The sequence below is a fragment of the Metopolophium dirhodum genome, chromosome 5 (genome assembly GCF_019925205.1).
Source record: "Metopolophium dirhodum isolate CAU chromosome 5, ASM1992520v1, whole genome shotgun sequence".
NCBI classification, from domain to species: Eukaryota; Metazoa; Arthropoda; class Insecta; order Hemiptera; family Aphididae; genus Metopolophium; species Metopolophium dirhodum.
The window spans coordinates 34,405,436-34,477,524 of NC_083564.1; the positions used below are offsets into that span (position 1 = coordinate 34,405,436).

At 30.3% G+C, this 72,089-nt stretch overlaps 2 protein-coding genes across 4 annotated transcripts; one reads left to right on the forward strand and one right to left on the reverse strand.

The window, feature by feature from the left end:
- Positions 1-16,375: 16,375 nt before the first annotated feature.
- On the forward strand, positions 16,376-33,696 carry LOC132945969 (hexokinase type 2). Of its 3 annotated transcripts, none has more exons than XM_061015823.1 (9): positions 16,376-16,720; positions 27,765-27,927; positions 27,986-28,128; positions 28,196-28,414; positions 28,563-28,671; positions 31,063-31,252; positions 31,344-31,499; positions 32,559-32,832; positions 33,137-33,696. In XM_061015823.1, exons 1-9 carry the CDS (start codon positions 16,619-16,621, stop codon positions 33,245-33,247), a joined length of 1,467 nt encoding a protein of 488 aa, XP_060871806.1. In that variant the 5' UTR covers positions 16,376-16,618; the 3' UTR covers positions 33,248-33,696. The 3 variants fall into 3 exon arrangements, with proteins under 3 accessions (XP_060871806.1, XP_060871807.1, XP_060871808.1); XM_061015824.1 differs by lacking the exon at positions 28,563-28,671 and adding an exon at positions 29,714-29,813; XM_061015825.1 differs by lacking the exon at positions 16,376-16,720 and adding an exon at positions 25,706-26,080.
- A 24,675-nt stretch (positions 33,697-58,371) lies between these two features.
- Positions 58,372-66,655, reverse strand: LOC132945187 (M-phase inducer phosphatase 3-like). The gene is made up of 11 exons (XM_061014867.1): positions 66,223-66,655; positions 63,818-64,025; positions 63,325-63,355; positions 63,071-63,233; positions 62,784-62,899; positions 62,580-62,715; positions 62,380-62,511; positions 62,016-62,313; positions 60,198-60,366; positions 59,944-60,129; positions 58,372-59,403 (listed from the first exon to the last, which is right to left on the reverse strand). Exons 2-11 carry the CDS (start codon positions 63,972-63,974, stop codon positions 59,127-59,129), a joined length of 1,665 nt encoding a protein of 554 aa, XP_060870850.1. The 5' UTR covers positions 63,975-64,025; positions 66,223-66,655; the 3' UTR covers positions 58,372-59,126.
- Positions 66,656-72,089: the final 5,434 nt, after the last annotated feature.

Genomic DNA, 72,089 nt, shown 5'->3' on the forward strand with positions numbered 1-72,089 from the left:
ATCCATAGAACTTATATATTATAGTATTATCTAGTACTACCAGTATTATCAGTACCTATACGGTATATTGATAAATCGTATGTTCTTTTACAGAAATCTTTGTCATCTGCAATGCACCTATTCTGGTTTTCTATTTCAATTATAGTTCGCATGCCAAATTTAACTATACAAACTGGTCCGTAAGTTTATAGACATTCTAATACATTCTCCCGGCGGTGTCAATAGACACAGTGTTTGAGAAGTTATATTTTTTGGTACCTAATTAATTTACTATATGAATTATTATAAGTTACCTATGTAGGTACTTGTCCAAAACTCTACTACCGGGAAGCCATTAGTATTTATGGTACAGCCTTACGAAGTTCACGATTTTTGGAGTTTTACGCACCCGTACAACGCTTAAAGTTTACCGAGCTTAAGTATAACAAATTAATTTTTTTTTTAATCTAGGTAAATCAACGTTTTAAAATTGATGATGCAAAAATAATTCTGACACCCACCCATGGTGGATTTACATAACAAGTCGAGGGATGTTTTTGATTTTAATTGTTCGAACAAGCGCAGTGTGCAAGTGACTACACCGGATATATTATATGAAAATACCAAAAAGTTCAATTAGCTATAATATAACTTAAAAATAAGACTGACCGCCAAATGCAGACTTCTCTGTCGTTTTCAGTTAAAAACTAATGATTTTCGGCAATTAATTTTTGAAATATCGTTCATAATTCGTTGTAACCTGTAATTTATATACCTATTTTGAAAATATTATTCGTGGGTAATTGAAACGTCTAAAATGTATTATTATATACAAATATGATAATAAACAAATAATAATAACTCAACTTAACCGGCTACGGTATTAATAATATTTAATAATATCAATATAAGTATAGTATACAATATCCTAGGCTGTCAAATCGTCTCCACTTGGAATCGTTTTTCGTATACAATGATATTATATCATTGAATTCAAATGTAACACTATCCATAACAGTCAACCACTTGTACCCTACTGTTCAGCAGAGTCACTTCCAAATTTTATTTTTTTTTAATTGACCTTCCTTCTTATTTAAATTCTGACACGAGTTTTGGTTAAGTATATACGCCATCAGCATTCGATAGTAATATTGTTCGAATAGGTAGCGTTACATCACTCTTAATGAAATCAAAAGAAATCTGAGACTTCGGCACCCCCAATCACCGATTGCTATTATACATTTGCACCTGTGCCCGGTGAGTATTGGATAACCTATGTGCCCTACGTGGCAATCTAATTTTCCACTTCTCTTTTTTACGGCGTTATCCATGGATTATATAAAGTAGGTACGTTTATAGAGATTATTAATAATATAATTTGCGTACAAATCGATTAAAAATGAATACAAATATAAATTACATTTTAATAATGTGTTAAATGTCATATTTTGCTAATTATTTCTGTATATAGAGATATCTACTAAATATCGACACTATATTATACACTATAATGTTCATACTAGTATATACTAATATACTATATGTTATCGACAGTTCAAACAAGTGTACCTATGAGGAAAAGTACACTCGACGAGCATGCTCCAAGTTCCTGGTTTCTATACATGGTTTATTACGAGTCTAAAATTAAATGCACCTAACTAATATACATATACGTATATATTACAGTGTAATATTATCATAACTGATGTTATTCATAATATATTATATATTGTATTGCCTCATTGAAGATTGAAATATGCAATATGTTCGAACTGAAATCATCAAAATACGCAGCAAACAATACGCCAAACATAAGATTATACCTACATATTTATTTATTATATGTAACGTGAAATCTAGAATCCTATTATATTATACTATAGTCCATTGTCCATATTGTTATCTAGTGTTAACATATATATTTACTGATCGTATTGACTACTATAAAATGTAAAATATTACAAGTAACGGTATAGTGTTTGTTCAGTGTATATGTGCAAAATTTTACGTTATACACGAAATCATGAAATTAATTTCAGTTTCTTTAACTGTATTTATAATTTTAATAGTGTTTATTGATTTTATTGTGTCCGTAGCTGCGGTGCAGTAAGAGGTACACAATATTTTAACCCTAATTCAAGTGAATCTATAGAAGCAGAACTCATGAAGTTAGACAATAACGCTTTTTGTACGTTCGCGGTACGACTATTTAACCCGAGTACTACCATGTTTTGGAAGACAGCGGAGATGTCAATTCTGATAACACATGTGCCTTGGGCAAATGTAATATTTTAAAATGCAATTGCGACAATGAGTGCCGAAATTATTGCCAACAAATCTAAATTTTTAGGTTATTCTTTATTTCAATCATTTGTGTAAATATAAAAAACTATAAACTATAGACAATTGTAATAAACTAGACGATTGCTCGTGCTATTGCTGATTTTATTTTAGTTGGCATTGTTTGTAGACAAGGTTTAGATGAGAACGATGGAAAAAACCTGCAAAAATGTCTTTCATATACATTTGAACATGACCAGCATTATATTTATAAACAAGACATGCAACTGTTATAGAATATATATAATTTAACGCAAGAATAACAATTAATTATTTGCATACACTATTAATAGTCAAAATGATACTCTAATTACAAAAAGAAAATAGCTTATAACTAGGTAAACACATAGAATTTTAGTACTCGGTAGCGTCAGGTCGCTTGCCCGGCTCTCGCACACTCACTGCCGTCTCCATCAGTCATAGTATGGGAAGCGGCATGCTCCCTCCCCAGCATTGCCAACACGATTTCCTCATAATTCACAGATGACACAACAATATATAAAAAAAATTTTTAAATAATATCGAGGAAACCCTGATTCATTCATTACAGTAAACCAGGGGCTAAAATACTGTGTCCCCTGAATGACAAATGTGTGTCCCCGGTTTTATGGCATGTTTTTAGTTTTGTAGAAATAACAAACATTAATCATTTAATATTTTAATTTACTATAGCTACCTATTCAGTTAACTTAAGTTAATTTCTTATTTTATTTCTATACTATGGACAAGTTTGTTATAAAAAAAAAGAAATGATAATGGGTTAATACAAAGTAAGTAGGTACCTGCCTAAACATTAAACAACTGAACATGCAAGTACATAAAGTATTTAAATTATTCTATGTTGTGTCGATTGAAATACAATATTGTTTACTGTAACCTACTGAATAGTCAACTAGTAAGTAGTAAGAGCAAGGCTGTATCTGAGTGGGGTACAAGGGTTCTGGACCCCCCTCCTCAAAAAAAATTCTGGATACCGCCTGAAGTAAGAGCATTGTAAATTATAGCATATTATAAATATGTATTTTTATTTATTTTAAGTATAAAATAAGTTAAAATATTTTTTTAAAAAACTGATTATTATAATCATATAAATTGGATTTTAAAGAATTAGATAGTTATTTTGTCTTGTTTAATAAATATAACTAAAAGGTTCTACTTACATAATAATAATAATAATATGCATATAATATTATATTATAACAGTTTATTTAACTAACGAGTCCAATATTATTTTCTAAACAAAATATATTTACCATATAAAATACTATAAAATTGTCAACCGACTTTTAGCTTCAACTGATAACGCGAGTACCTTATCTAGAATTATAAAAGTCTGTGAGTACCGGTCGTAAATGCACAAAATAGGTGAAATTTCATCTATTCTGTTTTTATTACTGTAACTTATTGTATAGAACGTATTTGGTTGATTTAATATTTATGATATAATCAGCTTTATTGGAATAAATTTCAGTCTACGCACCTTATTGAATATGTAAGTATAATTCATTTTTAATAAGAAAAATATACCTATATATTTAAATTCTGAGCAGCGTAAGGACAATGATGTGTTTTTTTTTTATTTTCTGTCTGTCATCAACATTTAGGGTAGTAAAATTCTCCCCTGAAAATAAAATTACCAGAATATGTTTCTTTATTAAGTTTACTATACTCATAATATATTAATATATTATAATGATCATATTTTTCGGTCTATATACCTACAACCATGTTACGACGAACAATTGATTAAAATGTATGTGATTTACTGCATCGCAGTCTTCTATAATTTAATCAGCACATTTATTCTTTCTGATTATTAGTCTTTGGATAACGTAATTTGCTTACTGTCTTATACGTAATAAATCAGTAGCATGTGATAACGGATAAAATTACATATTATAATCTATGATAAACTAAACATTGATACTTACCAACATGTACACAGACAAAATAAATGTACAATAATAATGATTAAGAAAATGTTATACCTACATTAAATACGACTGTGAATGTGAATGACCTACCTACATTAAATTATATTATAATATTTTAAACAACCATTTCGGATATTATTTTATACCACAGCTCGAAGCTACAGTGTTCGTTATAAATAACGGTTAAAACATCGAAACGGCGTTAAGAATATGATATAAATATAGTTATAAATCAATCAGAGAAGAAAACAAATTGTTTTGTGGAATCCGTAGAAATATAGTTCTATTTGCATTTTGACTTAAATACGTAGCCCGTTAAATGTAATCTAACCATGTCGCATGGCGAACAGAAAATATAATTTAATTTCAACAACGATCTACGCAGAAGTTGGCTTTCTAATTTTTATTATTTATAAATCCTTGTCGAGAGACTTATAGCTTTATAGTATACATCGTCATGATACCGTCGCATTTAATTATTGCGAAATATTGGCACAAATGCTTAATAATATTTGATAAGATCGACAAGAAATATATTATTATATTATGGCGTACCAACTTAATACCTATACAATATGAACAGTGTTATCCAATTAACACGATGTCTGTGGAGAATATAATATTATATTGAACAATATTTTGAGATGAAAAAAAATTACTCGACCTAACGCAAGTCGATGGATTTGTGTGTTTTGGGTTTGTCGCAGTTTTAAAATACGTTCACGCGAAGAGAACACCCGTGTGGTACAAAACCCGTCGTTTATGAATGACATACGAAAATAAGGGAGTAAGTCATAATAATTAAAGAGGTGTATGGCGGTCGGGTGACAAGCATCAAACCGAAATTTCAAAACAACGAACACGGAACAACAAGTATATATGTATAATTATAGGTAAAGGTTAACCAATACGCATCCATAATGTACGTGATGTGATGTCAAGAAATACTAATTTTCTATGAGTTTAATAATTATTTGGTGAAGAGGTAGAAAGAGCAGCTGCATGGGCGTTAGACAGAAACTGAGGAAAGTGGTAACACGATAAAAAAAAATACAAAATAATACAATGTGAAGATTTTTGAAATTAATTAGTCATTAGAATTTAAAATTTAGATGAAACGAGTAAAGTGAACTATCATTTTGCGAGCTGCCCCTGTGCCACTCCACTCAGCTCGTCTATACAGTAATTTATACTTAATTTATCTAAAATATATTTTTCTAACATTATAATATGTTGTATACAGAGCGTTAAACAAGCAAATTCTTTAGATCCACATAGTGTCCATAGTATCAACATCAGTAACTTTCATACATTTGAACACGACCATTATTACATGTATAAACAATATATACAACAATATGTAAAAAAAATATTTTAAATAGGTAATTGAGAACACCCTGATTCATTCATTACAGTAAACTGATGATAAAATGCACATACCGTTTTGATTAATCAGTACTAGGTAGATATTGTATTTTATTTTGAGAAGCAGAATTTGTTATAAGCTATTTATGACGACGCCGTGATTAATGGAATAACAAGATAATGACGTAATATAATATACATTTTCGATTTAAGCATACCATGTAGGTATATAATTGAAACAATAAATTCATATTTTGCACCATACAAAACAAAGACTAAATCTGTAAAAAAAAACTGAATTCTTATACATAACGATTCTCAGAAAAAATTCCTGTTCGGAATATAAAATAAAAATTGTAATATGTTATCGTTCGGAAAACTAAAAACTAAAAAACAAGAAAATACAATTTTTTTTCAAAAATTCTGTTTTGTAATAAATTCAATATTCATATTACCTAATTCAGGTACTGGAACCCTGAGGATTTTGACGTTTCCGGTTCCGGTTTAGTTCATGGAAAAACGAAAATTATGGTTTTTAAAAAGCAAAAATTTAGGTTTTGGTTTCTTTTTGCTTCTTAAAAAATGAAAATTTCATTTCTTGTTTTGGTTTTATTTATATGTAAAAAAATCTGGTTCCGTTCTGATTTTTTAAAAATTATAATAAAATATTGGTATTGTCAATTGACATCAATTATAGCGGGTCAATACCAATTTTTTACTGGATATCTTAACATTTGCTTAGGACTAAATAAGGAAAAAATGTGCTCATCACTGTCAATTAATATACGACCCCGTTACAAATAAGAAACCAAAATTAATCTTAACACATATATCTATAAATATAAAAGTATCGGTTCCGGTAAAGTTCCGGTATTTAAATTAATTTAAATAAGGGTTCCGGTAAGTTTCCGGTATTAAAATTAACTTAAATAATGGTTTAGGTGAGGTTCTGGTTCCCAATATTCAAAGGGTTCTGGTTTAAAAACCGGTTCTTTTCAGTAAGGTTCCAGACTCTGCGGTAAGTAAAAATGAATAAAATATTTTTATAAATGTTAACACTATTTGGGATACTGAGTGTTTACTGTTAAAATAATTATCATGTAGGTACACCCAATATATTTACTTAAAAACTACTTAGAAACATTATTACAAAATCGATTTAAATAAAACATTTAACATAAAACAGTCATACTATTACGATAATATTTTGAAGTAATCAATTATCATGGACCGAGATTTGTTAGGACGGAAAACTTGTTAGTATTAACGTATTGTTGGTACATGAACTTTTTGCGGTAATGGTCAACAACCGCTTACGAGTCTCTTATCAAACACATCACACATTTTTCTGATCGATATATTAGTTTTCGACAGCAAGTACCTATATCTTCGCACCAGTCATAAAATTACGAGGAATGCAAGTGCAATCACGTTTCATTTGAAGAATTCAAAAATAAAATTTGACGGCGATTCATTCCGCCAGACGATAAACTAACTCTGTAATAACAATAACAATAGTAAAAGTTTATACGCCACAAAACAACTACAATGCTTCATCCGACAGATTACATGTTCGTGTTGAATACGAGATACATACATCGCAGCCCCCCTCAAAGCATACAGCTTTAATCTCAGCAAAACCTTGAAAGAATTATACCCACATAACATATAACATATAACATATTATATTATTATATCGAAACGTCGAGTAGTTCTCCTTGGGTCTATCGCAGTTGCGCATATCCCCAAAAATAACGACTTTTTTTTCTCAGCTTCTTTCCGCTCGGTTTTATTTTAAATGTTTTACCCGACAATGCAGCGTCGTATATTATAGGGCAATAGCGCATTGTGTTTTGTGTTTGGATCGTAGAGCATTAAAAACTTCCTTGAACCACATCATTACAATCAATTTGATATACAAACCATGACTTTATGATTACACGATCAATCCCAACATAAATGTGGCAAAACATCAAATTATAAACGTATTACCACCACTATATAGGTACTTGCCTAATGTTACACGTATAGTAAATACAAGGTGATTCCTTTATTTTCTCGAAAAGTGTTTACAAATATCTTTTTGTTAAATGATTTAAATTACAAAACAACATATTTATAGAAAAAAATACCATTTTACTATTTTTAACGTTATATTAATTGTTTTACTTTTACATTTTTGTATGACGGCATACATTTTCAATACCATACTCTGAAGCAGAATAATGTTGTTACCATATAGTTAGCTCTAACTTACAAGTTATAAGTATTTAAAGTTTTCGCTAGTGGATAGTGGAGTGTCATAGTATTACACTGTCTAGTAAAATGTTGATCTACTACCCTACTAATCTAAACTTTAAATAAATATAAAATTCGTAGGTTTCAATAAGTACCCACTAATCGTTTGAAATTCAAATGTTATACATTGAAATACTCAGAAAAATATTGTGTTTCAGAATATGAAATTGTATGTTGTTCTTCAAAAAAAAATAAAAAACAAAAACGATAAAAATATAAATTTTTTTCAAAGATATTTTTTCTACCTAAAGACTTCAAATATAACAATAAAAAAAATACTTAATTAAAACGTTAAAACTTTTCTAAATAATGAGTGATTACCTTTAAAATAATTACCTTATAATTTATATTATATATGATATATATAGGTACACGAAGTTTGAGTAACCACAACAAAATGCCACGTTACTCTTTAATAATTACCACTTTATAATATTACAATTTCAATTTTGCACTAATCGCATAAGTTTTCTATACAAATTGATGTAACTCGTGCTTAAAACTACAACGATGTGTTTGTTTACACGCAATTACGACCTTAAATCACATAAATCTCTAAAACCGTATAATATATTTTATATTTGCATATCAATTTTTATAATCGACAGTCGTTCATTTTCCCTGATTTTAATGACATATAATACGACTCAATCGGAACGAATTTCTGAAACGAAATATTATTTTTCTACGCGTCCGTCGTGTATTCCGAGTTTGGTCATAATAATAATTTGTTTCGAATAGAATATAAATATTACCTAAGATCAGTAATAAATAACTGCAGTCTATTACGTTCTACTAAATAAAATTAATTTTTTCAAGAGTATATATTATAATAATATATTGTTGTATATTTTTTACGGGTGGCGTTTAAATGGAATACTTGAATGGGAAATTATACTTCTAAAACGGTTCAGTGGTTCTCGTTTAAATAATATTATAAATTATTATAAAATGTTGTCGTGATGACTGATGTCATTCCTCGTTCCAATGCTGGCTGTAATGGATCGACAGTAGACAAAAAATTAGTAATTAATATGCCAATGGTGTCTTTAACGTACACGTACATAATATAATAGTTTTATCTACTGTATATATAAAAACATAATCAATAAAGACAAAAAAAAATCACTATGCAAAGTCGCTCTTTTGGAATATTACACTGTCACGTGTGTGTTGTCTAGCATTCCTCACATCATATTTTCGGTATCGCAGTGCTAACTGCAAAATGTTATCAGCTGTTTGTATTGACATGTCCAATATTTTATAAGTCCCGCCAGTCACCGAACCCGGGAGGGTGGACCCTGGGTCTGTACCCCCCCCCCCCTCTTGGCTTATGTCATAGTTTTATTTTTATTTTTAAAAGTTTCCCTGAAATTTTCATCGAAACTTATTGATTAGATTGATTATTACTTATGAGATTAATATGAGACAATACTACCAATATTTAACAATACCATAATTTAATTGGCATAATAATAATTATAATGAATTGAAATACATTGTAAATATAAATTTAAAAAGGTGAGCAGGTGGGTGTCGTTCTGCTGTACAGTAGGTTACAAGTGGGTCACTGTAATGGATGGTGTTAAATTTGAATTCAATGATATATAACGATTCTGAGCGAAAACGATCAGTCAGCCTATGATATTACTAAGTATATTATATTTTGATGATATTATTGTGAATAAAGTAATTTATATATAGCATATTTACGTGGAACCTAGTTTTAAATTTTCAATCCTTAGCTATAAAAGTTGAACATTTTTTAAATTTTTAACCAGGGCTTGAAACCAATTGAATAAATTTCGTTTTTGTATACTAGTTTCCAATTTTTTTCGGTTTCGGTTTCGGTTTTGGGTTTAATACCGGTTTCCAATTTTTTCCAATTTCGTTTTTGATTTTGTTTTCGGTTCCAGTTTTTAAACGGTTTATACCAATTTCTAAAATCGGTTTCAAGGCCTGGACTATTTACGTTCATTCTTATAGTATATTAACTTTTATGAATCACCGGATCAAGCGGTAGAATCGCCTTTGCGTAAAGTAAACTTTTCAAAATGTGAAGATCCAAAGATTTTCAGGTATCTACAGTTATTCGTTTTTGAATAACAACAAAATATCAAAATCGCTAGGTACATGAGAAATCGAGTGAATATCCAATTTTTGTAAAAATATGAACTTCAAACGCTCATAAAAATTTAATTTGATTTGTTTGTGGACATTCTTTTTTTGATCAAGGTAGACAAACCTATGAATAATCTTGTATTACATTTTCAAATCTTAGATTTAAAAAGAAAAATTTTTATGAATTCTCAACTCAAAATAATTTGCTAATTTTTTGTGATTTTTCCGTATTTTGTCAAGATTTGAGCTTTAAATGCGTATAAAAAAAAACTGTGACTAAGGATTTTTAATATTTTTCAACTGTCATTGTAACAATATAGTAGGAGCCTTGTATTAAATTTTTAAGCTTTTTACCGAACAAATAAAGTTTTATTGAGATTCATAGAAAAAAGACTAATAAAATTGGAAACTGAAAATGTTCAAGCAACTGAAACCCAGCAAATTGTGTTTATTAAGAAATACAATGCATGTATATACACTCAGGAAAAGAACAGAAAAACAGCAATTAAATACATATTTTTATATCCCCCCCCCCCCCTTGAATAAATCCTGGTTGCACCACTGAGTCCCGCGTTTTACTGTACCTATGTCTAAACGCATATACATACACTTTGCAACGATTGATATCAACGGAAAACCTTGTCCGGTGTCGACCAATAATTGAGTATACTTGTGTATAACTCTGTAAGAATACTATCTCAGCAATGTATTACATATTATTATCAAAATCAAAATGTGTAATAAGAATAGGAATATTAAGATTTATTTTTAAAAAGTTATATTTAGTTATTACCTATTTGAAAATGAATTGTAAATTGCACGAAAATCACTATAATATGTTTGGCCCAAATGTAAATTAAAAAAGATTAATTCTCCATATTTTTCTCTATATTAACTTTGAACTTTTTGAATTGAATACATATTGTTTGTTAATTACTAACTTATAACTTAACGTTCTTAACATTGACTTAACTGAACTAAGATAATATTTTTTCATTAACTTGTCCACCTTTGAATATTGTTATTAAGTGAACCAGTTCGATAGCAGTGTAAACTGTGAAAATCAGTTTAATAAAAGCGAATTCTTTTTTCAATAACATTTATTTTTGACGAATGCAATATTATTAAATATGAGCCATAGTAAATAATAGACAATTTATAGTGCGTGCATTATGCTTGCATATTATGAACAAATTATTATACATTGACTATGATCTACGAAGAATAAAAAATAATTGTTTGATTAATAAATTAAACGGACGATAAAATGCATTGCACGATATTAATGATAATTTAATAATAATTACATTGTCTGAACTGCATATTGGACCAAACACGATGACTAAACTATGAAAGTATAAGGAATAAAGATTAATGTTTATTCATCAAAAATTCACAGAATTCAAAAAAAAAATGGGATAGTAGTTAGTGAGTATATTTTACGACGAATTCATATACATATTTTTTAGGAGTCTTATCCGATAAATAGATCATTCGATATGATTAATAAAAAAAACACCAACTTTAAGCTAAAGAAAAAAGTTTTAGCTTACGACAGTGTGAGTAAATATTATGATAAGCGTTAGGGTAGGTGTTGCACGAATGTTAGTGTTAATTTACTATGCACACAATTAAACTACTCATACGCACGCACTTCTCATATTGCCTATATTGAACTCCTTAAAAACGAATAATCACTCGACAATAGAATAATTATAGAAACTCTAAATCAGAAATATTTTATTAAACATGATAATAAACCTCCGGTTAATCGGCAATCAAAAATATAATAATTACTCGCGTATATTACCTATAAATTTACAGTAAATATTAAATTATATTTCTGAAGGATATCTACCTATAGAATAAGCACTAATAAATACGTTAAATGTTTTTCCACGACTCGTACATTATCATACATCACCAACCGGCAACCGTATAGCAAATAGGCAACAGAAATAATCATAAACCCGTCCTAGGTTTCGTTCAATTTTTTTTTTTTTATTGCAATTTGATATTAGACTTAATCCGTGTAGCACGCAGAACTGTATAAATTCTCGGCTAAATGAAACCACTCAGTGAATCATAAAAATTTGATTTCGTATATTATATTATTGTAGTGTTCATTTTTTAATTATATTGGTAGAACGAATTTTTATCAATTTTGTTTTAATTTTAAAACTGCACATCTATACTGTATAGTTATTATTACCTATACCTTATTTATTTAAGCAAAACAATTTATAGACTATAGATATATTTATTATCCCATTTTGTATAGAAAGTTATTTTTATTGATATTAATATACAATTCTATATATTTGGGAATAATGACATGTGAAATTATAACAATAACCGTATAGCCTTGCGTGAAATGTCTCAATAGTATAAAACATACTCAAGTAAGTGGGGAAGGTACAATGTATTATTTATTCAAACTAATGTACACTAATACCGTAATTACTAATTGTATTATGTTATATTATAGTGTATTTATGTCTATTGATAAAATAAAATATAAAAACACTTTATCACGAATCAATACAACTCCATTGCAGAACAAATATACAATGTCCTGTACTTCAATTGGTATCTATAAAAGTAGAGACGGTGGTTTTGCTACCACATAAAATACATAAAACTTAATTTCATAACTTTTTCGATTTTAAAAACAGAGTGTCCAATTTAACAGATAACTATTTCAGATAGCCGATTGCGGATTGGTTATGAACGCTTAAAAGACTTAAAATAATGTTTAATTTTCCTTTTTTTTTTGTACATTTTATTCATTACTAATGGCAATTAAAAATGTCGGGTTGTATAAATCAACTACCTAGGTAAATATATTATGTAAGTAACTAGGTAAATTATGATGTTTGCGAAAGTGAAAAATATGACATCATCGTTGGTATTTCACTCTTGGTAGTCAAACTTTAAAATAGGAAATAAGTACCTACTTTTCACAGCATTATTATGTGTATATCTCAATGTCAAGGTATACTCGTGTCGCGGTGAACTCGTGATTGTGAATTAAGTCGTTACATCTATTGATTTATGTATAGCTTTAAAATATAATAATATGTATAGTGAATATATTATAATATATTATTTTTCAACACTACTTAAGTATTCAATATAACATTTTTTTTTAATTGATTCGAGTTCATCAACAAATGTTTTATTATTTAAAGTTTAACAAGCAAAATTATAATATGAACCACACACATATAAAGTAAACACGTTATTATTGTTCTACGACAAAAATAAACACTTGTCTACGATTTAAAATTGAATCAATAAAATTAAAATTTCATAAATATACATAATTGATATTGTACAGGTAACAATATATTTGCAATTATTATATTTTTTTATAAGAATGGTGTTCTGACTAGTACTTATATAATATAATCATATAAAATGAGCCAGAATTATAAAACTTCTATGAAAAAAATTATATTTTTTCTCTTTTCAAATACCTACTAAAGATTTTCTTGCGAATAAGTGTTTTTAAAAATACCAGCAACGCTACTGTTCTTTCAGCTCAATTTCTTTAACGTTTTGAATTCTAATTGCATTCTAATTTTATCGCTTTTTCGAGTTAATTACGAATATATGGCTGAAGACCTGAAATTATTTCAGTGAAATATATTCACTATTTCAAACTATTTTTTTTTTTTCTAAAATTACAGCTGTGATTAAAACTAAAATATCTATATTACTTGTTTCAATTAATATAAGAATATGATTAATATGTCAATTTGGCCGTCGGCGAGTTAAAAACTAAAAATAATGTAGGAGAGAATTAATAGCTTTTGCCTTATTCCAAAACTAAGAGTTAAAACTAAACATATTTTACTTTTTATATCACAGTATAACTTATAACTTAGTAATTTATTTTTTAACATGACAAATAGTTCATTGGAAAAATGAACAGTGTGATATAAACTATAATTAATCTTTATTCATTGAATAAGTTAGTAATAATGGTTTAGGCGGATTTCCAAATTTAAAATTGTTTATGAAATCTATAAAATGTGTACCTTTATAATATAAATCTATTTTTCCGGAAAAATGAAAAAAAAATAACATGAAAATAATAATTATTATTATCACACATTTGACATGAGACATTAGCAAACATTATATAGTGATATCAATAAATAAGCATGAAGTTACACGTGAGCTAGTGGCGTACCTATAGTGAGGAGGCCCATTGTGAAATTATAAGTTGAATTAAAAAATTATACGCTTATTACTTTACGCCTTTATGTATATATTCCCTATATGAAATAACGATACCCAGGGGCCCGTACGTACTTATATATACGGGCATACAGCTATATAAATTATTATAAAAATTGAATTTAAATTGTATACTTACTGATAAGTATAATCATCGATGTTTAAGAGTTATGTTTACATACATTACGTCGATTGTGCGTTCTATTTTTTAGAAATTGATTTCCATTTACAGTTGTATTTACTCTGTTTACCCCAATCTTTTAACACTGGGTTGATTAAAAACGTTTTTGAGGAATCAACAAGAAAATTTTAGATTTTCAGGAGCCAGACTTAATTTTTGATGATTCATCGTAGTCTAACATATTTTATTGTAGATAAAATTGTTAATATTTTTTTTTTTTAATATATATGTATAAAAATGAATTTAACATATTATTTATAATATAATAATGAATATTTATAAAATAAAATTGCACAATCTCTATTTCTATTGTCCATTTTATTATATTTATAATAACTAAACTCCCTAAAAAATGTCTAGTTAAGGCTATATTAGTGGTATGCTTGACCAGTGGTAAATTGGCCCATAATGAAAATAATTCCTATACCTATACGCCACCGACGTGAGCATATGCATTTACGAGAATAATAGTAAACCTTATATAAACGCAAGTTTAAAATATTAATCGTGTCCATTCCCACTAATTATTTTATACACGGTAACTATCACCTACCGATAGGTACGCGATATCCGTTTTGCCGTTTTTGCGTGTTACAACTAAAATTACTATCCATCGAATATCTAATAATTGGCGTTGAACGGAAAATGGTTCGGAGAGGAGCAGTCAATACATATCGAAAAAGAAAAGCGAACGACCAAAACATAATAATATCGACAAGGCGAAAAAATAATATGTACACACGAAATAATGGAATAATATAAGGGTGCGGAAAGCACAACGAAACCCGATATAGAAGCAACAATAAAAAAAGGAATAAAAACCAGCACGGAAAGTCGGTGGCGGCGGATTTTATGTGATGTATCGTAAAAATTTAAGTGTTTGGAATGTATATATATTATATACACTGCAGCGCCAAGGGTGGAATTTTATTAGATTCTATATAAACTGGATGGACATGGAAACTATGTGTATTGATTTTATTAAACGCAGTAGTGTGGCTTATTTTTTTTAAATGAAATATATTTAGGAAGATTGCATTGCTCAAACAAGTTTTTATCATATATGATTACACTTAGTAGATTGGAAATTCTATGCAAAGACTCAAACCTGTAGACTTTTTCCGAGACCTTTTTATAAAATATTTGGTAATTTTCCATAGCTGCATTTTCATGAAGACCGTTCATAACTTTTATTAAATTTCTACGAATTTTCCATGGTAAAAAACGTGTTGCAAAGCGTGAATGCTTCTTTTGTAGAAGTATAATATGGAACATTATAGTATAACCTACTCATAATTGAAAACTCACAAACATACAAATGTCTGAAATTCTCCGTATTGCCTAAACGACCTAACACGGCATGAACCGTCGACAACTGTTGAGCCGAAAGTATATCAGTCAAAAGCCTCGACTGATACCTGAGGCGGCGGCGACCGCGTAATCAGCTCGAGCCGAGATAACCGAGAACTCGCGCCCGCGCTCGCCTTATTCAACGGCGGGACGACCGCCATTGGTCGATTTTTATCTACCGTTCCACTTCCACGAGGAAATAAAAAAACAATACCACGACAATCAACACACTGGTTGTACTATATCTCCTATTTACTACGGTAAATTGTTTATTGTTTAACCAGCGCGTGTTGTGTGTATACAACTACTAAATACGTAGTAAAATCGTTCACCCCCACCTACCAACCTATGTGATTGCCACTTCACACTATCGCACCACCACCCGACCGTTTAGTATATTATTATTATTATATAGTATAATCCCCGCCCGCCGCCGCCGCCACACATGCACATAATATTAATATCAAGCATAAATTATTATTACAGTGACGACGATAATATAAGCTTGGGACGTGTAGGAGAAGGAGAGACCCGTTTCGGCGTTATATAAGACGACGTCCCAGCCGTTTCGTTCTCCGTGTCAGGTTGTGCTTGTGATATAATACGTACATCAGTCCCGCTGCCACCTGCACCGACGACAGAGGTGAACGAAAAATAATATAATTTAATTATCCGCAAATCAAAAGATCCGGAGTTTAATCGACCCCGCGAAAAAACTGCAAGTTTTCGATTGTAAACCAATTCGCGTAACGCAAACGCGTCGATCACTACATAGTACCTAACTCGATACAACTGCAGCCGAAACATGAGGACCAAGCCGGAAATGATGGGCCAACTGCGTCCCGCGTTCAGCGAACTCAATATTTCCGAAGGTTTCGAATTCGACACCGAAATCGTCACCAACGAGGTAAATAATTGTTATATTGTTTAGGTGTTTTTTCACTCTCCTCCCAAAACACGTTCCCGCGGAGGGACGTCCGATATTCTCGCTCATTTTCACGGTGACGGCGGTATATACATGTAGCTTTATATGATATTATAATATATTATATAGGTACCTACATACGAGTATTTTTGCCAGTCAAGTCGATTTTTCGCGTATTACAATATAATAATATGCCCACAAAATAATATTAATAAAACCATTTTCCGCGTCGTAGACCTCTATATAATATATCTCTTTATTAATCTTTTTATAACATCGTCATCAATAACATAATAAATGTTATTTTAAATCGTAATACGCATAATATATCATGCACCTAATTATGTCCCGATCGTGGAATATACGCGCGCGAATAGGTACCGCAATATTAATAATTAAAATAATTAATATTATATAATATTACACGCGCGCGCGTATATACTTTTAACACGCGACCGTTTGCGAAGAAACCGTACAAGAATGCAAGTCCCGCAATTTATAGATGGAATAGGTATAAGTTTAGTGCACTCCGGTGCAATAACAATTAACGGCAACAGCGGTACTATAACACGGCAATATTATAATGGGTAGGTGCACTCGATTTTCGTATCGAAACTGCGTACATTATTATCGTTGACGGTAAATATTATAATATTAATTATTATTCACTCCGTCGACCACGACCATATAGTTTGCCAGTTAAACACACACTCCGCCGGGCTGGTAATTTGTTTGGTGTAATATTTTAAGCGTCGTGTACTGCATACCTATATACGATAATTCGGATTTGATTTGCATAGCAATTTTAACGCGATCGCGGCGTATCGTTCGAGCGTGCGCAGGTAACGTGCACGACGCGCGACGACTTTATACTATACATTCATAATAATATTATAATAATATATATACATATAGATACTATATATATATAAAAGTCGGTGTAAATTCAACTATAGCGCTTTTGTCTCATACATGTCATTAACATATTAGTATTGAACATATTATAATGTAGACAGACAGACAGTGTAGTTTTCATACGTATATACCGTCGCCGCGCCGCCTGCATTAATTACCGTTGCCGGCGTTCTACCGAAATAGCTGTACGCCACTCGTTTAAATAAATTCAATAAAACATACAAATCTACACGTATTATATTATTATTTTACAGGTATTAATGTAAACTTTTAATATAATATGAGACTAACAATAATTAATTTCTATTTTAGCGGTTTTTTTTTTTTTGTTATAATATATATTGTACTAATGTATACTTACAAATACGGTATTTAGATTATTAAAATTGCAATTAATATAATACTATGAATCAACTATATTATTATATGTTCTATGATTTTATCAAGTTTTTAATACAATAAATTAGTATGAAATATCTTAAAACGATTAAATATTAAATATGAATTTTTTTTGTTATTTGGTATATCATTTCTATATACCATTGGAGATAGAATAAATTAATATAAGATTATATAATATTGTAATAATATTATGGGTAACTATTTATTCATACACGCTGTTAATAGGTGTACTAAAATCATAGAATTGTAGAATACTAGAATGACACACGAAATTTCAAAGTCCACTAGCTTTTCTGCACTCACAGCATCATTTGCAAATTTTGCGAAGCTGAGTGTGCCGATCGTATTCATACATATAGATACATCCCAAATCGAAGTAACGTACTGCTCCTCTCAATGAACTTTAAGTTTCATCATCTATTCGTAGAAATAAGCCGACATTAGTGATTGCTATATACTTTTGATTTGTACCTTTATATCAGTCGGGTTTCGTAATTTTCACAACATCCATAATTTACCATATCTCTAATACGTTTAACTGTAACATTTTATCAATTAACGAATAACTATAAATCGATGATGAACCAAAAACTTTAGTATTCTCTGATTTGAAGGGGAGCCTACCTTAACCTGACCTAATCCGTGCATAATTTATTGTATGCACTAAGTAGTGCTATACGCGAAACAAACGAACGCATATTATGTAGAAATGAAAACTGCAGAATTTGAAATATTATTTTAATAAGTGACATAATAATAAAATATGTATACAAATAAGTAAGTATATTAATATTATTGATAATTTAACGTAATCTTATTCCCAACGTTAAGTAAATATAGTATTATTTCATAAAAGTAATCTTGCTAATAAGTAATAACACATAATCTATTAAATTATTATAATAACAATTGAATAGAGTCATATTCAATCGTTTAAAACAATCCGTATTAAAAACCGTACAAACAATTTTGATTTTGCTGAGAGATGAAATAATTGTCATTAGATTAGTGTTATCACTTATCATATTCTTTCTTGTGTCTACCTCTCTTTGCATCGCGGCTAAACGCTGTTTCCATTACGTTTCGGTCTTCGGTGTGCTATAATACCTCTGTAATATACTTAGGTAGGTACCAGGCGTGAATACAGGGGGGCCTTCTCTTAGGCCTTAAAATATTTCAAAGATTACCTTAATTTACAGTTTATTAACTAAATTAAAGAGGTTATAGGAGCAATACTTAAAACATATTATATTAATATATTACTTATTGACATTTGGGAGTGATTAATAATCGTATTTTTTTCATCTAGTCTCCCCTTTTTCATATCTAGGTCCACGTCTGGTATATATAATAATAAAATATGACTGGGCGGACTTAGCGCCGGAACTTAATATGATTTATCCCACTCGGTGTGGACCGCCGCTTCGGCATGATCTGCATCGGCTTGCAGGCGGCACCGGTCAAGGTACTTCCGTGAATTCGTGGTATAGTTTTTATTATTATTCCTCCAAGGTTGCATAATTGGCGAATTGTTATTATTATTATTACCATTACTATATTAATTATATTATTATTATTACATTTTTTTTTTTTATCGCTGTCCGGACGGATACAAGTATAATGGCGAGTGAGAGGTCAAAAAAATTGTCTTATCTTTACTATATACCAAATACCAATTAGAGACTGCAGCGTGAATCCATCGTCGCCGCTGGCCGCGCGCCGGTTTCTCGACGGGCCACGTGACTTTGCAACGACCTTTAGTGCGTCACGCAGCCGGGCCAGTTTTCATCGTTGTCGCATTGGCGGCGCTACATAATATTCGCACTCACGTCCAAATAACGTACATTATACATATTGTTCTATGATAATACAATATTATGTCATACATTTTGTACACATCAATTGCCGAATAGCATAGTCATCCCGAATAACCACTCCACCGGTGCTCCATCTGACCTCTGTGCCCCTTCCGATTTTGAGAAACTACAATACAATATACTCGTGTGTATGTGCGTGCGGGTAATTTGTATGTGTGTACACATGATATTTTTTTATCCGTTTCACTTTAAACCAGAATTTAATTTACAAGCATTTTTTTTTTATGGACGATATCGTTTTTCAGTAGATTATATATTAATATAATATTATATGGGATGTGTCCCTGAAACCGTTGAATAACATCGAACGCGTGCTTACCTAATGTTGAGAGTTGACATGATTATTTTTTATTATCGTTATAAGAAAAGTTTCAAAAGTCAGATTTATTTGAAAACGTTCACTGGCAGTAGCGGCTAAATTTGCTAAATTATTCAGTTCTATTTATTCCGTTATATTAGAATATAATATTATACCTACCTACTTATAGCTTATAACGAATCTGAGCTCCACAGCAGTTAAATTTCAAAATTTTTATCATTCATCGATATATAACCTCAGAACATCTACAATTCTCGTTCACTGAATTTTTATCCACTATTCAGGGTTCGGTGTGTAAAAAGTTTGTTATTTGTTCCCAGAAAAACGTACGATATTTATTTTGGAGTTATTAGTTAGATGAGGGCTCACTGTAACAAAATATTGTGCGCGCAACTTAAAAAATACTATTATAATAAACATTTTAGGGCTCAAACTTGTATTTTATAAAAATTTGAATGATATATTTCTGATGAGATTTGTTTCAGAATTTAAATAAAAAGAGTTGTGTAACATGTTGTGTAAAGTATGCATGTAATGTATGGAATACAGTGTGTTCTACTTTATAAAGAGTACTTATTTTTTAAGGGATGAAACTAGTAATGTAAACTTACAATAACTTCATAATTTTATAATTCTCGTATTGAGCTCCTACAGAATATTATAATATTATAAATATTCGTACCGATGAATATAAGAAATTACAAAAAACTAATTATTTATTTTAAGATTCACAACCAGTCTTTTAAAATGTGAAAGTTGGAGATATTTCTTATGTTATACAAATATTATACCTGTATAATTATATTTCAATAAATATGTTTTATGTTAGATTATTTTATAAATTAATAAAACTAATAAAAGACATAAAAACTATAGTACGATGACATTTTGTTTAAAACGCGTGCAATTATTATTAAATTAATTTATAATTGTGGCATTTTGCGCATAATATCAAAACATCTGCAGTGTAAAAAGCAATTTATGATAGACCTACAGCAATTATATTCGTTATATTCGATTTAATATAATATGCATAATATTATATTCAATAAATAACGATGACGATTCGAAAAAAGTCGTATTTTTCTTTCGCACGAACTGTCAATTCGATCCTGTACAATACACACGCGTTTGTATCGATTGTATAGAGTGTACTCTTGATCATTAATGTCGAAAAAAATAATAAATAAAAAGTAACATAAACACACAGTAGTGTGGTATAGAAAACCAATAATAAACTATACTCCGATTAATAATAGTGTTTGCACAATTGGTAACCAATTGACACGGACTTAACGTATTTACGACAGCAATAAATAAATATATTATACACATACTAATTATTGACGTTTTCTGAGAATAAGACAATAAGTGGTTCCTTAAGACGAATTGGATTTTTTTCCCTCGTTTACATAATGTAATATAGGGCTGACGGGTGAGACCTTGAAATGCTCTTAAAAAATTTGAATTATTTTATTTCCACCTTCGTCCGCGGCGATCGCGACAGCGGAAAAAAAATAACTGCGCAATTGTCTTGTATTATATATACCTACCTGCAGCCATGTATACGCAAAATATAATGGACCAATGGATGTTTTCCTTTTCAGTTATATATAAGTCATACCATATATACCTGCTGCAAATTCGACGTGTGGCATACATTATAATATTTTACACAAGTCATACGACGCAAATATTAACATGTTTTACTTTTACACCTCTCACGTGTATAGGCGCGGGAGTGCATTATTACAATAATATTTATATTTATATATATCGCAACCGGTCGGCGAATGTGTGAACCACCGCCAAGGACAATCGCGTTGCCCTCGGGAGTCGATTTTTTTTCCAGCGATCAATGATGTGAATATCGTATTATTATACCTATGCGTACACTCTGCACAATCGGTGGAGTGGCGAAAAAAACGAGCGCCGATCGGACATATAATAATGGAAAGATACATCGGCCACATTCCTGCGCGCACACGCGATGCCCCTGGTTCGACTCTCGGTATATAATACGCATTATACATAGTATAATAAGATTCGTATTCTCATACGGACATTTGAGATTTACGAAGCGGATATTAAAGAGGCTTAAGACATGGAATATCATGGTTCTCACGTCGTCGATTTTTCGGACAAACCGCCCTTTGTTAAACCCCGCTTTTTTAACCGGTGGAAGTGGTGCGTTCACACTATATGCGGTAGGCCACTAGGACTAGACGGGGTTTATTATTCCGCTATACACGGTCACACTGAGCATAATATATATCATGATAAATCTCCCTCGATCGACGTGGTGGCACGTCCAAGACAAATACAATATATTCCTACTTCCTGGACGAATGCTTTCTCGCCGAGGGGACGATAGACGCGCGTCCTGCTGCAGCAGCTGGCAGCCACTGTTCACTCCTCGTTCGTTATGTCGTTCTGCTGTTGTTATTATTATTATCATCGCCGTCGTCGTCGTTGAAAACGATCGAAAAATAATCTATACCAAATACGATACCTACGCGTCCCAATAGCGTTTATATCGTTTCGAATGTGCGCAATTCGACAACCATTCGACAATGCACTGCAGGATAGGCGCCGAACGACGTAGTTTGGCAGCGGAAGAACGACGCCGCCGCCGCCGACGACGATGACGACGGTCATAATAATAACATATAGTGCGTCGAAAATAATTCGTTCCGACGAGTGAGGAATGTCTGCGGGACGATGGTGCGTCTCGAACCGGAGAAAATCACGTTTATTCTTTTTCCCATACAAATATTGATACAATAGGTATAATATGCGCACGAAGAGCGACGTGTAATCCCAATATTTTTATAACAAACCAAACGCATTATCCAGTCGGTATTTCGCTCGTGAACTCTGTAAGAAAGTGCAGCGTGCATAGGTAAATCGCTATAAATAATCATCATGTATAGACAGGTACATATAGTAAGAAATGTGTTCCCAAGGTTAACAATGAGTTTTTCGAGGTCTGTTTAGGTACCTAGTACCTACTCGAAAGTATGTCCGAGGTAGGTGGGTACTCGAAAAATGTTTCACCGGCGGCGATGATGAATCGTTTAAAAAACTACCAACTACAAATTTCCAGCGAACAACTTACTGATGAAATCGATGATGTCTCGGATTAATATTAATTTTATTTTATTAACGATACGACAATTTACACGTGAATTATTTGTTTATATAACCGATACAATGACATTCTGAGTAAGTATTTCCATCTATGACCTCTGCTTTTTTTACATATATTTTGTGAAATATTTTACTTACATAGGTTATATGAAAAAAACGTATAGGTACAACCGTATGAAATTAAAAAGATTATAAATTTTATATTCCAATGTAACCATTAAACTCAACCATAAATAATAAATTTAGAAAACCATAACGATAACTCAAACTTGTCGATTTATTGAATAATTTAACGATAATACCTGACATATATATTAAAAACTGACATTTAAACCGTATATTACCTATATGTATATTATTAGGTCACATACTATAAATTAATAATTACGATAATACGTGGGCATATTAATAAATTTACTTTCTATTTTTTTTTCTTCTATGGTTAAATTTTTAGGCATGAGCATAAGCGTTTAAGAAGTTTTAAAATTAAAATGTTTTTGTGAGTTCACACATTGTTTTTTAATGTGTAAATTACTCATTAACAACATGACAAAAGCAATTGAAAACTTCGTGATTTTCACAAATTAAGTTTAAATATGTATTTGTTAGTTTCCACGATTTATACTTTTTAAATCTATAATTTTACTTTTATATATCAACACAAAGACATTTTTCCTACATTATTGAAATGACTCAAGCTAGACTAAAATATAAAAGTAAGAATTCTTCAAATTTTTATCGCAACTATTAGTAATGCAAGTGTATTGATGTATGCTCAACGATTATTTATATATATTTTATTTTAAGTACTTAAATATTTCTTACCAATATGCGTTTTAGCTATAAACGAAAAATGAAGTATAGGTTAAATAAATTACACCGTATTTATAATATAATATTATGTTATTATATTACGATATAATATAGATTACGGTATTTAGCTTGATAAAACTTGAAAACAGTTATTATAGTTAGAAATGTATAATGTATTTTTAGGTTAAATTTATTTGGAAATCGTTTTTTGTAATTTTGTCAAAATATGTCGTACGATAATAGTTTTACTATGATTTTGAACATTGAATTTAAAATAGACACGTCAAATCACTTAAAACCATTCCACCAGGTGGTCGCATTCAGCCGCGGTCGACATTGCCCAACAATTTCCGAGTTGGACATATTATAGTCAAAACTACTTGCATAATCGCACGTGTGTCGTGTACTCGTGTATAGTCGTTGCTTTAAAAACGTAACGACTAACCAGTATAGTAATTCATATCATTCTATACGTAAACGTCGTGCGCACATAAATAACTCGTATACGGTGTTGTACCTAGTGCCTATTCAATCGATAACTCATACGAATAAAATAATATATTATACTCGAAATCGACTTATAATAATAACGTAATTCTACTGGCTACTCGTAAACCCCACTGAACTTTGTACAGTATTATAGTAGTAAACTCCCGTCGAACCGTATAGTATCAAACCAACAACGACGTTTACGCTTTTTTGTACCGGTCCGGGGATGCGAGTAGGAACTCGGTACCCTCACAAATCCCCCGGGGCTCGAGCGTTTCCTCCACAACCCTGAATTCACCCGTGGAGGCTACTACAAAAATACCGTTATCGTTTATCAATATTATAATATATTTATATCGTACCTTAATAATAATTATATTACGTACGAACAATCAGTCGTGTACCATAATAATATTAATATGTACTTATCTAACCACTGATAACCGTGGTCTAGACTAAACGAACCGGTCGCGTGATCTTATTTTAGAACCATGCGAACCATCTCTCCTGCGAAATGTTAATCGATAACGTTCGATGAAATCCGTGGCGACGCGTGACATAGGCGCGCGTAACCTTCAAAATTCGGGCGAAACGACGTACGATCGGCGTCGCGTGGTAGTAGACTCTTTTTTTTTATAGTACATGGTATTATTTACAAAAAATTGGCAAAAAAATTATCGGTAGTAGTAATGGTGGCGGCGGGGTGGGGGGGAAAATGTGACCGATTTCTTATTACGGGAGTGACGTAATAATAATAATAATCGGCGTGGCGAGGGCAACTTTCGGTCGATAGCGGTCGCGAGCGCCGCCGGTGACCTGTTTGGCGCGCGGATGAATGGTCGCGTGTGTGTGTATGTGTACGTGTGTCGCGCATGCGTGTCCGTGCGATCGGAACGGTGGCGGAGGGGTGTGCACTCACACGCGCGTCGTCGGCGTCGTGTACTCGTGTGACGAGTGCGCCAGCGCGTTGAAAATGTGAAAACCACACTCGGTCTCTGTCGGCGGCCCGACAGTCGGCAGTCTAACCCTCTCGCCAGCAGTTTCGCGTCCGTCTCGCCGTCGAGATTTATTTTTTTCGCGTGTCGTCCAAGCCGTCGTCGTGTGTTTTTTTTTTCTCGATTCATCTTCCTCCTACTCCGTCGTGTCGAGTCTGACGCGCGCGTGTGATTTATTTTCGCCGCCGTTTTTATTTTTTTTATTAATATAATATTAATTATAAAATAGCGTTAATTACAATAATTTAGGTACTTTATTTTTGTTATAATATTTTGTCGATTTACCGCCGCCGCCATGTGCATCGTTATCCACCCGATCCTGCGCGCCCTCTACGGCCTGTTCACTGGAGCCACTTCGTCTTCGTCCGCAGCCCGCGTGACCGTAAGTCCTCCTCTCGCCTTCAAGGCGTTTAAGTTTCGGTGGGTAGTTGGATGGTGGGGGAACCGCCGAAATCTACACAACCGTTTCGCCGCGCGTATCACCGCCGCTTGTGATCGCCCCTTCGGCCCTACGCCTACGCCTCCTACGGCTCTGGCGAGACGACCTTGTGGGGAGGGGGTAGCGGGGAGTTTCACGCAACGGCGCGCCGCCCGTTTTTCGGCGGCGCCCACATGAATTACCATCACCTTCGGGGGTGAAACGTGTGACCGACGATCGTGAGGATGGGAAACGCCGAAATGTTTGTAATTCTTTAATCATTTTTGCGCCGTACCTACACGTAAATCATAATAACAATATAATGTGGTAACTATGTACATTGTACACATTTGCGGGGGGGGGGGGGGGGGGCTAACATTTTTGAAATAAAATTCACGGTCCTGAGCTTTTGATTACTTTCCTCGTAGAAACTAGGTAGGTACGACCCTTTCGCGCTGATCGAACCGGCCCGTCGAACTCTTGAACGGTCGATTTCGTCTTCCCCAATAGAGAATATCGATTATATTATTACCATAGGATTGCAATTTACAATACCTAGGTATTATTACGTTGAAATACCCCCCCCCCCCCCCCCCCCCCACACACACACACACACTTATAGTTTATAGTTGGGCCTGTCGTTAGATATTTTCCGCCCTCAAACGAACACTTTAATGCCGTTATTCTTTACCGATATGTATTTAATTTTGCCGCCTTCAATTTCTTTAAAATTGTATGCCTCCCTAAATCAACACATGACTTGCTTGTGCCCTAACGACGGGCCTGCTCATGGTTAATTTAAGTTGCGGTGTAAAAAGACGCATTAAACAATAATATTTTACAATAGGTAGTTTAACATTTTATGAAAAGCACAACAGCGGGTTTTACGAGTTTCGCGCCAATATAATAATAATAACATTTTGTAGGTGACTTTTACGACGATTTTTACTGCGAAATGCTTTTGTTATTCGTTATGTTTTATTGACGGTTGCTTACGACTTACGGATAGTTTCATTCTCGTCTATATAGGTATAGGTATACCGTATACGGAATTCTTTTACTCCGGATTTATTGTAATAACTAATAATGACATAGGTTTATTATAAAACGTATACAATTATACAAATTATACTTCGATTGTAAATTATCCGATGTGTATTTAGTGTAGGTACACGATAAGCTTATATCAATAATATATTTCGCCGTCTAAATAACAAATGAAATGTCCATGCTAAAAAGAGTTATTTTTATTGCACCTGCCTATCTTGTTTTTGTGTTTACACTAATAATTAGAAATGTTTTATTTTTAATAATAAATCATTAGTTATTAGTCCACATGCAGATTTAATTCACGGTGTGCAATAATTATTGTACAAATACTGAAAATTAGGTACCTAATATTATTGTAATAGAGTAGAACAATACGTCTGACGTCATAATTTATACTCGTAATAATTATGAAGGTACATAATCATGTTATGACCTTATCGGGATAAATTGTCTAAATTTCCTTGTGTACATTTTAAATATTATATCTATAGTTATGAATACCTACCTAAATATATTCATTATCTTTTTTTTAATATATTATACCGTGTTTAATTTTATTAATGGTATGTACTGACAATATTGTGTTTTTACTTCTTAGATCAAAGAAGATTGCAAATCACTTCTTTTGTCCAATGAACAACTGACCACCTTGATGAAAGATATGGATGGAGCCATCAGGAATGGTTTGGGCAAAGATACCAATCCCTCTTCCATTGTCAAGTGTTATGTCACTTACGTACAAGATTTGCCTAATGGCACAGGTAAAAAGGCTTCTGATGATTATGGTTGCAGATATTTTATAAAAAAATTTTCTTTCAGAAAGAGGAAAATTCTTGGCTCTGGACTTGGGTGGCACCAATTTCCGTGTGCTATTGATTGAATTGGGAGAGAATAACTACTTCCATATGGACTCTGAAATCTTCAAAGTACCTGCTCATATCCAAACTGGCAAAGGCACAGAAGTAATTAAACATATTCTTGTTATACATTTATAACTTCTATACTTATGTATTTCATTATGTTATGTAGTTATTCGATCATATTGCTAAATGTCTGGCAGAATTTATTAAAAAACACAACTTGGACAGCAAAAAGGCATTACCCTTGGGCTTTACTTTTAGTTTTCCACTTAGACAAGTTGGACTTACCAAAGGATATTTAAATAGTTGGACTAAAGGATTTAACTGCTCAGGAGTAGTTGACGAAGACGTAGTCAGACTTCTCAAGGAAGCAATCAAGAGAAGAAAGGTAAATGATCAAGTTACCAAAATCAGTTAATTTTTTTTTTATAGAATACCTACACCTAATACATAATAATATATCCTCAATGTTTTGTATTTTCATAATACATGTTAATAAGTATCAACAGATTTAAGACCTTAGAATGTTAATGTAGGACCTGAATCTACGTTTAACGGCTGTATTGAATGATGCAACCGGAACCCTAATGAGTTGTGCCCACAAAACACGTTTTTCAAAAAACTGTTTTGTAGGTTTGATCATTGGTAAGTTTGGCTAAGCCACAATTTCCAAAATATATATAATGCCAGCTGTTTGCATTGGGTTACGTGGTTCGACGTTTAATTAAGTCTGATGAATGCTTTCTGGTCATATATACATAACTTGTATACATTTTAAATTGTACTGTTATGTCAAATTGTCCAAACAAATATTCTATACCTACAAACTCAGCATGAAATATGTATTGTAATTGTACAAAAACTGTTTGTGATTGTCCAATTGAAACGTGGGTTAAATAAATCTACTGGTATTTTATAACTATGAACTTTATAAGCATATTTGCTATTTATCATATAATTTTGCTTAAATTGCTGATGATTGTCCCTTATAATTTTTGTATATGTTCATGTATGATAATTGATAAATAAGTTGCATTATTGTTAATTCTCAATGAATGCTTTCTGATGTACCTACAGTCATAGACGTGACGTGTCTATCATGCACAGACATGACCTGCAAAAATTGATGAAACATGTGTAAATGTGATATCAATATTCAATACCTAATATCGCTATTTCTTTTAAATATTAATATTTTTTTCTTTTTTCATTAGTTATTATTTTTAGAACTGTAATAAGGTAATGATAATACTTTTTCAAAATTTGAAGGTCATACTGATATACTCCTTAACTAGTTTCACATTCATATTCATAGAATGTCATAGATATTTAACTTTAACACCACCTATATTCAAGGTCTGGTTTATGCCTATGGCTACAGTATACAGTTTTTTACTGTTTTCTTGAAATTACAATTCCTTGATTGTCTTATCTGTATTTGCTCAACTTTTCCTTAAATACATATTGAATTCAGTATTGTATAAACCAAGTCTTACTTCCTCAATTTAAAACCAAAGTTCAAAAAAAATAATATGCTAATACTTAATTTAAACTGTTTTATAAATAATATTATCCAAAAACCAAATGTTTAGTAATATTATAAATACTTGTAGATACTAAAAATATGTCTCTATCTATAAAAGAATATAATATAATAGAAGGTTTGTTTCGGTGGTAATTTTATTAGGACGTCGAGATTGATGTGTGTGGAATATTGAACGATACAACCGGTACAATCATGTCATGCGCTTGGAAGAACCCGAACACCAAAATTGGAGTTATTGTTGGTATGTTGAGTAAATTGACATTTAAAGGAGTTAATACTATTAGCTCAATAAATATGTGTTAAGTGTAAAGTCACACAGTTGAGTATTAAACACACACAATATTTTACTTTGTTTTTTACTTATGTAAATAGTTATTGGTCAACGATAATATTTTCACTTTTCATTTTCTTCTAACAACATTAGAATTATTTTCTATTTTCATTTACTTAATAATATGGTTAAATATTAAAGATTTAAGTTTCTATTATTAACAATGTACCTACCTATAGTATATATTTCTATATTCTATACCTAATTTTATTTTAAGTAGTGCATGGCCCCTGTTATATTTTTCTTATACTTAGATATTTTTAGATTTTCCTATTCCTTTCCTCCTTTGTAAAATGTTTACTTTACATTGTAGAAGTTTATAATATTATATTGTTCTAACAAGTTAGACTTGATTTATCGAACATCAAAATATATAGGTGCTAGGTATATTGATTTGTTGGCTATTGCTGTGAAATCAAATAACCTCTTATTAAATCTAGACATTAAAAATGATAACTTTATGGGTTGCTGTAATCCGTCAAGAATCAAATTTGAAATTACCTAATTATAATGTGATTGTAGATTTTGCATATTTCACTCTATTATTGTCGGTCGCATACAATTTGGAGGAGACTAAACTTCATCGGATAACAGATAATTAATATTCGTCATTTTGGAATACAGTTTATCAATAGTGTGTTACAACTTGTTTTAGACCAAAATCTTAACGGTCATTTTCAAGTTCGACGATAATTAATAATATACAGTTTTATACATTTTTATGATTTTTGCAAACAACCGACAAAATATCTCGTGATATCAGCTGTATCGTCTATTCTACAATACAATGTTGCTACAGATCGTTTTGCGTTTTGGACTTTTCCAGATTTTTATTATTGTCTTAACGCTGCCGCAGCTATATGTGTAATCTAACAATTATTTATATACCTTGCATAGATATTCTGCATTATACATACAATATGTGATCAGACCATCATCGTATAATATTAATAATATTATCATACTGACGCTTTTGCTTTTAATAACTCGCCTGCAATCGATATGCGTTGTTTTCGTACGACGGATATATAGGTTCACAGCTGGACCATAATATAATATCTGTTGTGCGTTTCGTAACGGATATCTACGGACGACAAGATATAAAGCCCAACTTTTCTCGAGAGTACGGTTGGTCTGTAAAAGCCATTTGTTTGTGCAGGAACTGGTTGCAACGCGTGCTACGTGGAAAAGGTGGAAAACGCCGAACTCTTCGACGGTGACAAGACGAAACCACACGTGATCGTCAACACAGAATGGGGTGCATTCGGAGATGACGGAAAATTGGACGCAGTCCGCACGAAATACGATCGGGAAATCGACGAGGACTCGTTGAACCCCGGACGACAAAGGTGTGTGGCCCTAAAAGAATGACGACGTTTTTCCCGATGTCGTCCGTATTAGGTATACAGGTGTCTGAAATGTGCGCTTGTCGTGTTATAGATTCGAGAAAATGATCAGTGGCATGTACATGGGCGAGATCGTGCGGTTGGCCATCGTGGACTTGGCCAACCAGAACAAACTTTTCGAGGGAAGACTGTCCGAACAAATGAAGACCAAGGGAGCGTTCGGCACGTCATTCGTATCCGACATCGAAGGGTGGGTACTAGATTATATTATAATATTTTAAGATCAGTGTAAGTGAGCAGGCGGTGTGATAAACATTTTAATTTTTTTTCATTCAGTAGCTTCTACGTTTTTTTATTCCCAAGCCATATTATATGCACATAATACGATGTATTGGAACGAAATTTTCTACAAGCTTTATGATAATTTTCTAAAAATATATTGAACGAGCATGTTATTTTTTTATATTTATGTCGGAATTATACTGTAAAGTTTTCGCCAGAGCAGTAGCACTGACAACGTCACACCAGTTTGCATATAATTTATCCATGAACATTGTTTTGCGCGGGACCTACTTACGGAGACAGAATTCACAATAACTTAATTAAATGTATGCGGTACACAGAGAACAACTTTATCTATGTCATTTATATAACATATCATATAATAATATGTTTTTTTTTTTATATAACTCAAAGACAATCTATATTTTCATCAATTCGTAAGGATTAATTTTTTTTTATTTGCTTATTACAAATTAGTGATTACCTAATGGTAATATCGGTATCAAAAAAATAAACATTTTACGACAAATTAAGTTTGTCTCTATATGTATCATAAACATTTGGTAAAGCTAAAACTGTAAAGTGTAAATAATATCACGCTTGCGTTTTTCTGTCTTTTCTATTCGTTAATACACAACAACCATTATTGGTAGGTACAAGTTTTAAAATACTTTGAATTAATATTTAAGGTTTTCTCAAAATGTCATTAAATTTGCCTATATAAAACCCCTTAAATAAGTGGGTGTTTGGCGTACTCCTAACATTTTAAATGTTCAATATTTAGCTCTAAAACTTGAGATATTTTACTTTTTGATTTTAAATTACTGAGTTTAGTAATTAAAATATCTATTCAGGCATAGATTAACTTATAATATCTTCTAAAATATTGATAAGAGAAGTTTTTACTCTCCAACTGCTCAACTAACCATATTACTAGAAATACAAAAATTAATTTTCATATAATTTTTTAACTCTATGTCCATATTATTATTGTGTAATACTAATTATTGTGATTTTTGCGTTTCAGTGATAAAGCCAACTACAAAGAAACATTGAAGGTTCTGAGCGAGATGGGCATCAACGACCCATCATTAGTCGACTGCGCCAACGTACGGTATATTTGTGAGTGCGTATCCAGGCGGTCGGCGCATCTGGTGTCCGCCGGTCTGGCCGCTCTTCTCAACAAAATGGACGAGAAGTCCGTCACGATCGGCGTTGACGGTTCCGTTTACCGTTTCCATCCATACTTCCATAAACTTATGGTGGAAAAGACCAAACAACTGACCAAATCTGACATCAAAGTGAGTGAAAAAACGGTGTTAAGATACCGTGGTGTACTGGTATTCAATAATTTTTTCATTGAGTTCATGTGTGTGGATTAGATAAAGTTATTACCTTAAGACTTAAATCAACGGGTGGCAACTAGCGGACCTTAAAATAAATGTTTTATTGTATTTTTTTATAAATTGTTCTACAGTTTGATAAAATATAATAATAACATTACTTTTATAATAAACAACCATGATTAGTGTAATAAGATACTTGTGGGTGGGATTTCAGTTATTGCAGTACTAACAAAATCATAACTTTATTTACATTTTGCAGTTTGACCTGATGTTGTCCGAAGACGGAAGTGGTCGTGGAGCGGCCCTAGTCGCTGCTGTAGCTGTCAGAGATGAATTACCATCAATGACGAATGGATTCTCGGCGAAATAATTAGTGGTATTCAACTAGTGAGTCGAAGTTGTTACCAAAAATGCTCGAAGTACATTAAACATTATTTTTAGCATTATATGATTTGAATTTTTTTTTTTCAAAAAAAAAAACGTTGGTGCTAACGCTAATAAGTGTCCCTTAGGCGTATTTTATTCACTTTACAGCGCGAGTCTTGTATGTCTTAGAGTGTTGTCATTGTTGTTGAGTGTTGAATCCTGATTATTCGTTGTTAAATATTTTTTTTTTTTTTAGATATTACTATATTAGATGATAATACATTTATATTTAGTACTTACAAAATATCAGCGCTATTAATGTATCCATTATAATTTTTTATACCAATAATTATATTATTTATGTATGTATGAAAGAAAAAACTAAGAAAAAAAAGTTATATCTATGTTTTAGTTTTATATGAAGAATCTACAATATACGTGTTATGTAATTGATTTATAAATCTCGGGTGTTATGTATCTATGACAATAATAGTGATAAAGCCCAATGTAAGCCTAATATTATTATTATTATTAATTTAATATTATATTATGTACGTGTATGTCTAGTTTTGAATTGTTCCATCGATATGATTTTTACCATTGTCATTGCTGTTGAACACGAAATTAGTTTTATCATAATTATTATTATTGCTGTTTGTTTTAAATTATTTTTCTTAACTTATCATACTGATCATTTTAGTTACGAACAGTACCGGAATTCAAATTTTTTTTTTCGTCAAGATGATGCCATTATTTTTTATTATTTTTTTTATATAAAATGTAACTATACAAAAATTATATCTTATCCTTTTTGAAACCAATATGTAATATGATCATTTATATTATTACTTATTTGTACTTAAGGTTGTATTTAGTGAAATGCTAATTTATAATATATTATAATATAAACGAATTAGGTTCAAATAATTAATACTATATATTATAATATAATACACACATTATTTAAAATGTAAAAGCTTCAGTTACATAGTTTGGTACTTAATCGGTATACTTATTGTAAAAATATTAAATAATAACTACATACAAATTCTTGAATATTTTATTGTTGAAACTTAATAAAGAAAAAATACTAATTTTGAAAATATTGAACATTATAATATGTGTTTATTATTTATTCCTTTAATATCAGAGGCTGTTTTTAACAATTTCAAATAAAAACAATAATATTCAAAGCTTATTTATGAAATGCATACAATAATGTATATTTTACTCATATAGGCAAGCTTATAACTATAATATATTTTTACTTATTATTTCAAAGAGTGATTGTTACAGACTTTATTAATTTGTACAATATTATATAAATAATAAAAACTGTAAAAAAAATCCTGATAAATGTAAAACAAATGTTAACAACTAAGTGAGTTATAAACTTAAGAATGAGCTGGTAGAGTATGTATTGAAAAAAAAAAATGTCAATACTTTATTTTTGTTTTTATCTAGCAAAATTGCCCATAACAGTGTAATAACTTAAAAATACGATAGAATTTAAAAAGCGACACCTTTCGATGGTTATATTTAATTCAAATATTAAAATAGTAAATTTATGCTATTACCTTCCTCCAGGTGTCCGGAGGGCTCTCGAGATCGTGTATTCGAGAATTAGATCAAATACACCGTACAATATAATTCTATGAAAAAAAAGGAAGCACGTAGAATGTAATAAATGCAATCAATATAAAATATTATATTGATTGCTTTGCCTGACCTGCAGTCGTTTGTAGAATATATTGTAGCAGTTTTAGGTTTTAGATGAAACAAAGTAATACTTCAAATGCATAAATTGAAAAAGAACGAACGCACTAATATTATGGATTATCACAAGAAGTCCAGATTGTCGTTGGTTGAAATCGGTTTTGAGACTCTAGCCGAATTTTTTAAACATTGACAACCTGGTGCCATACGAATAATCCTTCTTTAATGAACTAAATATTTTGAATAGTTTTTTCTGTTTGAGATTCTGGACATTTTAGTTTGAAGTTTGTAATGTGTATTCACACAATTTAATTAATTTCAAATTTTTTTTTTAAACATGTTTAATGACTTATTTATAATTATAAGAAAACTTTTTCTTTAAATTTTAGAATTAAAGAGAAAAGTATTAAAAATCTGTATTAATTATACTATCATAGTTTTCATATATATCTTATTTATAGTTAGATCGTAATTTAAGATTTATAAATATTTATTGTTATTCCTACTATTGCAGCAGTTTTTTGTTCATGCGAAATAAGAAACTCTTATTAAGTAAGAAGAAATATTATATTGATTGCTTTACCTGACTCGCAGTCGTTCGTAGATTATATTGTAGGAGTTTTAGGTTTTAGATGAAACAAAGTAATACTTCAAATGCATAAATTGAAAAAGAACAAACGCACTAATATTATGGATTATCACAAGAAGTCCAGATTGTCGTTGGTTGAAATCGGTTTTGAGACTTGAGAGGTTGTTACTTGGTGGCCGGTGCTCATGCGCCGATTTAAGGGAGATGATGCTGACCAGAGAGTGGTAGGCGGCTTTATCAAAAAGTTTTCTTGAGCCCGGGAACTAGATTATTCTTTGGTCAGCATAAAATAGAGTCACACGCATCCTACGTGTAATACCGTTATAGGTGCGTGCCGATATCTTAATTGTCGTTGGTTCTATTTGATGCGAACGATTTCTACAAACGACAGTCCGGCCGTATTGTTTATTATTCTGTAAAATTTTAGTTTATTATAATGGTGTGTGAGCATATCATTATATCCACCTTGCACTTTTTTGTGTTGTGCCCTCACAACACCGCTCGTGGGCGAGCATATCATTACAACAGAAAGTCGCTATCAATTCTGATTTTTTATGTTTTCGAGTATTTCAATATTTAATATGGCAATGTTTGTTAGCTGACCCTGTGAAGTTATTGTAAAGGATATCACAAGCTTTGAGTTAATGTCACAGGAATACTTACCGAATACCACGTCAATATCGCGGTTAAAAACCTACCTACTCTAGGATCTGGATAACCATGGTCAATATTAACAGCCAGGAGGGATGTAATCCACATAGGTAACATTTTAAATTTGACAGTAAGAAATGTGAAAAAATTTGTCAATTAAAATCAGAACTTACATTTTAATGTCTTGGAGCAGGTAAAAATGGTTCAAAGTGCTACGAGAGTAAATATATAGTTGGTACCTACTTTAGAAGGTCAATTGTAAAAAACTATTTGTACCTACTCTTCTTAATAATTTTTACGAAAAACCAGTTTTTGACAAAAACGAATAATAAATACTTGACAATTTTAACAATTTTTCTATAAATGTATAAATTTTGTCTATAATAAATGTCTATAAATTTAGTACAAAGTTTCTCATAAGTTTTTATTGTTGTAATTAAAAAAGAAAAGTTGAGCGTCATTCCACAAAAATATTTTATATGAACGTGGAGCGTCTGAAGTTCAAATGTTCACGAAAATTTAAATTAGTAGTACAAACTTGAAACATGTTACTTAAATCATCATTATTCATTATCTTTATACTCAATGAAATGTACTAAATATCTAAATAAATTTAAAACTACATATTATAAGCATTTTAAATGTTGTATATTTTTAGTGAGGATAAAAATGTTTAAACTCGGTCAGAAAGCTTGAAAATGTAATACAAGCCACAAGGTCCCACATAGATATATAATAGTTGTCATTTTAGCGATTTAAAATTATTAAGTATACATATGTATACCTATAGATTAGATTTTTTTTATAAGCGTTTAAAACACGGACATGACTTCTAATGCGCAATTATGCACATTACTGTAATTGTGTAGTCCCTCTGGATTGTCCATAGGGTTTTTAAATATATTTTTTTTGCCCGAAATTTAAGTAAGTCACAATAGGACACTAAATAATTTCCAATGTGGTGAAGCCATAAGAAACGCAATACTGCTCTAGCAGTTATGCTATTTTACTACTTTTAAATATAACTGCGTTGTAGAAATTATTAACAGCCATGGTCAATGGGTCATATTACGACTTATTTCTTTATGACTGTTACAGTATAGGTAGTGACTGTCCGTCAACGTGTTAACTTTCAAATTCTGACAAAATTCGTTTAAATTACCTACGGAAAATTGCAAATTATTTTGTATATCTAATCATTTGCAGTATGTTCAATATTAATTGTACATCAACAAAGTGTTTTTATGTTGAACGCAAAAAAATAAAAACGGAGTATCTATATGAAGTGGGTTACTGTTATGGATAGTGTTAAATTTGAATTCAATGATATAATATCATAGTATACGAAAAACGATTTAAAGTGGAGACGATTTGTCAGCCTAGGATATTGTATACTATATTTATATTGATATTATTAAATATTATTAATACCGTAGCCGGTTAAGTTGAGTCATTATTATTTGTTTATTATCATATTTGTATATAATAATACATTTTAGACGTTTCAATTACCCACGAATAATATTTTTAAAATAGGTATATAAATTACAAGTTACAACAAGTTATGAACGATATTTCAAAAATTAATTGCCGAAAATCATTAGTTTTTAACTGAAAACGACAGGGAAGTCTGAATTTGGCGGTCAGTCTTATTTCTAAGTTATATTATAGCTAATTGAACTTTTTGGTATTTTCATATAATATATCCGGTGTAGTCACTCGCACACTGCGCTTGCTCGAACAATTAAAATCAAAAACATCCCTCGACTTGTTATGTAAATCCACCATGGGTGGGTGTCAGAATTATTTTTGCATCATCAATTTTAAAACGTTGATTTACCTAGAAATATTCTTGTGCTTCTGATATCTATTCACCACCTTAATCAATAATTAAATTGATAAACGAAAATAATAATTTAAATTATACCCATATCATATTATTATTATCAAAATTATAAACTATTTTGGTTTATTGTCATATCAAATTTCAATGAACAAATTGTTCCTTAACACGGAACTCTTTGATACAAAAAGTTGCATTATATTATATCCGTGGATTCATCATATTGATGTACCTAGTATAATATCTATCATTTATTTATTTATCTATGGCAAATCTTAGAGTCGTTGCAGAAGACACATTCGACTAAAAATTCTAAAATTTCAATAAGCAATGAAGATATTCTAAGTTCTGTATTCTGGAGCGTTTCCTCATCGGCGTCGCAGTTCACACACGTCACGGATACCGCCGAAAGAGTCGATAATTCAAGCAAGTTTGTTTTTATATTCTTTTAGGGCTTAAATTTACTTTTAAGACTTAAAATAAATATTTAATGTCATGAAAAATGTGCTATCCAAGTGTTGTAGGCACATATTTTAGTTCCGAACTAGAAATGTATAAAATACGTGAGATATAAACGTCGTCGTCGTTTTTCCAGTCCCCGTTCGTAAAATAATTATAATTAATAGGTGCATACCTTTATAGGGTACTCAATATATATAAATATATATATATGTTTTGGTTTAATTTATTGAAATATATGTTATAACTTATAACTGATAATAGTCATAAGATACAATTTTAATTAATAACTGGTAATTTATTTATTTTTTACATATAGGTAGGTACATTACAAGACTAATTAAAATCACATTTATTTTTCTTTTTTCGAACACAATGTTTCAAAAATTATTAATTAATATATAATCTATTGGTATAGTATTAAATTAATTAATGAAATAAAACAAACACACCTACTATAATTATTAGTAATAATAATATATCTATGTATAAATTATTAAAATACAAAACGAACAAACGAAAAATGATTCTGAGCAAAGACATCGTTAACTAATAAATAATATTGAGATTAAAGTAATTTATTTAACTATTAGACATAAGCACCTTTAATAGTAGGTTAAAGTCATTTTTAAAAATAATAACATTTGAAAGTGTCATCGTGTCTATAAATTATAATAATATTCTCTAAAAGTTTCATAAATCCGCGAATACTTACTATTTTTAAATTAGAACAAAATAACTAAAATCGTTATTTTTGGTTTTAATATGTAATTTCGTCCAAATTTTAACTTATAATATCTGTAAAAAGTAACTGTGTTTATAATAGATTATTTAGATTTTTCGGTTACAATATGAACCAGGGGCGGACTGGAATAATTTGTTATTGCTATATATTTATAATTATTATTAATATAGAAGATCGGTATAAATCGGTAGAAAATCGGTATAAATATGAATTATAAATATTTTTTATATTCATACCATGACGCGTGTGTGAAAAATTGCTTATATTAAGTGTTTAAGATGTTAGATTTCGGTTCGGCTGATTGTGCACCTCTCTCACTCTTCAGCATCAATGCATCAGAAATTATTATTTATAATTAGGCCACGGATTTAAATATAAACTGCATTTTCTGAATTTTCTAAACATTGCTTTCCAAGCAAAGAATTCGTTTCATATATTATCAACGAATTGAAAAAATTAAATAAGAACATTTATATGGGTTGAAGTCAATGTTATAAAAACTTATTGAAAAAAAAATTAAATATAATTAAATAAAGGTAATTTTTTTAAATTATATTTCTATTTTTTTTACGTACCTATTATGCTCGATACTATAACTTCGGTCTTCAGTTATAGAAAACAACACTTGCCAATATGGAATTACTGTCGAAGTTTTTTATTTTAAAATATTAAATAGCCTCTGATCGACTGATGTGCTATAATGAAACTCAAAATATAACAAATACACTACCTATACACCTATCTAAATTATATTTTATATTCGTTTAAATTGGACTTTTCATTTTTCTGGACATTTTATTAAGCTACGAATTTATTTAGTTATTTTGTTATTTAGGTAATACATATTAATTAATAGGTATTTCTTAAATTTTTTTTATTATTTTATTCGAAACATTATTTTTAAATATTGGGATCAATAAAAATATTTTTTTCAATTACTATTTCATATCAATTAGAATTTGTTAATAAACCAAGGAATAAATGAATGGTTACCAAGTAAAAAAAACCGTTATCTATATTATAAATTTGAATTCAATTTACCGCATTTGCGTCTAGTAGAAACAAAATATAAATGTTTTTTTGAAGATAATGTAAAAATATCCATCATCCATCGGTTAGGACCATATATATATTATTTTCTATGATTAGGACGGTGAGGTTATAATTATAAATAATCTATGGCAAATGACAATCGTCTGAGACGAACAGAGATTCCAATACGTACTCACATATTTCGTTGCATTCTGGTTATTAAACTAGGTGCCTATTTTTATAAATGTCATTAATCTCAATACTTCCAGACTGAACTTTTGGATCGGAGATATGAAGACGCGCGCTGCATTTTCCTTGGCGGTGATGCACAGTTCTGACACTAGACAATATTATACACTCGAAGGGAACGCGTTTCGCCGGAAGAATAAATAATTACGTAAGTCTTGTCCTTCTATTCTGTTGAGGCGGTAGACCTAATGTAAATATTTATTGTCAGACAAACTTATATAACTGCTAGACGTAGAGTAATTTTTAAAATCCAGTTTTTATAGGTGTGCAAAAATTATGAAAAATACCTTAAATTATAATACTTTGCCTACAACTGTTAATTTATTGTTATAGTAGAATAATTTTTAAAATTTGAAATCAATGATTAGGCAATACTTTTTTAAGTAGGAAGGTAGGTTTTTATACCTACCTAATAAAATAAGAAAATACATAATGATTAATGTTATTTAATATGATTTGTAAGTACATAGCAGATCATACCAAGAGAACACCTCAAACGTACGTTTTTTTGGGGGGGTTTTACGGGATATACCTAAGGGGAATTTTCTTCAAATTTTCACATTTAACTATTTGATATTGTGATATTATTTGTGCCTATGTTAAGTTTCTGTTTTAGAATCGATCGATAGGTTACCTAGGTATATCACATTCTTTAATTTTAATTCTGGTAGTTGAGTACAGCTAGGTTTCACTGGAAGAGTCGATGTTTATGCATAAGTTTGTTTTTATATTATTTTGGTCTTACATTTACTTTTTAGACTTGAATTAAATATTTATTGTCGCGGAAAATCTGTTAACTAAGTAACGTAGAAGCAAATACGTTTACTACTACCTACTAAAGAGTAAAGGCGCAAATGCGCAATGTATAATAATAATAAATTATACGCCAGTCCGAACAATCCAAACGCTCGTAGTCGAGTTCTAGTTACTAACTGACTTGTGAATAAATGTAATTTTTGTTAGGTATAAAAATAAAACTAATAAATCCTTAAATACAACATTTAAAAATACAAACTCTGTGTAATAAAAATTAATATTAGGTATTTATTGATAGGTTTATATAATATCTGTAGACTGTAAATAGGTCATTAGAATATTGTAGAACATTTTACTGCATAAGATGCTTGTTATTTCAGAAATGGTATTCGTCAGTGAACATTTTCAAACTGGGAATAATATATCATAAGCAGATTGCAATGTGTGAACGTTTCAGTGTTTCGAAGACTAAGTTTCGTAGCAGATTTCGATTCCGTCACGGGGTATGTATTTTCTTATTTCTCAGTAGGTTTTTTTTTATTATAGTTAATTGATCAGGGGATGTATTGCCCGAAAATTTTCAATATTTGTATTGTAACTATACTGGTATAACACTATTCGGGCTATCAATAAAGTCGTGTTCAAAATTAGAAAATTGGTGAGGTATGATATTTTTTTAAGCAATTATTTCGAGTAGGGAATTCGTTTAATGATATTTAAATATTTTCACCGATAATCAAGTACGATGACTTGTTGGTAACTAGAGACTGAGTGAAGAGGAATTAGGAAGTGTGTGATATGGCGAAGATAAGGAAATGGGTCAACAGGCTTTCAGAATGTTTGGTGTATGAAAGGGAAAGATGAAAAAGAAATGTAAGGTTAGGGTAGGTAAGTGGAGTGAGAGTAGCAGATATGAGAATAATAAGTAAGGTGTTAAGGTACAAAAGAGGATAGAATAAGAAATTAATTAATTAAGGGTAGTGTAGGGTAGTGTACATATTGTAGTGAAAACAAGAGAGAATAGGTTTAGGTGGTTCGGTCATTGTATGATAAGAGATAGTGAGAGTGGCTATAGAAGTTAATTTAGGGGAGAAATGATGGACGAGAAGACTGAAGAAGAGATGGATAGACAGAATACCGATCATATGGAGGTGTGGAATGAGAGTGGCTGAACCTGTATATAGCTGTGAGAGACGGAGGAAGAAAAAGTGTAAAGGTAGAATAGTTATGTTAACAATGCCGAATACGTAGGAAAAGATCTTGAATTGCAAAGGCCCTATTGACTCTTTGGCTTCAACTAATCATATATGTTTACCTAACTAACCTTCTTATGACTCATTAGGACACTTTGAATAAAAAGATCCTGAGTTGCAGGTTGCCGAACTTTAGTGTTTGATTATCAAGTTGATCCTTTGATTGTGGACACCTTAATCCATGCTATGGATGAAGCCTATAGATACTAAAGATATGGATAGTCCACGCCTATGTTAAATACATTTGAGGCGGTGTTCCCAGAGGGGAAGGCTATTGAGGCTACTTTATATTGATAGTCGATAGTCGATACTCGATATAAGTATACTTTATTTATTGTTCCCCTCGAAGACCGCTGATAAGACCATTATGTCCTATCCATATCTTTATTATCTATGATGGAGCCATACATGTTCGCAATCGTGTTATAAAAAAGGTAAAACATTCGCAATCGTGTTGTACCCAGCTGGGTATGGCTCCATCATAGATAATAAAGATATGGATAGGAAGGGTACAACACGATTGCGAACGTTTTACCTTTTTTATAACACGATTGCGAACGAATGACGCTTATCAGAGAATTTGGTGTTTTACCTGAAAAACGGAACGATTGCGAACGTTTTTATAGAACACGTTGCCAAGTTTACAAAATATTTTTTTTAAATAAAAACTATTGATATTAATTACACAATGAAAACAACAACTACGTTACAAACTAAAATAAAATAATATTTAATTATAATTATTAATAATACTATTACAAAATCTACGTGTTAATGTTACGTTAAAAGCTGAAAAATAAATAAAATAACGGCTTTTAAAAATTGTTTTCTACATTTTTGCTTTTTTTAAATTTTTTCCCTGGTAGGAATTTCCAGTTTTTCTTAAATATAAAATTAGATCCTTGTGTATTTTATAATCATTATAATTTTGTAATGTTAATTCAATTTTAGATTTATCTTTTTTGGGCATAGGATTATATACGTTGTTTTTAATTTAATTTATTATTGTCAAATGTTGAGCTTGTGTTTCTTTTAAAACTGATATCACGACGTGTGTTGGAGGATGGGGGCTCTAAAACTGACCACTGTACGTCCTATGAAAACTCTCTGGGCCATTGTTAGTTCTACAAAATAATTATAAAAACTTAGAGATTTTGTATTTACTGGTAAAATTTAAGTGGGAAGGAACAAGAATTCAAGTTATTTTTTTTAAATCATACCTTGGATTTACTGAAGGTTCTTGTGCCCAAAGATATGGTGGAAATAATGCATCAGGTGGAATATATATCGATACTAAATAGTCTGTAAATAAATGACCTTCGTCAAGGCTGGGGCATTCGGGCATTTAAAAATTTGTTATTGACTAACACCAAATCTGACAACACCGCACGATTAAAGGCAGGTAAAAACGTTCGCAATCGTTCCATTCGGAATCGTATATTACCCACCCAGCTTACTCGTGTAAACTTATTGCCGGTTGGGATGTCAGCGCACTATTTGTTTTCCATCTTTGACCCACGCGTACCATACCAAATGTACGATTAAGAAAACACTAAAATGATTAGGTCACAGAGAGAAATAAATGGTGCGCTAAAAATCTGACATCCTCTAAGTGTTATCAAGTTGAAGAAGCAGTTGATTGTTGACAATTTGACATTTAACATTAACTGTGGTAGGTATTATGATTGGAAGTAAAAGTAATTAGCAGGGCTGTGAATTTAATGCAATGAAAAAGTGTTAAATATTTGCCTGCATGTATGCACTAAAAACAGGCAAATATATGCACTGAAATATTCAAAAATATGCACTTAAAATTCAAAAAAATACTGAATGAAAACGTTTTTATTAAAATTTTTTTAAATTAATAAATTATAATTCAAATAGGTTTACAAAAAAAATTCTTTATTTACACACTTTGTAGGTAGGTATGTAGGTAGGTAACGGATGAACCGAAAATATAAAAACATCTTAAGAAAATAAGCATAAATACGAAGAAATCATGAAAACATGCAATTATATTAACTAACCCCAAAAAAACGCATATTGGTAACGGTGTTGTAATAATAGGGATCTCCCAAAAAAATACGTACCTACTAATAGTTCAAACAAATCATAAAAGCCAACTGTAATAAATATTAATTTATGAAAAAGTATATTAAAAATCATTATTATTATAAATGAAACAAAACTATGAACTATGGACCGTGACATAATATAGGTATTTCTATATTATTAGCTCCATAATTTCTGTTAAAATATTAGGAAAATGTATTAAGTACCGTAAAAGTGCTAAATTTGAGCTATTACTTAAAATATTATATTCATAACAAATTATCATAGAAGGTTAGGTACTGTTATTCCACATACTTATTATAGTTTAATTTAACTACAACATTCTAGTAGAGTCTGATAAAATTTGGTTCCACGACTTTGATCATACAAACTTTAAATACTAAACTATGGGTCTGAAATTTGGTTTATATAGATCTAAATAATCAAAAACATACATTGCTTCAAAATATAAAAATTAAGTGTCTTGTATTGTAGTAGGTAGGTAACTTTCAAAAAAAAAAACTAAAAAAATCTTACTTGAAATCTATGTATAATATACATAATATATTGTAATAAATGTTCAAATGTTTACTATAGTACATTATAAAAAATTAACTTAAGTTCAATATAATACATTATAACAGGTGTTCAAATAAACATTTCATACCAAAAGTTTTGTTAATTCACACAGTCTCTCTTCAATTTTAAATTTTTCTTCAAATTATCTACAAAATATAAATGTTTAGTAAATTGGAAGTCTTGATTAAGTATTTAATCATTTATCTAAAAGAGACGTGCCGGGTCGCCACATTACTATATCGAGGGGCCATGGTGCAAGTGTCGTCCATAAATATCATAACATATATTATATTAGAAATACAAACTTAATATTTCACTAACAGTAAATATTATAAAAAAATATTACGAAATGTACTATACTCATATTATATTATGATTGTATTAGTTACAAAATCTTGAAATAAGAGTTATGTTTGAGGATTTAATTAATTTCCTAAAAGGAAATGCCTCAAGGTTGCCTCAGTAGGTTAGGTTTACTAATTATTACTAATTATACAAAATACTGAAAATTAATGAAATCACAAATATTAGTACAATAGAGAGACTGTGCATTGATTTACAAATTTGTCTTAAAATTACTTTTTGCATAGAGAATAATATGAAGGTGGGCTGGGCATATCAGAGTATGGGGCTCCATCATAGATAATAGAGATATAACATAATGGTCTTATCAGCAGTCTTCGTGTTCCCCTCGTCTTCGTGGGCCGGCTCAAGGGGTAGGCGACATAGGCCCACGCCTAGGGCGACACTTAAGCTGCACTTTAGTAAGAGGGCGGCATTTTCAAAATACTGATAATATTCTATTGTTAAGGGCGGCCAAATTTGATTTTGCCTAGTTCACTATTTTCGCTTGAGCCGGTCCTGCGTCCACCAATAAAGTTGATAGAGACTCGTTGATCGCTTTTATGTGCTTCAAATTGTTTACACGAGTGAGCTGGGTATGGCTCCATCATAGATAATAGAGACATAACATAATGGTCTTATCAGCGGTCTTCGAGGGGAACAATTGAGGCCAAATAAAGTATACCGATATCGAGTATCGACTATCAATATATAGGAGCCTCAATTGCCTTCCCCTCTGGGAACGCGGCCTCAAATGTATTGAGCATAAGCGTGGCCTATCCATATCTTTATTATCTATGGGCTCCATCCATAGCATGGATTAAGGTGTCAACAAGCAAAGGATCAACTTGATAATCAAACACTTAAGTTCAGCAACCTGCAACTCAGGGTCTTTTTATTCAATGTTTCCTAATAAGTCATACGAAGGTTAGTTAGGTAAACCTATGGTTAGTTGAAGCTATGGTGATGATAGACGACTATCATCACTGGTCGTGAGCTTTGCCATGATCTTTTCCTACTAACTATCAAGGTATTCGATATTGTAAACATAACAATGAAAGAAAATATTTAAATATTATTAATTTGGTTAGGTGAGGTAAGGTGAGGTAAGGTGAGGATAGGACAGGAAACTAGACGTCTTAAAGACTGTCAGCTAGAGTTGTACCAGTATATAGTTGTTAAAAACTTAAATATAGCCAACATTAATTAATGATTTTTTTACCAGAACAAATTATAAAATGTAGATAGATATTTGACTATGTTTTTATTTCCATTAAGACTTAATAGTTCGTAATTTAATACTGACTGTGGACCCAGCCAAATACAATATTATGTTAAATGAAACATTATTTTATGTCCTTCGTAAATAACAATCACATAGTAGAGTCCATACAGGACCTTTTTCTCATTTAATTTCTTTGCATCCTTTATAAATTACAATAATTTTTATACATTTTCTTATACATATATTACGGTGATACATCTCTGATCAGAATATATATTCGTATTATTATAATGTAAACAATACCTAGTTTTTGGATTGTAGTTAACATGTATTGCAGTATTTAGCTCCCATCGTATTTTTTTGGTTAGTGTAATTTCACCCAGGTTTCTCAAACAATTTTTTTTTTCGATTTACTCTAGTAGATTTTTTTGTATAAAAATTATGTTGATCTTTTTATATAGATTTTTTAAACACTGACAAGCCAGTGCCATCTAAAATTCTGTTTGCCTTCTAAAATGCATTTGCCTGCTGGCAACCACATCTTCTTTTCAATTTTTTTTTATGAATTTATCTTTAGGTTTGAAGTTTGTACATTACAAAATGTATTCACACAATATAATTAATTTCAATTTTTTTTGTTTTCTAAAATGCATTTGCCCGCAGGCGCCAACACCCTCCTTCAATTTTTTTTTTTTGTTATGTGACTAGTTGAAATTTTTGTATAGACTTTGTAAAGTGTATTCCTACAATAATGGTTTTTTTAAATTTTTTTTTTGGTTTCTAAAATGCATTTGCCTGCGGGCGCCAACACCCTCTTTCAATTTTTTTTTTTTTTTTGTTATGTAACTCTAGTTGAATTTTTTGTATATACTTTCTGGACATTGATAACCTGGTGCACTTTGAATAATCCATCATAAATGAACTAAATATTTTGAATAGTTTTTTTCTGTTTAAGATTCTGGACATTTTGGTTTAAAGTTTTTAATTTAAATTTTTTTTGTTTTTTAAAACTCTTTTGCCTGCGGGCGCCAACACCCTCCTTCAATTTTTTTTTTTTGTTATGTGACTATAGTTGAATTTTTCGTATAGACTTTTTAAAGTGTATTCCTACAATAATGTTTTTTTAAAATTTTTTTTTGTTTTCTAAAATGCATTTGCCTGCGGGCGCCACCACCGTCATTCAATTTTTTTTTTTTTTGTTATGTAACTCTAGTTGAATTTTTCGTATAGACTTTTTAAAGTGTATTCCTACAATAATGTTTTTTTAAAACTTTTTTTTTGTTTTCTAAAATGCATTTGCCTGCGGGCGCCAACACCCTCCTTCAATTTTTTTTTTTGTTATGTGACTAGTTGAATTTTTCGTATAGACTTTGTAAAGTGTATTCCTACAATAATGTTTTTTTTAAATTTTTTTTTTGTTTTCTAAAATGCATTTGCCTGCGGGCGCCAACACCCTCTTTCAATTTTTTTTTTTTTTTGTTATGTAATTCTAGTTTAATTTTTTGTATATACTTTCTGAACATTGATAACCTGGTGCACTTTGAATAATCCATCATTAATGAACTAAATATTTTGAATAGTTTTTTTCTGTTTAAGATTCTGGACATTTTGGTTTAAAGCTTTTAATTTAAATTTTTTTTGTTTTCTAAAACGCTTTTGCCTGCGGGCGCCAACACCCTCCTTCAATTTTTTTTTTTTGTTATGTGACTAGTTGAATTTTTCGTATAGACTTTCTGAACATTGATAACCTGGTGCACTTTGAATAATCCATCATTAATGAACTAAATATTTTGAATAGTTTTTTTCTGTTTAAGATTCTGGACATTTTAGTTTGAAGTTTGTAATGTATATTCACACAATATAATTAATTTCAATTTTTTTTTGTTTTCTAAAATTCATTTGCCTGCGGGCGCCAACACCCTCCTTCAATTTTTTTTTTGTTATGTGACTAGTTGAATTTTTCGTATAGACTTTGTAAAGTGTATTCCTACAATAATGTTTTTTTTAAATTTTTTTTTGTTTTCTAAAATGCATTTGCCTGCGGGCGCCAACACCCTCTTTCAATTTTTTTTTTTTTTTGTTATGTAATTCTAGTTGAATTTTTTGTATATACTTTCTGAACATTGATAACCTGGTGCACTTTGAATAATCCATCATTAATGAACTAAATAATTTGAATAGTTTTTTTCTGTTTAAGATTCTGGACATTTTAGTTTGAAGTTTGTAATGTGTATTCACACAATATAATTAATTTCAATTTTATTTTTGTTTTCTAAAATTCATTTGCCTGCGGGCGACAACACCCTCTTTCAATTTTTTTTTTTGTTATGTAACTACTCTAGTTGAATTTTTTGTATATACTTTTTGAACATTGAAAATCTGGTGCACTTTGAATAATCCATCGTTAATGAACTAAATATTTTGAATAGTTTTTTTCTGTTTAAGATTCTGGACATTTTGGTTTAAAGTTTTTAATTTAAATTTTTTTTGTTTTCTAAAACTCTTTTGCCTGCGGGCGCCAACACCCTCCTTCAATTTTTTTTTTTTGTTATGTGACTATAGTTGAATTTTTCGTATAGACTTTTTAAAGTGTATTACTACAATAATGTTTTTTTAAAATTTTTTTTTGTTTTCTAAAATGCATTTGCCTGCGGGCGCCACCACCGTCATTCAATTTTTTTTTTTTTTGTTATGTAACTCTAGTTGAATTTTTCGTATAGACTTTTTAAAGTGTATTCCTACAATAATGTTTTTTTAAAACTTTTTTTTTGTTTTCTAAAATGCATTTGCCTGCGGGCGCCAACACCCTCCTTCAATTTTTTTTTTTGTTATGTGACTAGTTGAATTTTTCGTATAGACTTTGTAAAGTGTATTCCTACAATAATGTTTTTTTTAAATTTTTTTTTTGTTTTCTAAAATGCATTTGCCTGCGGGCGCCAACACCCTCTTTCAATTTTTTTTTTTTTTTGTTATGTAATTCTAGTTTAATTTTTTGTATATACTTTCTGAACATTGATAACCTGGTGCACTTTGAATAATCCATCATTAATGAACTAAATATTTTGAATAGTTTTTTTCTGTTTAAGATTCTGGACATTTTGGTTTAAAGCTTTTAATTTAAATTTTTTTTGTTTTCTAAAACGCTTTTGCCTGCGGGCGCCAACACCCTCCTTCAATTTTTTTTTTTGTTATGTGACTAGTTGAATTTTTCGTATAGACTTTCTGAACATTGATAACCTGGTGCACTTTGAATAATCCATCATTAATGAACTAAATATTTTGAATAGTTTTTTTCTGTTTAAGATTCTGGACATTTTAGTTTGAAGTTTGTAATGTATATTCACACAATATAATTAATTTCAATTTTTTTTTGTTTTCTAAAATTCATTTGCCTGCGGGCGCCAACACCCTCCTTCAATTTTTTTTTTGTTATGTGACTAGTTGAATTTTTCGTATAGACTTTGTAAAGTGTATTCCTACAATAATGTTTTTTTTAAATTTTTTTTTGTTTTCTAAAATGCATTTGCCTGCGGGCGCCAACACCCTCTTTCAATTTTTTTTTTTTTTTTTGTTATGTAATTCTAGTTGAATTTTTTGTATATACTTTCTGAACATTGATAACCTGGTGCACTTTGAATAATCCATCATTAATGAACTAAATAATTTGAATAGTTTTTTTCTGTTTAAGATTCTGGACATTTTAGTTTGAAGTTTGTAATGTGTATTCACACAATATAATTAATTTCAATTTTATTTTTGTTTTCTAAAATTCATTTGCCTGCGGGCGACAACACCCTCTTTCAATTTTTTTTTTTGTTATGTAACTACTCTAGTTGAATTTTTTGTATATACTTTTTGAACATTGAAAATCTGGTGCACTTTGAATAATCCATCGTTAATGAACTAAATATTTTGAATAGTTTTTTTCTGTTTAAGATTCTGGACATTTTGGTTTAAAGTTTTTAATTTAAATTTTTTTTGTTTTCTAAAACTCTTTTGCCTGCGGGCGCCAACACACTCCTTCAATTTTTTTTTTTGTTATGTGACTATAGTTGAATTTTTCGTATAGACTTTTTAAAGTGTATTCCTACAATAATGTTTTTTTAAAATTTTTTTTTGTTTTCTAAAATGCATTTGCCTGCGGGCGCCAACACCGTCATTCAATTTTTTTTTTTTTTGTTATGTAACTCTAGTTGAATTTTTTGTATATACTTTCTGAACATTGAAAATCTGGTGCACTTTGAATAATCCATCGTTAATGAACTAAATATTTTGAATAGTTTTTTTCTGTTTAAGATTCTGGACATTTTGGTTTAAAGTTTTTAATTTAAATTTTTTTTGTTTTCTAAAACTCTTTTGCCTGCGGGCGCCAACACACTCCTTCAATTTTTTTTTTTTGTTATGTGACTATAGTTGAATTTTTCGTATAGACTTTTTAAAGTGTATTCCTACAATAATGTTTTTTTAAAATTTTTTTTTGTTTTCTAAAATGCATTTGCCTGCGGGCGCCAACACCGTCATTCAATTTTTTTTTTTTTTGTTATGTAACTCTAGTTGAATTTTTTGTATATACTTTCTGAACATTGAAAATCTGGTGCACTTTGAATAATCCATCGTTAATGAACTAAATATTTTGAATAGTTTTTTTCTGTTTAAGATTCTGGACATTTTAGTTTGAAGTTTGTAATGTGTATTCACACAATATAATTAATTTCAATTTTATTTTTGTTTTCTAAAATTCATTTGCCTGCGGGCGACAATACCCTCTTTCAATTTTTTTTTTTGTTATGTAACTACTCTAGTTGAATTTTTTGTATATACTTTTTGAACATTGAAAATCTGGTGCACTTTGAATAATCCATCGTTAATGAACTAAATATTTTGAATAGTTTTTTTCTGTTTAAGATTCTGGACATTTTGGTTTAAAGTTTTTAATTTAAATTTTTTTTGTTTTCTAAAACTCTTTTGCCTGCGGGCGCCAACATTCTCTTTCAATTTTTTTTTTTTGTTATGTGACTAGTTGAATTTTTCGTATAGACTTTTTAATGTGTTTTCCTACAATTATATTTTTTTTTAAATTTTTTTTTGTTTTCTAAAATGCATTTGCATGCGGGCGCCAACACCGTCTTTCAATTTTTTTTTTTGTTATGTGACTTGTTGAATTTTTTGTATAGACTTTTTAATGCGTTTTCCTACAATAATTTTTTTTTTTAAATTTTTTTTTGTTTTCTAAAATGCATTTGCCTGCGGGCGCCAATACCCTTTTTCAATTTTTTTTTTAGTTATGTGACGTATAGTTGCATTTTTTGTATAGACTCGAACTATGATTACTTAATGCTCTATGAATAAACGTTCTTGAATAAACTATATATTTCTATTAGTTTTTTCTGTTTAAGATTCTGGGTATTTTGGTTTGTAATTTGTAATGTGTGTTCCTACTATTTAAAATCTTCTACATTTTTTTTTTGGTTCCTGAAATTGCATTTGCCTGCAGGTGCCAACACCTCTATTCAATTTTTTTTTTTTGATTTTAACTCTAGCCGAATTTTTTAAACATTGACAACCTGGTGCCATACGAATAATCCTTCTTTAACGAACTAAATATTTTGAATAGTTTTTTCTGTTTGAGATTCTGGACATTTTAGTTTGAAGTTTGTAATGTGTATTCACATAATTCAATTAATTTCAATTTTTTTTTTTAATCATGTTTAAAGACTTTTTTATACTTATAAGAAAACTTTATTTTTAAATTTTAGAATTAAAGATAAAAGTATTATTTTTTATTAATTATACTATCATAGTTTTCATATTTATCTTATTTATAGTTAGATCGTAATTTAAGATTTATAAATATATGACTAATTTGTTGTAATTTATTGTTATACCTACTATTGCAGCAGTTTTTTGTTCATGCGAAATAATAGAAACTCTTATTAAGTAAGAAGAAATAAATTATAGTATAATATAAGATGTAACCGTAGGCACATAAAACAATTAAAAAATTTTATTTTTATGTCTATATGGATTAACGAAATTAATAATAATATCATGAGTGACCAAAATAAATGTATTAAGAGACGCGTGATATTACAGTTCTTTCATCACTGTACACTATGTACTAAAGTTCGACAGACGACGGTTTTCCGGACGTGCCTGGGAAGTTATATTTCTTTGGAAATTAAATTAAAATATGAATTATAAGTTATTTAGGTACCTATTATGTAGGTATATTTACTTCCACCCTGCACTTTTTTGTGTTGTGCCCTCACAACACCGCTCGTGGGCGAGCATATCATTACAACAGAAAGTCGCTATCAATTCTGATTTTTGATGTTTTCGAGTATTTCAATATTTAATATGGCAATGTTTGTTAGCTGACCCTGTGAAGTTATTGTAAAGAACATCTCAAGCTTTGAGTTAATGTCACAGGAATACTTACCGAATACCATGTCAATATCGCAGTTAAAAACCTACCTACTCTAGGATATGGATAACCATGGTCAATATTAACAGCCAGGAGGGATGTAATCCACATAGGTAACATTTTAAATTTGACAGTAAGAAATGTGAAAAAAATTGTCAATTAAAATCAGAACTTACATTTTAATGTCTTGGAGCAGGTAAAAATGGTTCAAAGTGCTACGAGAGTAAATATATAGTTGGTACCTACTTTAGAAGGTCAATTGTAAAAAACTATTTGTACCTACTCTTCTTAATAATTTTACGAAAAACCAGTTTTTGACAAAAACGAATAATAAATACTTGACAATTTTAACAATTTTTCTATAAATGTATACATTTTGTCTATAATAAATGTCTGTAAATTGAGTACAAAGTTTCTCATAAGTTTTTATTATTGTAATTAAAAAAGAAAAGTTGAGCGTTGAGCGTTAATATAATTTTAATATAATATTTTATATGAGCGTGGAGCGTCTGAAGTTCAAATGTTCACGAAATTTTAAATTAGTAGTACAAACTTGAAACATGTTACTTAAATCATCATTATCTTTATACTCAATGAAATGTTCCAAAGATGTTTAAACTTGGTCAGAAAGCTTGAAAATGTAATACGAGCCACAAGGTCCCACATAGATATATAATAGTTGTCATTTTAGCGATTTAAAATTATTAAGTATATACATATGTAATTGTATACCTATAGATTAGATTTTTTTTTATAAGCGTTTAAAACACGGACATGTCTTCTAATGCGCAATTATTCACATTACTGTATAATTGTGTAGTCCCTCTGGATTGTCCATAGAGTTTTTAAATGTATTTTTTTTTGCCCGAATTTTTAGTAAGTCACAATAGGACACTAAATAATTTCCAATGTGGTGAATCCATAAGAAACGCAATACTGCTCTAGCAGTTATGCTATTTTACGACTTTTAAATATAACTGCGTTGTAGCAATTATTAACAGCTATGGTCAATGGGTCATATTACGACTTATTTCTTTATGACTGCTACAGTATTATAGGTAGTGATGACTGTCCGTCAACGTGTTAACTTTCAAATGCTGACAAAATTCGTTTAAATTACCTACGGAAAATTGCAAACTATTTTGTATATCTAAATATCTAATCATTTGCAGTATGTTCAATATTTGTATATCAACAAAGTGTTTTTATGTTGAACGCAAAAAAATAAAAACAAAGTATCTATAATAAAAAAATGTTAAACCCCCCCCCCCCCCTCCACCAATGAAATTTGTTTTTACTTAGTCTCATGAAAAAAATTAATATTTTAAAACTTTACGTGACCTACCAAAAATATAATCTAGTGACTTTTTGGGAACCGACCATCAAAACGTATCAACAACATGAAAGATCTTGCCGCAAATGATCGCTGCTTTTGGTATTCACGACATTTTACATAAATACATGACTACATCGCACTTTTTTGTAGCTTTTGAATTCATCAACGTTCGCATTGTTTGACGGCTTACCTATATGTTTTAAACTTCACTTTTAAGTTTTAATCATACGAATCGCGCAAATAACGATTCAAATATCAATAGAACCGTAATTTCCTCCCCCACTTGACATCAATTAAAACTCGGGTAAATAATAGGTCTCGCAAACAGACACTGCTCCAGGCTTGCGTCCTCACATATAGGTCGCGTTTATATTGTCCTTCGCGGACATGACGACTAGAACTTAGTACTTACTACTATGGTTTACTATTTAGTACCTAGCTACTAATAGTATGTAGGTATAGCTAATATTTTAGATAGTCCGTACTCATGGATTTAAAAATTTGTTAAATTATTAATCCGTGTGAAGTGGGATTGTTATGTTTAAAACACAATATACAACTGTATTTTTGTTTTAAATTGGTTTTTTCTATTCGAAACGATATTTTAAACAAAACAAATTGTTCGAGTTTTAAATATTGTTTTAAACCGTTTTATTATTCCTACTGTTTAATAAGACACTGTTATTAAAACTCAAACAATTTGTTTTGTTTAAAACATCGTTTCGAACAGAAAATTTTTTTTTTTCAAACATGAAAAAATACACAAACTGAATAATTGCGAAGTGCACGCGAATTACATACGACTGTATGCACTTCATGGTCCCCTGGTAGCCAGTGTACCCACGGCGCGTGTCACGAAACGGTTATTATGGTTGTACGCCGGTCACGTTTCGCGCGCCAATTCGACGAGGAAACCGTTAACCGATTAACCGACTACCTGCAACTACCGATTCACCGGAACGGTCGATAATATTGTCAATTTCGTCCCGACTATGTATAGAATAAATTAATAATTTAGATCCAGGTGTGTGCACAGTGGCGTTTTATCAAATGTTTTGTGGTGGAGGGGGGGGGGGGGGTCTAAAAAATAAGTAAGTATGTAATATTATTATAAATTACTAGTGAGTTATGAATTAATAATATTATATAGGTATTTTCATTCTAAAGGGTCGAGATATGGTGGGAAAAACACGTCTCAAAATACGTTGTTTTTCAAATTCTGTAATAATTGTTGCTTTATTAATTCCATTCTTAGTACTTAGTGATAGCATAACTTACACAAATTAATTGCAATGCTGCGAAAAAAAAATGTACAGTGTCTCGAGAAAAATATTGGGGGGGGGGGGACCAATTATTGTCCGTTTACCAGTATTCACTATACTACAAAAAAAAAATAAGTAGCATAGTAGTATACTTAGCATTATAATATAACCTATTAGGTACCTATTATACTACCTATTATAGATTAGGCCAGGGAAATTGTAGCAATTTTTTGACCGAACACATCAATAGCCAATAAGTACAAAATTTGATTAATAGTTAGTAGACATCCGGTCTATATATAAACAGAGAATTCAAATGAAACATTTTATTTTAAATTTTAGATTCTGAGGGGAGCATTGGGAATGTAGGTAGTTACATAACCTATTGATTTTACAATGAAGTCTTTTTTTTTTTTATTAGTGTCTACTGTCTGTCATCACCTTTCGGTATAGTAAATGAAAGAAAGTGTATATAGTTGGTATACTTGGCGTTCAAAAGTATCAGAAAAAAAAACAACAAAGGAAAATTGAGCTTTCTACACAAAACCAGTTTTCAAAAAAAAATATTTTGTTTTTTAGTGTAACTCTAAAAAAATAACCGTAGATACATGAAATTTTCACTGAAATTCTATGCATCATAACATTTTTGAAATAATATTTTATATTATATCTATAAACTATAGGCATAAGAAAATTTCAAGTTTAATCTGTCTTTTTTTGAGCTATTATCGATACATTTTTTGCTCGGTCAAAAACCTTGAAAATAAAATACAACGTTCCTCAAAGGTTGTTGTTAGTGGAAAGTAAAAAAATTTTTCAGCGTAAATCGACTGTCATATTTTTTTGAGAGTGAAGATAAAATTTCGACAAAATTCATAAAAATAACGATAATTAGCAAATTATTTTGAGTTTAAATTCATAAAAAATTGTCTATTAATAACTAAGTTTTAAAAATTTAATACAAGATTCTCCTTAAGTTTTCCTACAAGAAAAAACTTTAACCGAAAACTCAAATTAGATTTTACGAGCGTTTGAATAATTTAGACATTAGATATTCACTCGTAAATTAACAAATTCTCATATAGGCGTATAACGATTTTTTTATTTTGTTGCTATTCAAACACTATTCACCATAGGTACTTAAAATTTTCATCAAATGTTTTTTTTATCATTTTCTACACATGATAAAATGTTCAAAATATTTTGACTCATTTTGAGTTATTTAGACATTTGAAATTTGAAATTTTTTTAGTGTTTATTCTATAAATGTCGATAAAATGTTATACATTGGGTCAAAAAGCTTGACAATTTAATACAAAGTTTTTCATAAGTAGTTATAATAGCAATTAATAATTATCAAAGATCCATTAGCAAGATTTTTTTTATAAGTATTTAAAGTTCAAATTTTTACAAAATTTATCAAAATTTAGAAAATTTTCAAATTATTTTGCTGTTAAAAATTATGAAATGTTAAATTAATATGGTTTAAGATTGAAAATTTAAAACAAGGATTCTCGTTAACAGTTAATAGTTACTGTATCCAACAAATCTAAAAAATATTTAAACACGGCATCTTTTATATAAATTTTAATTCAAATTTGGACGAAATTACATACCTGTTCGAAGCAAGAATAATGTTTGTTATTTTGTTGTAATTTAAAAATATTATTTGTCTGCATATGAATCTTTTTTTACAAAAATGTGGCCCATTAACCACTTGACCGTTGCTATGCTTTACCACTTAACCGCTTTTTTTTTTCTTCCAATTTATAAAGTTTTAATACTTTAAGCAAACAATACTTCATAATATCTATTATCTACATTCTACATTTATTATAATAACACATTATTATTAGGTACCTACACGTTATGTACAAATTATTCAATATTTGTAGGTAGTCATTTTAAAATATTTAGACCGACATCCAACATTTTTGTAAACAATTATTTTACACTCCAAGTTATTGTAGAATTGTAATTTTATTTCTTTCACTTGCTGTTACAGGACTTGATTTAAGTGAACATTGGCAAGTTGGTAACACGCTTTGTCATGATTAAAACTGGGTGGTTGATTCACACTTGATTGAGTATCTAGTTGTCATACAATGGGCAAAAATATTTGTTGTATTAATACCTGGCAATTACTTGGCACGCCAGTACATGTATTGTGCTTTTTTTTTTAGATGATAATACAACTGATTAGTTTCAAACTAAATTTTATATTTCAAATAATAACATTTTCAAATTAATACAATAAAAATAAATAATTATCTAAAAATTCAAAATTGCCTAAACAATTCTCTTTGTACACTCCAAGCGTAGCGTTTTATAAACAATATTATTTTAAAAGTCAACTCATCTAAAGAAGGAAACAAATAGGTATAAAATATTAAAACAATTTGTATTTCTCAACCTCAATATAAAAAAGACTAAAAAATAATAATAAACAAGTTTATAATATCTATCGCTAGTTGTTATAAATAGAAAATATTAAATGTATAAAAAAAAGTATTAAAATCTTATTTTAACTTTTTTGTTTATTTAATACCCTCTTAAACGAGTCGATAAAGAGATTGTTTAAAAATTATTATAATAATATAAAATTGTAACCAACAGCCGATGACATAGATAAATATATTAAAATATAATATAATGTACGTATGATCTCATAACTATTAATATTTCAGACAAAATATGAAAAAATAAATAAAATAAATACTACAAATTTTTTTAAATACTTAGCTTTACTACGAGTATATACACATTTTACTAACTACACATAAAAATGTAGAACACAACATGGGCGAAGCGAAATTAAAAAAAAAAAAAATTATAAAAAGAACACACTCAATTGATTTTCATTCACTTATATCTTAGTTATTTTAATAATGCATTGTAAAAAATAAAATTAATCCTACAAGTCTTTTTTTTTTTTAATGTTAACACACCTACTAACATTGTTTTTTTTTTTTTAAGTTTAATATTCTATATGAATCACATTGCACTTAGCAAATATATTAAAATCACACAAACACACGTACATAATAAACTATATGTATTTGATTTTATATTAACGATCTATATCAAATAATTAAAACCACAATAGGTGATGATTAAATGATAAAAATTAAATGTTTTTTTTTGGAAACTTAGCTAACAGTGCTTTTACTATAATATAGCATCACAAAAGTTATATAAAATTGCACTGGGATCTAATTTAATACTTAAACAAATCAGTTTTAAAATAGAAAAAAATATGGTTAAGTGGTTAAAAAGAATAAAAATAAAACGCAAAAAAAAATATTCAAATACAAATCAATAAAAAAAAAAAATGTCAACACTATTTACATAAAAGAACACTCAAAAGCGATTAATTAAAACCCAATCGTTTGAGTGTGTTTTTGCCTGCTAATCTTGACGTTGCCTCATTGTGACAAGCCCATGTTTTTGATTTGGACCTGAACTTTCTTAATTCTGAGGTGTGGGCAGGATCATACATTGACCGATAGCTAGACGGCACACATAAACGACTGTGTTGACTGTAAAATTTACAGTACCCACCATCAAGCAAATACATTTCTGGATAGTCCAAATAAGGATAGCACATACTGTTCTTTTGTCTATCTGCATTACGTAGGTATCGTGACCTACAAAACAAGCAAAACAGGTTATTAATTTCTTTGGATTACTTCAAATAAAATGTGAAATAGTTCAACCATATTCATTTAGTACTTTAAAAAGATTATTTAAAAGTAAGTATATATTATTATTATCCGATTACCTTAATAATTGTGTTACATGAGTTCAGTGGATTAAATTTTAGATTTTTAGAATCAATTTAACTATATTTTATTGTATATTTCACAATGAAAAGAATAATAAAACCTTATAACTTTAAGACTAAAAATATTGTTGCTTTGGTTATGCTTTAGTTTTAGTTGCTAATCATTTTACTGGTCAGGAATTTTATTTTATATCCTTAAAGAGTTAGATATATTCCACCTAATATTTTAAGATTATTTCTTAGTGTCATTCTAAGTTGGAATATAAGTAGGAATTTCTTACTATTTGTCAAGTAGAATATACTCAACAAATAATAATACAAACTACAAATGTGTAACATAATTTTAAGTCTATTATAATAGTTAATAAATAATAAAATATTAAATTCATAACATTTTACTCACAGACTTGGGCCTCTTTCCGATGAAAATTCACAGTGAAATATCAAAACATTTCTCTTCACATTAATTTTATCAGTTTTATGAGATTTTTTACCCAACTTGTCTTCAGTATAATCTTTAATTAGTTGTTCTTTAGTAAATATGTTGATTGCTCCTCTTATATGACCACCTTCATATTCATAGGGATATCTACAAATAAAATTAATTAATAAATACAAAATACAATTCTATTTACAATAAAATAATATTTGTATTACCTGCAATCTATTATCAGATAGGAATCGATACAATCATTGAATGTGCCCTCCAATAAATGAGCTAATGTATCAGGAGATATACTACGGAGATCTGCATGACGGCCAAGTGATAACAAAGGCAATATAAATGATTGACTGAAGTCACCAATTAAATTTGATACATTATCCTCTGAGAAAATAAAAGAATAATATTTTTAAAAGTTTTAAGACCAATGAGTGATTTGAATAATAGAAGCAAACAAATTATTTATAAGTAATACTTATAAACAGGGTTCGGAACTTGGAACATTTGCAAGTTATATTTTTGGTTTGAAAAATGTTTTGTTTATTTATTATGTGATTTCAAATATGAAATTTGAACGTGCATATTTCGGTGGATTTACTTTGAATGCTTTTTTAAGAATATTTTCTATTTGATAAAACACAAGCAATAACTTCTGTTAAAGTCTAAATTTTTTTTTGCAAACTTAGAAAAGTATATTCAGCACAGGCACAAATAAATACGTAGTATTTTACATTTTTGGACGACAAATATGAAAGTTTTTGAGGGGAGCGTTTTAGGTGCTTTAAGTCCTAAATTTGGCTTATAATAAATATCTTAAATTGTGAACCATTGAAGAGGATGTCAGCACACTATTTGTTTTTTCAGTCGGATTCACTTGCAAGATAGATACTTTTTTATCAGCAGAACCAACCTTATTTGTTAGGTTAATTATTAGAATGATCTACTAACAAACATAGAGGTAAAAATATTATCTGGAACACCTTTTAGGCTTATAATGATTTTAATTTTAAAATGAGTTATAAGTTTATAACCATGTAAAATATTACAACTTCAAAGGGCTCATCTCAATTTAAAATTTCAATAAAAGTATATGAGATGCCTAAGTACACATTCTTACCTTTTAGTTTCATACTTGACTAATTTGTCAATTCACTCTAATCTTAAGAGGACACCACACCCGCATGTGTAGTCTCCGTCTTACAAACGCGTAACATACCAAATTTATGCTCAGAAATTCAAGTTTTATGCTGTTAGCTTAAAAATTAGAGTGAATCAACCTATTATGAAATATGATGGTAAGAACATTATCTGTGTTTTGTTGGAAGTTGTTTTACGATAATTCAGTTTTTAAGTGAGTTATAGCGTGTATAATAAAAGTAAATTAAAAATGCTTATAACTCACTTAAAAACTGAATATAATAAATACAAATTAAATAACATAAATTATATGGATCAAATTACATGTAATATTATAACTTATGTACCTTATGTACAAATGGTTGAACATTTAACAATGATAGAATAAAGTAACTGTAATATTGTGTTGTAATATAAAGTAATATTAAGTATGACATTATGTAGCAAAATCTTGTATCTATTTGGTGGTTTTTGCACCATATTTTTTTAAATATAAGTCAATCACTAGAAACTACACTATATTTTATAATATTATATTAAAATTGGACCAAATGCACCTTATACTATTAGTTACCCAGTCACAATTATGACACAGAGATTGGCTTCGACCTGTTGTATTCAATATTTATAATATGATAACCTTATTGTAAAAACAATTCTGCATTAAAATTCTATTGAGAATAAAAATCATAGAAAACTTTTTAAAAAAATTAGAGAATATATTTTTTTTTAATTATGTAAATTTACTAAATAAATTTACTGTAGCAGACTATTTATCATGAAATATAAATTAATATAATTTAAGCTAATTAATGTTTTATTTTTTTTTAACAATTTTATGAACAAAAAATAATAATTGAATATCTTTATTTTAAATGTATTAGTGTATTACTGACCTTTCTCAAATGCAGCTTTTATTGTGGCTTCATTAGTTGAAAATGATCTTCGGAGCTTAGAAACACTATTTTTGTAAAATCCATAATCAAAAAGTGTAGTTTTCTTGTACGATACAGGAGCAGTTAAGGAAGTATTTCCAGTGTCTAATCTTGGAGAATCAAATGACATCGATAGATCAACATTAGGCTTTAACCTTTTGGATACAATTGATTTCTCAGAAGGACACTCAAATTCATTAAATAATTTACGTTTTTTCACAACAACATCAGTGTTATTAATTTCTCCAAAAACTAAATCCTATTTGTAAGAAATAAAATGATAAATTTAAAAAAAATGATATGCATTACTAAAATAATTACTTACAACTTTTCGAGGTGTATCTGAATCATATTTAGGATTTCTTCGTCTGACAATAGGTTTAATTATTGGCGAATGTAAGGCAAAAATATCTCCATCGATCAAAGTATTAAATTCACCGGGAAGTGAATCTTGAGACTTCAACCATTAATCATATTAAATTATAGTAAATATTAAAATACAATGTATTATTATTTATTATTTACCAATCTTGCTGGAGAATTAACATTGTCTAGAAATGAATCATCTATTTCTGGGATTCCTTTGTGACAAACAATTGAATCTGACCGAGAAACATTTAATGATGAATTTTTCTTTTCAATTACAGTTTTAGGTTCAAATCTTCATTCATAAAAAAAATATATTAGTCAGTTGAAAATAAAAATAAAACACTGATTTTAAAAAAATACCTGGTTAATGACCTGGAATCTTCAGAGAGCACTGAAAAAAAACCACTGTCTTGTGAATTAGGATCATGATCTTCTAATGGATGACGACCTCTTGTATTACGACTGTGCATCAAGAACTGAAAAGTAATACAGCATAATTATTATTTATTCACTGAGTAAGAATATATTTGAAATAATACTTCATTAAGTATTTTACATAAATTTATTTGCGTATAATAAATTACTAGTTACTACATGTTATAACTTATTAGAGTAAAAGTTAAAATAATTATTAAAAATAAAATTACAGTTGGACTTGATTGGGATGGTGATAAAATTGATTTAGAGGCAAATGTATCCAAACACTTGGTTGTGTTTTCTTTCTCAACTGGACTGTTGATCATTTTTTGAAGCATCAAACATTTGAATGTTGGACTATCATTAATATTTTTTGAACTTCCTTTGAATAATCTTTAATAGTATAATATAAAGTTAATTAAATGGGTACCTATGTCATAAAAATATTTAAAGAAGTACAAACATCTATACAAATATTATTTACCTGGTATTTGATGAGCCGTTGAAGTCGTGATCTATTGTTTCATTTATTTAATTGAAAATAGAAAATCATTTTAATTAAACAAAATAATATACAAAAATAAAATTATTTTAACACATACACAGTGATGATTTAAACACAAATCATTCAACAGTAAATATCTCTAACATAGGTATCAAAGAATAAATAGAAAGAGAGACATTAGTGAATAGAAGTTAATACTATATGTAATGTTAACTATGGATTATAAATCAAAAATAAATTGTTGATTCTACTAAGCGGGTGTGGATATGTTGAAACTTAAACAAATTATAATTGTAGTGTATACAATATTAATTACGATATATATGTATAAACCATGTATATAATTAGGCAAAAAATGAATCAAATGGTTTAGAAATAGATATTGTGGTACTGAACAATTTGAGTTATAAAATCACACTATAATATAATGTTTTAAAATATTTTAATTTTTAAGTAGAATGTTTAAATTTACCGTGGAGAACGTTATCATAACATTTTTTTGGAGTTTCACTGGGTTCAGATAATGTTAGTTTCCGTCTGACTGTTAGTGATGTTCCTAGACAATTAGCTAAATTTGTCATTGGTGATGGTACTTCTTGGATTGGTGCTCTGTCATTGAATGAACTCATTTTAACACCTGTTATATACTGACTATAATGTCTTGAGTAGATTAATATAAACTGCAAAAAAAAAAAAAGGAATTATTTCATAATGATTAAGTAGAAACACAAGCATATATTACAATATGTCATTACTTTGATAATTACCTACTTAATAGATTAAGCAAATTAATATAATTTAGCTAATGGCTACTACCTACATGTTGCTTAATAGGATTTTAATTCATAGTACCTACACATTCTATAATTAAACACAATATGCAAGTTTAATAAAACAAAATTGATTTTAAATTTTTTTTACTTTATTACCTATTTTTATTGCAATTTGTGCTAATGATAAATATTTCTTTAAAATATGTGCTTCCATGAAATATGGGGAGGAAGGTATTTTGCACTTACTCTTTTGGGAACTGACAAAGTACTTTTATACAACTGTAATTTAATTGATTAGAAATCAGACACTAATAATTTATTCTGGCCATTACTCTCTTATCTAAATTTTCAAAAACCATTCAAATAATATCCTATACTTAATAAAAATAAAAATGCAGATTTTTAAGGCTGTCTGCTTAAATGTCGTTACCCATGCGTTTGTTGTCTCCATCTTACAAACGTATGACATACCAAATTTTTGTTCACTAGTGTGAATAAGTGTTGTTAGTTTTGACATTAAAGTGAATTTACCTATTATCAAATTCTTAAGGTAATAACATTATTTGTGCTTTAGTATCGGCTTTAAATCAATATTTTAATTTTAATTTTCAAGCGAGATATGAGCATTTTTAATTTGTGATATTTTACATACCTATACTTGCTTGAAAATTAAAATATTGAATAAAAGTCGAAGCTTAAGCACAGATAATGTTCTTAGTTTCTTACCTAAAAAATTGATAATATGTAAATTCATTCTAATATAAAAATAACAACACACTATTGAAACAAGTGAACAAACATTTTCTTTAATGTATGTTTGTAAGATGGAGACAAAAAATATCATATACATGGGTAGTGTCCTCTTAAGTGTTAACTATAGCTATCATGCCAATTTAGGCATCTGTTAGGGATGTTCACTGAAAATAGGTACATTAATAAAAAATAATATGCAAATAACTTCTAAATTAAGGTAAAACTATTAACTTTATAAGACATGCATAATTAAGAAATATTTGAAGGGAAAAACTTTGAAACGTTATTTTATGGCATTAATTTCACTTTGCATAGGTAGAACACCTACTAATAATAACTTACCAAAATTAAGTTTAATATAGTTTAATAGGTAGGTACTTAACCATGGGCATATACACAGGGGGAGGGGGAGAGGGGGTATAGATCCCTTCATGGCCCCATGACCTTCTTTTATATATAATATTAGTGTGGAAAGCACTACCTTGCAATTTATCTTAGACATAAAATACATTTCCTCACCTTGCCCACAGTAAAAATTCTTGTCTACACCGCTGTAACTTACCATTTAACCAAAATAATATCTAAGAGCAGTAACAACATAATAAGTTATTATTAATAACTATGGGTAGAAAAATTAACCAGTTTAAATTGATTAACATATCTAATATCAAAACAAAAGCTAAAGTGAACACTTATAAATTCCAAAATTATACACTTGAAATTGACCCTTGATTCAATAATTTGTACAGCTATTAATTTATAATAATACTTATTTGAATCATACATTGTTTGACGATTAGGTACTGGCTAAACAATTTTTATTATTTCTAACTACCTATCAAAAGCTAGCTAATGTATAGTAGTTACACAGCTGTGCCAAAGATATTTTGTAAATCATATAGGTGCTCTTATGAGCAAGATTAGGTCATACCATACCATCAGTTACGTAGGATTATCAGCCAGTTATGAATTATCTTGAATTATGAAAAACAAAAAAAATCTAGGCAAACCATAAACAGCGAATTCGAGTAGATAAGTTACAGGAATATTTTTTATATTGTATGTGCAGTTTTCGCACTGACAGTCGAGTGTACACCGGACGTGTAGAGCAAAACCAAAAAGTCGAACAAAACATTAGAGGCAAAACCTATAGAGTGCCGACGACCTATGGCTTGTGTCTTTAACACCTAATATATGTGTAAGTATACTTGTGCTCAGGTTTATTTTTTGTTCAAACAAATTAGGACACAGACGGAAGGAGCAGAACTACATTTCCGGTTCGCGTACTGAACCGTTTCGCACAGACTATAGTAGGACGTCCTACGCAGTTTTTTTGTTCGACCATACTCACGAGTGTTTACAACGTCAACTGCTGCTGCTCCACAAACCGATGACCGGCGAACGACACATCGTTTCGTCCGCGACAACACCGACCGTCCGCGAGTTCAATCGTCGTCGTCGTCGTATCGCCGTCGCTTACGATTCTCACGGGTGGTGGTGCAGGTGGAGCCGATAAAAACGATTGCGAGAATAATAAAAACGTGAAAAAAACTACACTCGGTGGCTAAACGACGAGAGAACTCGGAACCGGACGGCCGCCGTCGGGCGATATAATGTTATTACGATAAAATATCAACAATAATATTACAACGACAACGCTCGGGCCGGTCCGTTTCTGTTTTTTTTTCAAAAAGTTTAACGGGCGACGTGGCTACGGCGGCGGCTGAGGTGGTGGTGGTAGCTGCTGCGCCTCGGGCCTATGATCATCGGTAAATTCGGTATGAACCGGTAGTCGGTCGTACGGGCTCGGCTACGGGCCGCGGCCACCAGGTGGCGTTCCGGTCATCGTCGACGGGGACGGCCGACCGTATGTCGTCGTGCCGTCACGGGCTCATGGTCGCTTTCGTCGATGGGCGATCGCGGGCCGGGGGACCGCTCACAAAGACTACTCAACTCGGTTCGCGCTTTTCCGCGGCCGGTTCGTCAACCCCTAGCTGCGACCATAGACATATAAATATATATATATTTATATATGTCTATAGCTGCGACGGACCGTGGACGCGTACCTACATCGCTATTATTATTATTATTATTATTATAAATTATTGTAGAATATTACGCGTTTCGCAATATACTATAGCGCGCGTGCTGCTCGACCGCGCCAATCCGTTACCGCGTTAATGGTTAGCATCGTACAATACATAGGGAATTAGGAGGGACCCACCATGTGGCATGTGACGTTTTTTGTTTTCGCGAATCCCCCGCACGCCAGTGCTATATTCTATTATATAATATTACACGTCCTTTTCGACGTCACGGCCGAGCATACTCGCTTCCACCGCGCCGCTGTTTAAAAGGGTGCAGTCGTACGTCATATAGGGGTTATGAGTGCAGCCAGGCCCGAAATCTAAGTATTAGGATTTGGGGGTGCTCAAATTGAGGATATACGTTCATAATAATATGATACGTGCCGTGATTTCGTTCGCGGTACATACAACTTATAACGATAATATTGCGTTTTGAAGTCGCTATAGTGACTATACTATAACAGTAGTATAGTATATATTATAGAGAGTATAACATACTTAAGGCCAACTCTTCGAAAATGCAATGAAGAATTCTGAATCAGTATATTCCTAAATTGTTAAATCAAAAATCGAAATAAAAAAAAATGCCAAGAATGTCGTTATCTGTGTTTGCACAGTGCGCATAAACAAGACTACCGAATGCAGAATATCGTTTAAAATGAATAAATCTAGTCTAGATAGACATCTAAAAAAAATAGGTAGATAGTATAGATACTACAAAAATCCAAACAAGTTGCATGTAATCGTTTAAATTTAAGTATATAGCCATGTAGGCATGTCGACGCGAAATGATTAATCACGTAATAGGTAGGTACCTGCATGATGATCACATCATAGTATCATACCATGCCCGTGATGCATTTTTACTTTTTAGCATATTGCATAGACTAGACGCATAGTATATTATACAATATTACAACCTCATTTTCAGATGTAATTGATACGTTAAAGTCATTTATAATTGCAGGTCCGACATATTATATATATATCGACATTTTAGTTAACTCTTCACTATAATATGACCGATTAAGAGGACGCTACACTCGCATGTGTTATCTCCGTCTTACAAATGTACATCATAACAAAAACTGTTTTGGGCGGGAAAGAACCGAGAAGGCTACAGTCATAACTAAGAAACGAGATTTTCACCACATTAAAAGGAGAGCTTTGGCTGTGCAATGTTGTTTTTATTTTTTTTAATATCAATTATATAAAAAAAGTTTTTCAAGTTTGAAAACACAAACAATAATGGTTTTTGAAACAGTAAGAACTTTTTTCGTAGAAGTGATATCCAAAAAATAAAAACAACGTTGTACAGCCAAATTTCTCCTTTTTATGTGGTGCAAATCTCGTTTCTTAGTTATAACTGTAGCCTTCTCGGTTCTTTCCCGCGCAAAACAGTTTTTTCTATGTTGTACAATGTAAGACGGAGACAACACATGCGGATGTAGCGTCCTGTACTGTACTGAGATACTGAGATAGTGTACACTCAATACACTGTACTGTACTACTGTAATTCAATTTGCAGTCTATACACTATTAGTCTGTACAATTTCTGTATGTGAATTCACCACAAAACATTTTCGCAATCATAGATGATAATTATATGAATAGAGTACAGCTGCAGTATATAATAATAGTGTGCACGAAGCCACGAAACCGATAACTGAATAACCGATAATTTAGTATAATTTATAATATACTTTTTTCGTGCTGATACGTATTAAATAATAATAAATATTAATGATTGCTTGTTGATAGCACTCGATACGGCTACCTATCTATATATGACTATATGTAAACTACGCATTTAGCGACCTAAATGATTTTAACTAAAATATTAATATTATATAAGTATCCAGGTAGGGAATACTAGAAGTAAAATTGTGATGGGCACGTTACATTAGACTTCTGCAGTTCTGCTATCATAAGCATATACAAAACCATCGTACAGCAACAGTCTAAATGTCTAATTACTGTAATGAGTAATAAATTACATTATGACGGTTGTCGATTATACGAAGACAATAATAATCATTTCCTACTAACAACAACAATATAACAATTTACGTTTAGTAAACGATACATAATATTATATACACATTGACATTGTATGACGTATAATGTATTACATTAAACCGCAATTTATTGGAACCGTTATGATATAATATGTTTACCGCTAGCACTCTGCGGTGCACTTATAAATATTAATGTCTAACTATTATTATAAATTATAATGTTATGTTCGGATGTGTTTTTTCCACTATTATAATATAATCGTAGACGAACTCGACAAACAATAAAAAACTCGTCTTTGCGTGGGTCGATCGTATAGTAGCAATAATATGTGGTTCCATTTTTAACGAGTAACAGCACTCGTGACGATGACGTCGTTCCGGGAGTATTATTATACACACACACACATATATATATACTGTACATATGATGTTATAGTCTCGACTCTCGGACGTAACACGTATATACCTCACCTCATACGGCTCCTCGTGAATAGTTTTCTAAACAACGCGCGCTTAATCGAACGATTTCGGGACTCGTATCCGATTACCTTCCTGTACCCACATAGTATATACTTAAACCTATATAATACATTATATTTCATAAGTATACATGTTATACACGTCTTGGGTTAGGCCTTAGCGAGGTACCAAATATATAGTTACATAGGTACACCAAGCGGCTGTATGCGATGCGAGGCGCATGCGTAAATCCGTGATTATTTTCAAACGCATATAGTCACGAAAAATACGTTAGGATGCTTGTTGTATATAATAGAGGTACCTGCATACTTATAGCAGCATAACAGCAGTGCAGCATTGTGATCGTGGGTGTATTATGTATATATAGGTATAGAATATAAATTATATACGAAATACGTATTTTACGACCGGGACGAAATCGCGTCGGAATTTCGAGAGAAAAAAGTATAATAATTTATAAATCGTGTATAGGTATAGCCGCATAGGTACTACGTGACGATAATACGCATATTATACGCATATATCGTGGTCGAGATCCAAAAAAAGGCCGACGATATATATTTATGTGCATCGTTTGAAACTCGCCTTGTATATTATATACGAGTACCTATAGTATGCATTATATAATAAGTATCAGGTATATATTATGTATGGAACGTGGACGATGCGTACGACAACGTACAATGTACAAAGTAGGTATATCGTATATAATACATTATATTATAACATCTAAAACATTTTAACGGCATGCGAGGCGACTGTGCGCGTATAATATAACAAGCTTTGGGGGAGGTCGTCGAAAAGAAACCGTTTTTTTTTTTTTTGAAAAAATTTTCCCCGGATTGCATATGGACCTTAAAATCATGCATATACATATGAATATGTATAGGTATTATATCGGGTGCGTCTTGGCCTCGAGGGTGAACGGGAGCGGAATCGTGATATATAGATATTTGGGGCAGCCGAACCAAAACGGCGGCGCGGGCGCCTTATAATAAAATATATACGAACAACAAGGGTAGGTAATATATTATTATATGTAGTCGCGACTTACGAATACGCACCGGTTCGGGTTCTACACAACACCGTGTGTGTGTGTGTGTGTTTATAGGGGTGCGGTGGGACTACTCGGGGCGCGTAGGTAGTCAAACTGACACGTGTATAAATATATATATATATATATTATACATTATATGCGTGTGTCGTATACATACAGAGATTTCGTTGGACGGCGTACAACAATCGGACTGCCAGACGGTTATTTTTCAAATCTGATTTTTTCGGTCAAGGCATTAACGTTGAAATACCAAAGATGATGTTCTTAGTTCTTACATAGGGTTTTTTCTGTGTATAAGTATATAATAGTGACGCAACCAGGATTTATTCAAGGGGAGGGGGGATCCAAAAAACATGAATTTAACTGTCTTTCTGTTGTTTTCCTGAGGATATACATACATTTTATTTCTTAATAAACACAATTTGTCGGGTTTAAGGCCAATAAAAAAAAAAAAGGTGGGTAAGTGGATGTCGCTGTGCTGTACAGTAGGTTACAAGTGGGTCACTGTAATGGATGGTGTTAAATTTGAATTCAATGATATAATATCATTGTATAAGAAAAACGATTCTGAGCGAAATCCGTTAGTCAGCCTATGATATTACCAAGTATATTTGATGATATTATTGTGAATAAAGTAATTTAGATATAACCTATATACGTGGAACCTTGTTTTCAATTTTCAATCCTTAGCTATAAAAGTTGAACATTTTATACATTTTTAACTACAAAATAATTATTAAATTTTAAATTTGATAAATTTTGTCAAAATTTGAACTTATGCTTTAAATGCTTATAAAAAAATTGTGCCTATGTATTTTTAATATTTTTCAACTGCTATTAGAACGATGTATCAGGAGCCTAATATTAAATTTTCACGCTTTGTTACCCAACAAATAACATTTTATTGATATTTAAAGAAAAAAAAAACTAAAAAAATTAAATAAGAAAACTGACAATGTCCGTAAACAGCTAAAAAAGAGTCAAATTATTTTCAAAATTTTATCGTGTATAGAAAATGCTAGTATAAACATTCAGTGAAATTTTCTAGTATCTACAGTCATACGTTTTTTAATAACTACAAAATAAGAAAATCTTTACGTGAGATATCGAATAAATATCAAATGTTGTAAAAATATGAATTTCAAACGCTCATAAAAATTTAATTTGATTATCTTGTAGACCTTTTTTTTTTGATAAAGGTAGACAAACTTATGGATAATCTTGTATTACATTTCCAAATCTTAGATTTAAAAAGAAAAATTTTTATGAATTCTCAACTCAAAATAATTTGTTAATTTTCGTTATTTTTCCGTATTTTGTCAAGATTTAAACTTTAAATGCTTATAAATAAGAACTGTGACTAAGGATTTTTACCCAACAAATAAAATGTTATTGATATTTATATAAAAAAAAACTAAAAAAATGGAAACTGAAAATGTCCGTTAACAGCTCAAAATAAGTCAAAATATTTGGAAAATGTTATGGTGTATAGAAAATGCTAATATAAACATTCAGTCAAAATGTCATGTACCTACAGTCATTTGTTTTAGAGTTGCACCAAAAACCAAAATCGATT

What these genes read in the sequence shown, in the direction of transcription:
- LOC132945969 (XM_061015823.1), top strand. Translation starts at nt 16,619, where the DNA reads ATGAGGACCAAGCCGGAAATGATGGGCCAACTGCGTCCCGCGTTCAGC. An exon ending in AAGCAATCAAGAGAAGAAAG is followed by an intron (nt 28,415 to 28,562) that starts GTAAATGATCAA and finishes ATGTTAATGTAG; the next exon opens with GACCTGAATCTACGTTTAAC. An exon ending in TTGAACCCCGGACGACAAAG is followed by an intron (nt 31,253 to 31,343) that starts GTGTGTGGCCCT and finishes GTCGTGTTATAG; the next exon opens with ATTCGAGAAAATGATCAGTG.
- LOC132945187 (XM_061014867.1), bottom strand. Translation starts at nt 63,974, where the DNA reads ATGAGTTCATTCAATGACAGAGCACCAATCCAAGAAGTACCATCACCA. An exon ending in AACGGCTCATCAAATACCAG is followed by an intron (nt 63,234 to 63,324) that starts GTAAATAATATT and finishes ATACTATTAAAG; the next exon opens with ATTATTCAAAGGAAGTTCAA. An exon ending in TATCTGATAATAGATTGCAG is followed by an intron (nt 60,130 to 60,197) that starts GTAATACAAATA and finishes TTTTATTTGTAG; the next exon opens with ATATCCCTATGAATATGAAG.